At 39.2% G+C, this 54,342-nt stretch overlaps 2 protein-coding genes across 2 annotated transcripts; one reads left to right on the top strand and one right to left on the bottom strand.

Annotated features, from left to right (window-relative positions):
• Positions 1-1,719: 1,719 nt before the first annotated feature.
• On the bottom strand, positions 1,720-32,819 carry LOC147306217 (uncharacterized). The gene is made up of 25 exons (XM_086277004.1): positions 32,533-32,819; positions 32,401-32,452; positions 32,000-32,143; positions 31,750-31,908; positions 30,922-31,104; positions 30,658-30,825; positions 30,158-30,187; positions 29,472-29,627; positions 29,191-29,358; positions 28,859-28,888; positions 27,929-28,084; positions 27,648-27,815; positions 26,900-27,519; positions 26,739-26,791; positions 8,942-9,054; positions 8,599-8,817; positions 7,635-7,839; positions 7,304-7,431; positions 7,032-7,210; positions 4,413-4,589; positions 2,938-4,311; positions 2,802-2,843; positions 2,278-2,328; positions 2,091-2,157; positions 1,720-1,857 (listed from the first exon to the last, which is right to left on the bottom strand). Exons 1-25 carry the CDS (start codon positions 32,680-32,682, stop codon positions 1,799-1,801), a joined length of 4,851 nt encoding a protein of 1,616 aa, XP_086133130.1. The 5' UTR covers positions 32,683-32,819; the 3' UTR covers positions 1,720-1,798.
• Positions 32,820-43,516: 10,697 nt separating this feature from the next.
• LOC147306216 (trace amine-associated receptor 1-like) lies at positions 43,517-44,503 on the top strand. Its single transcript, XM_086277501.1, has one exon. It carries the CDS (start codon positions 43,517-43,519, stop codon positions 44,501-44,503), a length of 987 nt encoding a protein of 328 aa, XP_086133627.1.
• The last annotated feature ends 9,839 nt before the right edge of the window (positions 44,504-54,342 follow it).

Raw genomic sequence — 54,342 nt, 5'->3', positions numbered from 1 at the left:
GAAACCCCCTCCCCTGGACTCCGGTCCCTTTCACTCCTGGACCCTGGAACCCTGGCCCTTTCCCCCAAACACCTTTGTATATATATTGCACTGTGGCAGATCACTGTAAATAAATTCACTCTTGTTCGAAAGGAGTTTGTGGTCTGCGCTTGAGTCTGTCCCTCTACTCCTCTTCAGTTCGCCTCAACATAAGCTCATCATATTCTATGATTTACTCTCAGGTGTTTGACGAGGTTAATGGTGCTGTCACAACACCTCACTGTCTTGCCACATGTATCGCAAACCGCGTCTTAGCTGTTTGTGGAGGTAAAATACATCCACACATGACTCCGTTTATGCTCAGCCATTGCTGTGAGTGTGCATGCCAGAGGCTGCTACACATTTATCCAGCCGTATTTCACAAATGACAAAGGCGTAAGAGGAAGTAGTTCCTTCCAATTTAGACGATCCGAATGATATAGTTTATTTCCACTGTTCCTGTTAATGAAACACTACAAATTTACCCCAAAGTACTAAAATATTGATATTTTAATATGAGAATCGATTCTAGAACATAAATTACTGGTATCGGAAGAATCGATATTTCAATATCGATCCGCACACCACTATTAGGAACTTCGTCTGTGTGTCATTCCAATTCAGGTTTTTATTATTTTATTTATTTATTTATTTATTTATTTATTTGTTTTAGGAATTTGGATTTTAGGATACTTCAAACAAATCTGCCAGATTAACAGGGTGTGTGAAGCTGGAGTTTGACACAAGATTGGTATTTTTAAAAGATTTAAATCACCAAATTCTGAATAAAAGTTTAACAAATTCAGGACATAATTAGTAATAGAAAGTAATAGAAAGCTAGTTGTATACATTATTAATCAGGATCAAAATTAAGGCATGTCAAAGCTATCCAAAAACATACCACATTAAATGCACAAAAGGCGCACAGAAAGCATACTTAGTTAATCTTTGAGTAGCCAGTAAAGATTATGAAGGTGCTAATTAGAATAACAGTTATCTGTTCTGCAAAGAAAAAAATAAATATGGGTAAAATTAACATGAGTATGAGAAATTTCAGCATTAAGATCTACCTAATGTGCAACAGTTCCCTGACATCTGTTTCATCTTTACAACACATGGCTACTTCACAAAATGCACAAAATAAAAGATTACCAGAAATTATTGAATTACAAATGAATGAAATTGTTACAGCTCAATTAACAGTTTTCATGTGGATCTTTGTGGGACTGTGTGCCATGATACATACTGACACAGAATGAAACGGCAAGATTTTGAGTAGATGTCCCCAACACAAAAACGTTTTTTTAAACAAAGGTAGTTTGTATTTCTGTGTATATTGCGAGTACAATGTTTTACTTATGTTTACATCAGACATCAAATCTACTCACTCTTTAGAATATAAGAACACTCAACTCTTTTCTTTAAAAACATCTATAGATTGATAAAAATCTATTAGTATAACTACAAATCTATGCTCTGTGCTGTGTTGATAATCATGCATGCAAATCAAAATCAAAGATGAAAACGATGACATAATTTTTTTTAAAGTTTGATTACAATTCCAAAATTTATTATGCCATTCAAAAATATTTTGGTGATCACACATATTTTTCTTTATTTGTTTTCCTTAAAAACCAAGCCAAATTCTTCTGGGATTAAATATTATATAAGCTATTAATAAAAACACAACAGATTAACTCACTGATACTATGGGAAAAAGGAACAAAGAAAAGCCTGACTTCTTGTTGGTTATCTGAATAACCACAGATTTCTGCATTCATTATGTGTTGCTAGCTGAATGTAAATCACTGGATGCACTGGATGTCATGTTGTAGCCATCTAAAAAAAACAGAGCAGTATAGTTAATCTGTGGCAAAAAATAATACACAGTAGACACTGAAGTAAGAAGTAAAATAATTGTATGAATAAATAAAATTTAAAAAATTAATTTGTGTTAATGTGCAACCCATCCAATTGTTTTCTGTGTTGGACTGCCTGATTAAGGTACAAGCACACCTAACAACACACAGCTTTTCCTGCATCTTTATGTTAATTTTTTAATTGTTATTTACCTCTTCCACGTCTCCAGTTCCTTAAAAATCGAAGTCCACTTGACGATGAGTTTCCAGCACTTGTGCTCTAAAATACAATACAAAAAACAAATCATGCAATATTTGAAAAAACAAAACAAAACAAAAAACAAGTTGGCTGAGATCCAAAAATAAGGAAAGAAAAAAGGAACACGAAAACTGTTCTTACCCCTGTCCCACTTCTGGACGGTCGTGCATATGATGATATTGCTGACCGCACCTGGTAAGTGAAATCTCAAATGTTACACTACAATGGAAGTTGCACAAGTTAGCTGTAAAAGTAAATTAATTCATGATGCCCAGCCAAACACTAAAAGGAATCTTTTTGTAAGTCTATGGTGATGTTTATCTTGCTTTTTTGTGTGCTTGTGTGGGATACGAACACATACATATAACTGTTATTTATTGAAGTGTGGGCCCACCTGCTGTTTGCTACTTTCACCATCAAGTCTGAATTAGTCATTTATATGGATTTTCAGAGAAACCATGAAATGGCACTAAAAGGCAGAAGTTTGACTTGACAAGAGGATTTTAGTGTAGTATTATTACAATTCATATTCCTTTGTCAGTAAAGGTTTGTAGACATTAAGCACTTTGTTGGTTAAACCAAATTATATCATTTAACATTAATTTAAAGTAATTCAACAATAAGCACTTATTCATTAACTTGACTTAAAATTGAGCTGTACATACCTTACCATCCAGCAGTGTTCCAAACACCAAAATAAAGAAGCCCTTTTTTAAAAGACAGAGTAATGTCCGTTATCAAGGATTCAGTGATTAAAGATTCTGCTATTATGGTATAAAAAGGTAAAAAGTTTATTTGTACCTGTAGCGAATTGAAGAGTGCGAATGCAATATTGATTCCTATGTCTCTTGGATGCACCAGAAGTCCAGCTCCCAAACCCCAAGTTATTCCAAAAAATGGTGTAAGCACAGCCAAGCTCTTGACAATAACCAGTAAAACGCTCTTTTCACCTGCTTGTGCAGCAGTTGTTCCAACCCTTCTCCTTATAATTTTGTACAAAACCACAACCAGGATAATGAGATTTATCAGCACTATTGAAAGTGCAGGAATCACAAACGCCAGTAGAGCTTTGGACTCATCCCAGTTGAGCCAGCAGATTACATTTTCTCTGATATATTTGTTGTCTGGTGCAGTTGCAGCTATAGTTACTGTTGCTATGATTAGAGGAGCTCCGTAGCCTAGAGAAAATCCAATGGCCAGCATAGATGCTTTAGACAAACCCCCACCAAAGACATTAGTTGTACGGTAGAGCAGCAACAAAGCTGAGGCAAACATCCAGAAGAACAGAGCTAGGTAGAACAAATGGATAAAAAAGGTAGTTGCAGTGCATGCTGAGTGGTTTTTATGATTTGCATCTGAAATGGCTGCTCCAATTATAAACCAAATATCTGCAATCAGGAGGGACACAGCAATGTTAACTATGGAAACATGACGCAGGTAAGAGGTTTCATTCGTTCTTATTTTTCTCCATATGAGGCCTTCAATGATGAGACATATGACCAAGGAACCCATGGAAATGCCAACTCCGATGTAGGTTATATAGTCCAAAATTGGGCTAATTGGACTGTTTGGTGACATCAGGATAGAGAATGAGGTCAGGTGGTTGCAGTTGCAGGTGACAGTTCCAGTTTCATTTGTATTTACCACTTCACAGCCCTCATCGTCCCATCCTCCAAGACCATTAAGGAGACTGAAGTTCCAGAAGACACATTTTGGATCTCTCAGTGTATCATTTAAAATATCAAATGTCAAAGAGATATTATTGATTTGGCCACTGGACTGAACAAGTACAACCCTGCCACCGATGACCTTAATCGATGAATTGTCTATTTCTCTTGCAGGGAGTACATTATTCAGCGAGGCAAATGTTATCACTGTGATTGACTTATTTTTACCCTCATTCTGTGGTATTTCTATCACCACTGAAGAATTAAAATCACCAATGATAGGGTTTGTGTATATAGTTCTGTTCAAGATGATAAAAGGCGTGTCAATACCAGAATTATTGAAACTGGCAAGGTGTTTTGTTATTATTTCAAGAGACTGCAATAATGATGAACTAACACCGTCAGGGTTAGAGATGCTATACGAGATACTTTCATTGTTTTTGTTCAGAAAGTTCCATGAGTCCCTTGCCTGATCTGTGGTGAGAACACCTGCAGTTATCAGGATATCCTAGAGTAAAAAAAAAAGTATTAGATTGAATAAACAAATACAAAATTTAAAAAAAGCATGTATTATTTAGAATACTCAAACTTCAGTAAACTAGCATGTACCTTCATTGAGTTTTCATTGATTGAGATATTGAATAATTCTGTTCTGTTGGCTACATTTCTGAGGATTTGAACAACAGCATCAATATTTTTAGGTGAGTTAACCACTTGCTCAGAATTCCCATTAGTAACATTGCTGAGCTGTTGCAAAAATGCTGGCAGTGTAGTGGCAGTCAAGACCTGCAAGAGTTGAAGAGAAAAAGTATTTAGTTTCACAATTTAACTCAATGTTTAAGTTAGAATGACAAACTTGGGCTTCCTATTTACTAATTCCTATCTCAAAGGTTTTTGTTTGTAGAAATCCTCACAGAATCTGGCTTACGTTTACTACAGTCTTTTAACCTTAATCTGCCTGCAGTTATAAACCGAACAGTGAATACCGTGTAGTGATGCGCGAATCATGAACGAATCGTTCAATACTCGAGAATCACTTTACTGACTCATGAATCATGATTCACAAGCCCAACTGACTCACTGACTCATCCCTGTTGCTGTTAGCAGCAATGTATCTAGCTTATAATTAAAATTGTGGAGAAAAACACAACATCCAGTATCATAAGAAAAAAACTTCTGCTCTGAACTGGAAGAAAAAACCCTGAGTAGAAGCTCACATCAAGAAAATAGCTCCTCGGTTCACAGTAGCATCGCTCTGCCTAAGCGAATCACTTAGGACTCGCTCACCCCCTCCCTCCTGGCTCACAGCTTCTTCTTCTTCTTGGTTGGCAACCAATGTTAAGGCGCATTACCGCCCCCTGGCTCACAGCTCAGTGGACATTTAGATGAGAAAATATATATTTAACACATTTAAGGAAAATACTAATAAAATAAAATAAAATAAAATAAATGTTTATTAAGCAACTTTGATAGGAAATTGCTTAATTTTAGAAATGTTTTTGCTCTTTTTTGCTCTATAAAATTGTTGTTTTCTTTTAGAATCATTCATCTTAGCAGTAGGATTTACATGAAAAGGGAAACAAATTAAGTTTGATTGAAAATGTACATTTTTTGCACTCTCTGGTCAACTGACACAGTGAATCAAATGACTAAAAAACCGATTCACTTTGGTAAGTGACTCATTAAAACTCGATTCAGTAAAAAGAATCGAATTTACCATCGCTAATACCGTGTTTCATTTGTGCTTTCCATGTCTTCTGATCACAAATTGTAAATAGTGCTGTAGTGGCAAAACAAAGAAACACTACTTACTTACTTTGTGGTTATTTATTGAAAAAGTGTTTTTTTGTGCATACTTTATAAACTTAAACTACCTGCTTACTTTGTGGTTATTTATTTGACAAGTTTTATTTTTATTAAATGGGTGACAAGTTATCTTTTTTTTTCTTTTTAACTTTCTGAGGTTTGTACTATGAAGCAGAACTTTGTCTTATCCGGGTAACTTTGGGGTGAACCAGGGTTTTCTGTAGTGATGGGATTTCCGGCTCCTTTTAGAGAACCGGCTCTTTCAGCTCCCAAAACTCGAAAAGCACATACAAACTCCAAAGCACGTACAATTTAGGGGCATCTATTTGTACTTGTGGACAATATAAATTGGTTACTTTAAATTAGGGAATATTACATTTCCTACATTTTGTATTTGTATTTTACTTATTCTCAGACTATTAAACAACATCAAGGTTCCAGCTGAAAGAATAATAACTAAAACTGCGTTATGCAAATTTAAACATTTATTTAACTCTTTTTTTTCACCATTGGCACAGCACCTGCCCCAGCTCTGATGCTTTCGGAAGGAAGAGAAGACAAGCTTTATGGTGATATTTTAAGTATCATGTTAGCACAACGCATTCAGAAGGTACTGTTGTCTGAACACAGACAGAAAAATCAGCTTCTTCTAGATACTAGTTAACATGTGCAGTTCACATCACTGTAATGCTTTAACCATTTTGGGCTAGAGAGAGAATTCAAATGTTCCTTGAAAGAGGAGAATTATATCTCTAATTTTATAGCTGAAACTTAGTTAACTTAGTGGTTGTGATGTTTGACGTTAGGGCAATTGAATCCAAATAATGGAAAGAATCCCTGTATATATTTAACTTACTTTGTAGTACATAGAGCCCTGGAACTTGAAACTAACACTAGAAAACTAAAGTCAACTAAAACTCAAGTATGTTCACCAAGAAATAAAAACACCACTTAATCCTAAGACCATGATCGTTTTGCTGTCTAACAGGATACCATCCATTTGGAAACTGGTTGAAGGAGCTGTAATAATTTGAGAGGTGGATTCATCTTCCATTATAGCCCAGAATAGAATCAACAGGATTGTGTTGAGAACCATTTATATTTTACATTACATTACATGGTCATTTCCATCATCAGCAAAATTGAAATGTAGAGTAGAAAAAATTAGTCATTTAAGAGCCTATCTTACCATTTGATATAATCTAGTTTTGAAATTTATAGTCACAGTTGTCAAGTAAAACACATAGCAAATTAACTTTAATTAAAAGAGTAACTTAAAGAGAGGTTTGTGTAATATTTTTGTGGCTTCACTTAGGTGAACTTTCTAAACTCTTTAAAATATGTAATATTGTGATTTATCTCTAAGGTACATTTTCCACAATACAAAGAACTAAAAAGAACATGGCAGTTTATATAAGTCACCTCAGATTGGTCAAGCAGCTCCTTAATGGGTTGCAGTATGCAGGTGTCTCGTATTTCAGTATATGTTGTGATGTTGCACAATGCACTCTTTTCTCCTTCCTCATTGTTTGCACAGGGTATTCTGGCTCTGGAGTCACTAACTGCCTTTCCAAATTCTTTATCATCACACATTTGAGGATCTAATAAAACAAAAACAAAAAAAAGACCTTATTAAATGTAGATAATTTTTAACCTGAATTTAATAAATTGCTTTATAATGTGTTAATACTCACTTCCTTTGTAAAACCTGAGTGTTATTGTTTCTTTGAATTCAGGATAGGTAGTTGATTGACAGGTAATTGTATCCTGCTCTTTGTCTGTACAGCTATCAGTTTTATATTGATAGGAAATGCTTTTTTTTACCTTTGGATAAATCGCAGAAACAACAAAGTCAATATGAATAGCAATACAAGCTAAACATTCAGATCTGATGTAATATTAATCAGACTAGTTTTTAAAAAGTTTTGTCTCATATTAGTAAATAACGTAAGTATTGCAAGATGAGCAGAGAAATTATTTCCCAATAGCTGATTTGCATTTTGTTGATTCTTTGTTTCAGATTTACCGCTAATATTCACGTTTGTGAAATTAATATTGTAGTCATTGTTGACAGTGCAGCTTAGTGGCACATTTTGACCACTACAATTCAAAAATTTTTGAATTGGGTCCACTCTGATCAAGGGTTTCTCTTTGAGTGTGAAGGCTCCATTGGATCGTTGGCGATAAAATGATTCATCCTTTTCCCGTATGAGCCTGCATTCATAATTTCCTGGAATGAAAGTAAATTATTTTAAACATAAATAAAATAGTGTTGCCAAACAAAAATAATAATATATGGGTTGACAGTGTCACTTATTTCTGTATTATACAGTTGTAATATGGCTGGTTCTCCTATGCAGATTCAGTGTTTCCTACAAAAAAGCAATAATGTAGCTGATAACGAGTTTTTGCTCCATTTTGTTTCAAGAATACCATTCTCTGTCTAGCAACATTTTATTTTACTGTTATATTATTAAGAGCTCAGCAACCACTTATTTCCAAATTTAAATAGGATTTCTAATATGAATTAGTTGACATCTGTGTTCACACAAGTACACATTTACACTGGCACTTGTAATTTGGTATTTCTTTCTCTTGAGAAAGGCTTGTGCAACAGCAATGGTTTAACTATTTAAATCAAATGATTTCAGTCCTTCTGCACTAATATTGATTGCTCCATTGCAGTAACAACGTTTTCCTTAACCCTCTGGGGTTGCAGCGACCCAGCGACTCCATTTCAACTTGGGTCAGAAGTGCGGACTTCAAACTATATACCAGATTTTAAATTGTGTCGATAGGCCACGTAAAAGAGTTATGATAAAAGATACATGTGATGCTTTTTTCTGAACCAAACAAGTTTTACCCTTAAGCCAATCAGAATGTTGTAATTGCACTTGCTGAATCACTAAAAAATGCTGAGACTGCACTCGCATTTTAAATGTATATGATTTGTGAATTTCCCCATGGAATGCAGTTGTTTGCTTCTTACCACTGTCAGCACGAATGAACTGTGACACAGATAAGACTGAGTGACTGTTGTTTTTTGAAATGGTATGTACTCCATCTGCAACTATGACATTGCCATCACGTCTCCACTCTGCTCTCCAGTCAGTACCAAAGAGATCCAATGGTGGATGGCCACATGTTACATTGACTTTATCCTCCCAAAATCCACTACCTTCAATTTTAAAATCCAGAAAACGTGGCTCTATAAAAATGAACATAAATATAAAAAAATGATTAAACAATCATCTGATCTCATGTGTTTTTTGATATGACATTAAACATATATGTAAAATTGAATAAAATCACAAATGTAGACAAGTGCTTACCATCTGATATCATAGAGTAGATTTTTGCTAGCTGGTCAAAAATTCCATTGTTTAGTGTTTGGATGACTGTAGTAGCAGCAGTGACATTATATTCAGCGATGGTGCTTCCACTCCTATAATATGGAAAAGGATTGGAAACGCTAACATTTCTGGCATGTAATGTACATTTTCACTCTCACACCTACAGATAAGTCAATGATAGTTGAGTCATAGTTTTATATTTTCAGTCTACTAGCACTTGGAATCCAATCCCCTAAATAGCTTTGCACTATACTTAACTTAAAAAGAATTCTCCAAAAACCTCACATTTTTCTTCAATTTACGAGTTAGTAGTTTACCATTTGGTAAAATCAAGTTATTATTATTATTATTATTATTATTATTATTATTATTATTATTATTATGACCACAACATATTACTCAAATGACTGGAGAACTGGGCAGGTCTTTCAGGAACTGTACTAAACTGGTTCAAAACATACTTAGAAAACAGGAAATACTTTGTATCAATAGGTAACTTCACATCTGAGCAGACAAGTATCACATGTGGAGTTCCCCAAGGTTCCATCTTGGGACCCCTTCTGTTTGACATTTACATGCTCCCACTGGCACAGATTATAAAGAACAACAAAATAAACTACCACAGCTATGCAGATGACACACAAATATATATCACAATGTCGCCAGGAGACCAAGGCCCTGTACAGGCTCTTGGTAAATGCATTGAGGAAATTAATGACTGGTTGTGCCACAATTTTCTCCAGCTAAACAAAAACAAAACTGAGGTAATAGTCTTTGGCGCCAAAGAAAAACGATTACAGGTCACCAGAGAACTTCAATCTATACACCTAAAAACCACAAACCAGGCGAGAAATTTGGGTGTAGTTATGGATGCAGACCTAAACTTAGAAAAACACATTAAGACAATAACAAAATCAGCTTACTATCACCTCAAGAATATATCAAGGATAAAAGATCTGATGTCTCAACAGGACCTGGAAAAACTAGTCCATGCATTCATCTTTAGTAGGCTTGATTACTGTAACAGCATCTTTACAGGTCTACCTAAAAAATCCGTCAGACAGCTCATTCAGAACTCTGCTGCTCGAGTCCTCACTAAGACCAAAAAAGTGGACCACATCAGTCCAGCTCTGAGGTCTTTACACTGGCTGCCTGTCCGTCAGAGGATAGACTTTAAAGTTCTGATGCTGGTCTATAAAGCTCTGAATGGTTTAGGACCAAAATACATCAGTGACCTCCTGACCCAGTATGAACCTTCCAGATCCCTCAGGTCATCTGGATCTGGTCTTTTATCAGTTCCCAGAGTCAGAACCAGACGCTGCATTCAGCTTTTATTCTCCTTATATCTGGAACAAACTCCCAGAAAGCCTCAGATCAGCTGAAACACTCAGTTTATTTAAATCCAGGTTGAAGACTCACCTATTCTCAGCTACATTTTAATAAAGCACCAAATCCACACTTTGATTGATTGATTGAATCTTTATTTTGAACATGTTGAAAAAGTATAAAAAAAATAGAATTAAAAGAGACAAATGAACAAAGCAAACAAAAGGAAAACGAGCAACCACAACTCCAAATAACGTCCATGTTCAAAAAGGAGCAGGAAGAAGCATAAGCTTATTCAATCCCACCCCTTTTCCACTATCTAGTATCAATAGACTACAGAAATACCTCCTTGCAATTACATTATATGTTATGTGTAATTTTATTTTTTTTTTTAAATATATACACATATATGTTTCTATCTATCCATACATACGTATTAGGGGTGCAACGATATTCGTATCGATATTGAACCGTTCGATACAGTGCTTTCGGTTCGGTACCCATATGTATCGAACAATACAATTTTTTTCAATTTTTTTTTTTTTCAATTTTTTTTTTTTTTTGTGTCCCATTTGGATCTATAGCCATCAGAATTGTTGTCTTGAGGCCAAGAAAGATGCCAAGAGGATTTATTTTAAGTGGATCATCATATTGGTCCATTTGATTGACCTTTATTATAATTATGAATTTATTTTATTTTCAGTTGCAAACGGGACAGACATGACTGTGGGATAGGACAGGGGGAAAGAATGAAAGAACGAGGGGGAGAGAAAGAAAGAAAACCAAAGGGGAGAAAAAAAAAGAACAATACAAAATTTGTAATTTATTTTATCAACTTTCCTTCTGACGATGCTGTCTGTGTTGAGCGCTCAGTGAATCTGCATTTGACTACTCCGCCTAGGCTCGAGAGTGCAGCCTAGGCGGAGTAGTCGAACGCAGATTCACTGAGCACTCAACACAGACAGCATCGTCAGAAGGAAGAGCGCAGGGCAAGCTAGCGAGACAGAAGTGGACCTCCCCACCCTCATTCAGATCTGGCGTTTGGAATTATTTTGGTTTTCATGTGACGTATGACCCTGAAGGTAAGCGAGTCATGGACTAAAGTAAAACAGTATGTTGGATGTGCCATGCAATGCTCAATTACATGGGTGGGAGCTAGTGTGTTAGCGCAGTTAGCTCGTTAACATGTTGGCCGTCTAGCCCCTCTGTATAGGGTAGCTCGTTAACGGAGATTTGCCGTGTTGTGGCGTTAAGGTTATTTCAACGAGATTAACCTGAAAGCACTAGTGGGAACACAACGAATATGACTGCACATTTACACCGACATCATCCTAGTGCAAAGACAAAAACAACAAGCATGCATGCTACAAACTTTAGCCGAGTCATTTAGACAGCTGTTAGCACAGGATTCTCCTTATGGAGACCTGATATGTTTAATATGCTGCTGAGAATAGGGCTGCTCGATTATGGCAAAAATGATAATCACGATTATTTTCACTGAAATTGAGATCACGATTATTTGACGATATTTATTTAACCCTTTAAGACCTACTATAGAACCAAGTCCACCAGAGCTTATATTATTTTTTTACATGCTGTAGTGCCATTTGTGGGAGCATTTCAAGTTGCTATACATCAATACAACTGTTATAGCCAATATTTTAATAATATGTATGCATTAAGTCCATAGTAATTACATAAATTGCAAAAAAGTGCAATAAACTACAAAAAAAATTGAAAATCGCTTTTGTTTTGTTTACATATATTTCTACTTGGAGAAATTTAAGAGGTTTATCCCTCAAAACTTTAAATACAATAAAGTTGCAAAAAATAGTTTCCCACCACAGGAAATTTATTTTGAGTGTCTTCATAGTTTTATTTTGGAGATACAGCAATTTTTATACACTGCAGGAAAAACAAAAAACAATCCTATGATGCAAATTTGCAAAGAAAACAGCAGGTGCATCATTTCACTGTGGGAAGTGTTACGAACAGCTGATAGGAACGGCAAAGCGTGTTTCTGGAATATTATGCTTTTGTTCCTGCAAGCGCTTTTTATGCAATTTTTGCAAAGCTATATGTGGAAGGAAATCGTGACCGAGGACAAGCTGATGGCATCAGATGTAAGTACAACTCCTCCGGTTTCATATGCAAAACAAATTATTGCGCTAGCTTACATGGTTCAGGTTCTACAGGGATTTAACAATAGTTACACAAAACGGAGCGTGCAGCTCTGACCGGCTTTAAAGGGTTAACAATGACTTTAAAAAAATAATATAAAATAGTGTGCAACACCACTGAAGTTTGTTTTTAAACTCTCTTTTCAACCAACGGCAGTCACTCTCCAAATAACTTCTGCTTAGCTTTCCGAGCTTCCCTCGGGTCGTCTTAATCAGCGGTCTCCAACCTTTTTTGCGCCACGGACGGTTTATGCCCGACAATATTTTCACGGACCGGCCTTTAAGGTGTCGCGGATAAATGAGGGAGGGGCTAATAATCGGCTCAGTCATTTTTAATGATCGTTGAAAGCCCAGATCGTAATCGTGATTAAAATTCGATTAATTGAGCAGCCCTAGCTGAGAATATAGCCCAGAAGAAGCGGATAGTATAGCTTTTATTTTGGAAAGAGACATTTCTCTGTAATAGACTCTCTTTTCCAAAGATGAGTGATTCCTCAATCAGATACAGGGCTCGCAATATCGCTAGCCCGACGTCCCGGGGCTATCTCTCCCCTGCCTGTCGGGCTATTGTAGGAAGGAAAAATATATGTCAATGCTTTTGCATTCTTTCAGAAATGTAGCTGGGTAATTATGTCATTGGGTGAGCCACTGTCAATATGTGACATATTGAAATCGTGTTTGAATTTGCGCTTGTTTTTTTGCTTTCACTTTGCAATCGCGCGAACTGTGTATAGAGAGCGACAGCACTGATCTGTGAGTGATGATAATTTGTGCACCAATTCCTCTGACATCGTCTTATTAATTGTTAGCTTACTATGCAAACATGACAAGTGAAATCTCCCGCAGCTTAAACATGTGAGAGGTTGATCGCGCAGAGAATCGCTGAGCTTATGTGAGTGCGGCAGGATATATATTTCACTACGATGACCTGGATGATTGAGAACCTTCACAGACAGATATATATTTTAGTTCTGCTGAGCCAAATAAGACAGGTCAGGGTGAAGAAGTGACAGCCAAAGAAAAGCTTACCACAAAACGGAGAAGTTATGACAAATCAGACTATAAGGCAAAAAGAAAGTGCAGCTTTATGGTTTCATGGACAAAAGAATTTCTGTGGCTGCAATATGACGAGCTAAAAAACAACACGCACAAGGGTTAGGGTTAAATTTAAAAACTGTACTTTTGTGTTAAAATATATATTTATAATTTTAATAAATGACAAATTAAAAGGCATGAGCATTTTTTTTTTGTATCGAAAAAATATCGAACCGTGACACCAAAGTATCGAACCGAACCGTGAATTTTGTGTATCGTTGCACCCCTAATACGTATATACACACATACGCACATATACACATTTTCAATAACCCCATTAACACCTCAAGGATACACAGCCTACAATTATATATATATATATATATATATATATATATATATATATATATATATATATATATATATATATATACACCCATACCAACAAACCCGTGCATGCGCACACACATGAAAATATTAGACAAGAACACCCTATCAAATCTCTACCTTTTCCCTGTACCCTGTAAAAACCGTATCCTTAAACCGCTTTTTAAACTGCGCCATGCTTGGACATTGCTTCATATCTTTACTTAGTCTGTTCCACAGCTTCACTCCACACACAGAGATGCAAAAATTTTTTAATGTTGTACGGATACGAGGATGTTTTAAATTTAATTCCCCCCTCAAATTGTATCCCCGTTCCCTTTTAGAAAACATTTTTAGAATATTGTCAGGAAGCAGGTTATTTATTGCTTTATATATAATTTGTGCTGTGAGAAAATGAACCAGATCTGTGAATTTTAGAATTTTTGATTTTAAGAATAGTGGATTTGTATGATCTCTGTAACCAGTTTTATGGATTATCCTTATGGCCCTTTTTTGTAATATAAAGATTGATGATAGCGAACATTTGTAAGTATTGCCCCAAACCTCTGCACAGTAATTCAAATACGGTGCAATCAGGGAACAATAGAGAATGTGGAGTGATTTGTGGTCCAGAATGTGTTTTACTTTACTCAAGATTGAGACACTTCTTGAAATTTTGTTATGTATATGATTTATATGAGACTTCCAGTTTAATTTATCATCTATAATCACACCAAGAAACTTATGTTCAAGTACTCTTTCAATTTCCACACCATCTACATGAATCTGCACTTGTGCATTTCTAAGGGAATTCCCAAATAAGATAATTTTAGTTTTACTTAGATTTAGCGATAGTTTGTTCCTGTTAAACCATTTTTTAATTTTGCACATTTCTGAAGTAATTGTATCCAGCAGCTCCTTTAGATTCCCCCCAGAACAAAAAATAGTTGTGTCATCTGCAAATAATACAAATTTTAATATATCAGATGCCTTACAAATATCATTTATATAAATAATAAATAATTTTGGACCCAGTACAGAGCCTTGTGGAACACCACAAGCAATGTCCAAGCATGATGAGGAATGGACACCCAGCTTCACAAATTGTTTCCGGTCACTTAAATAATTTTTCACCCATTGCAGTACAACCCCCCTAATCCCATACCGTTCCAGTTTATTAATTAATATGTCATGATTGATTGTGTCAAATGCTTTCTTGAGATCCAGAAATACTCCAGCTGCATACTGTTTCTGATCTATAGCATTCGTAATCTCCTCAATTGATTCGATTAATGCCAGAGATGTTGATCTTTTTGATCTGAATCCATATTGACTGTCAGAGAGTAATTTATATTTATCTAAGAATTTGTCTAATCGTTTATTAAACAGGTTTTCTAGGATTTTGGAGAATTGTGGTAGTAAAGAAACAGGCCTGTAATTTGTGAAGTGGCGTCTATCCCCGGTTTTATACAGCGGCACAACTTTAGCTATTTTCATTTTGTTTGGCACTTTTCCCGTCTGAAATGATAAGTTGCAAATATATGTTAGAGGTCCTACAATTCCTTCAATGACCTTCTTGACGATTTTCATGTCAATATCATTACAATCAGTAGATGTTTTATATTTACACATGTGTACAATGTCAATTATTTCTTTTTCCTCCACTGATGTGAGGAACATTGAGTTAGGGTTCCTATCAATCAGGTTTTCACTACATTCTACTGATGGCAGTGACTCAGGAATTTGTTCTGCCAGTTTTGGTCCAATATTTACAAAATAATGATTAAAGCTGTTGACCTTATCAGCAGTGTTTTCCATAATATTGCCATTATCGATAAAGTATTGTGGATAACTTTGTTGTCCAGAATTATTTTTAATGATACCGTTTAAAACATCCCATATTCCTTTCATATTATGTTTATTGTTGTTCAATATTTTACTATAATACTCCTTTCTACATACACGTATAATATTGGTCAACTTATTTTTGTATTTTTTATATTTATTTTCAGCATCTTTTGTTCTTTGTTTTAGGTATTCCCTATAGAGTGTATTTTTCTTTTTACATGCATTTTGTAAACCCTTAGTGAGCCATGGTCTATCTGAATATTTGTGCTTTCTGTTGTATTTTATTGTTGGACAGTTTTTATCGTACAACTCCATGAATATTCTTAAAAATATGCCATATGCAATATCAATATCAGCTTCTTTGTACACATTGTCCCAGTCCTGATTTAATAGATCGTTCTTAAATGCAGTCATAGTGTCATGGTCCGCGGCCCGGCGTCTGAGGTGCTGATGGGATGCCCACTCCCGTGGGCGTGGCCGCTGACTCCACACCTGCATCCCATCCCAGGCGATCACCAGGTGGACCATTTAATCCTGCCCAGCCTGCTGCTCCACGCCAGTCCGTAATCGTCCTTCAGCGATCACTGCTCGGCGTGTTTTGAGTCACCAGCCTGTCCACCTGCCTGTCCAGAATTTGGATCACGATCAACCCCAGCCGCCTCGCCCTTTCTGGAGCTTCTCCCCACGGACCCTCACCCCTCCCTCCGGTTCCCTTGGCCCCGCTATCATCGTAAGACGCGTACACTACCTCCCCTCGTATGCTGCCGGTTTACCCGCACCCCAATAATCCTTTTTTCTTTTTCTGTTTCAGCCTCCCACGGTCCCTCTCTCGGCATTTCCTGCGCGATTCTTCTCCCGGTCCCTCGGTTTCTCTGGTTCCGTGCGTTTTCTCCCTTCTACTCTCCCGGGATACTCTCAGTTATAATAAAGTTTATTTTTTCTCTCGTACCGCTGTGTGTGTGTTCTGCTCCTGGGTCCAGCTTGTGTGTTGAACTTCGGTTCTTGACACATAGTTTCTTCTGTCCTTACACGTCTGTATCTCAGTTGTTCTTCATGCTGATTTTTCTTATAATTAGTGTCATAAACTGCATAAACTGGTAGGTGATCACTGATGTCATTAATTAATAATCCGCTCACAATGTTGTTTTCCATATTGTTAGTGAAAATATTGTCAAGTAAGGTGGCACAATGTGGTGTAATTCTGCTAGGCCTGGTTATTTTAGGATGTAAACTCAAACTGTACATAGTGTTTAGGAAGTCATTTTATGCTTTTTTGGATTCAACAGGTCAATATTAAAATCACCACAGATAAGCATAACTTTTTGATTTTGTTACACCCCGGCCTGGGCAACCGGAGTGCAACACGAAAAAAAGTAAAAATAAAGGAAAAATAAAACCACGAAGGCTCTCCACCAAAATCCCAAAACGAAATTTAAAGCATGATACCACATTTATTTACATCCCCAAACACAAGACGTCAAACTATTTACAACGGGGGGGGGGAAGATCGCGACCATGACATACTGAAACACAAGGCTTAAATACATAGAAGGAGCAATCAGGGAATGGACAACAGGAGGGAAACACAGCTGGGGCAAATTAGAACTGACGAGACAGGGAAAAATGTAAACTAAACACACTAAAATAACACAGACTTTCAAAGTAAAGCAGGAAATACATAACAGTCACGCAAAAACAAAACACTGACAACACCGAAACGTAACATTTCCCCCCACCCAAAAATCAAACATGTAACCCCAAGTGAAATGTTTGATTCAGACAAACGAAGGCTGAAACGAAGGCAGACGAAGCTGATGGAGGCTGGAGCGGTCCCACTGACCCTCCAGCAGACGACGAAGGCTGGAGCGGTCCCACGGACCCTCCAGCGAAGGCGGATGAAGGCTGGAGCGGTCCCACGGACCCTCCAGCGACGACAAAGGCTGGGGCGGTCCCACGGACCCTCCCCCCAGCGAAGGCGGATGAAGGCAGACGAAGCTGATGGAGGCTGGAGCGGTCCCACGGACCCTCCAGCAGACGACGAAGGCTGGTGCGGTCCCCCGGACCCTCCAGCAGAGGCGGATGAAGGCTGGAGCGGTCCCTCGGACGCTCCAGCGAAGGCGGATGAGCAGCCCACCAGCTGCACACACGGACACGCAGCCCACCAGCTGCACACACGGACACGCAGCCCACCAGCTGCACACACGGACACGCAGCCCACCAGCTGCAGAAGCCTGGAGCGGTCCCTCGGATCCTCCAGCGAAGGCAGACGGAGGCTGAAGCGGTCCTCGGACCCTCCAGCGAAGACAGAAGGCCGAAGCTGTCCCTCCTTCGGACCCTCCAGCAATCCCGGACGAGCCCCCATATGTTACACCCCGGCCTAGGCAACCGGAGTGCAACACGAAAAAAAGGAAAAATAAAGGAAAAATAAAACCACGAAGGCTCTCCACCAAAATCCCAAAACGAAATTTAAAGCATGATACCACATTTATTTACATCCCCAAACACAAGACGTCAAACTATTTACAACGGGGGGGGGGAAGATCGCGACCATGACATACTGAAACACAAGGCTTAAATACATAGAAGGAGCAATCAGGGAATGGACAACAGGAGGGAAACACAGCTGGGGCAAATTAGAACTGACGAGACAGGGAAAAATGTAAACTAAACACACTAAAATAACACAGACTTTCAAAGTAAAGCAGGAAATACATAACAGTCACGCAAAAACAAAACACTGACAACACCGAAACGTAACAATTTGTTTTAGAGAATATTTCCTCTATGAAGTCATTAAATACTTGAATACTAGAGCCAGGTGTTCTATATATACAGCTAATTATTAAATTTTTTTCTTTTTCCTTATAAATTTAAATTGTTATACATTCTAGTAAATTATCAATTACAGTTGTCATACTTTCTACCACCTTGTAGTTTAGGTTTTTATCCACATACACAGCTACTCCCCCTCCACTCTTGTTCCTTCTATTTACAAAATTCACTTCATATCCCTCCAGTCCAAAGTCCATTCCTTTCTCCGCATTGATCCATGTTTCAGAAATGGCAATAATTCCAAATGGATTTGCCAACTCATTTAGATATTCCTTTATATTGTTGAAGTTGGCATACAGACTTCTGCTATTAAAATGGATTATTGATAATTTATTTTCCGTGTTAATGGTGTGCTTAAACTGTTCATCAGTGAAGTAGCAGCAGTTACAGCTGATGTTGTAGAAGAAAACTTTTAAGCTTAAATTTCAAAACTTACATTTAACTACTGATTTTATCTATTGTTCTGATTTTATCTGTTTTGATTTTATATACTGTTTTGTTTGTTTGTTAATTAGTTTGTTTGTTTGCTTGTTTTAATCAATTTTAAATCATGCTTTTTATTTGTTTTTGTTTCTAATGTCTCTGTAAAGCACTTTGAATCACATTGTTGTTGAATTGTGCTATACAGATAAACTTGCCTTGCCTTGCCTTATTATTAATAATAACAATAATAATAATAATAATAATAATAATAATAATAATACATTTTATTTATAGGTGCCTTTAAGACCCCCAAGGTCACCTTACAATAATACAACAATACAATATAATAAAGTATAGCAAAACAAAATTTAAACATAAGGTTAAAAAAAAAACAAGCATGAAAGTATATAAACAAGTATAAAAGGGTATGGAGTTCTGAATAGATGGGTTTTGAGACGTGTTTTAAAAGTACAGAGAGAGTTTGTAGTTTGAAGAGCTGGTGGAAGTGCATCTAAAGTCTTGGGGCAGAGCAACTAAAAGTCCTGTTAGAGAATTGTGCATCAATATGGTTGTCATTGTGCAAGATGATTAGATCTTTAGCAAGGTGATTAGATCTTTAGCAAGAATGCTCAGCTCTGTTTTCTAAACACTGGTTCGTTAAAATGTTACGCCATATATGGGGTGACTGAGGATATTGGTGACATCACATGCTCACACATCGCAGACACACACGTCCCATGTTCACAGGTGGGTGTCTTATCTGTCGCATGATTAATGAGATGTTTGTGTAAATACTGATGTTAATAAAAGGACTGTGAGAGGGGTCCCAGAGTTTGGAGTTGGCTGAGATCAGATGAAGAGCTCAGGCTCCCCTTGCAGCAAGTAAAAGACAAAAAGCACTGTGGTCGTACACAAATGATTGGTCTCTGAGCCAGCGGCGTTTAAGTGTTAGACCCAACAGGTCTGTAGTCAGGCATACATATGGAGAAGATCAGATAAATATGGAGGAGCGAGGTTATGAAGCTCTTTGAAAGTAAGAAGCAGGATCTTGAAATTGACACAGAGGTGAATTGGAAGGAAATGGAGCTGTTTAAGGAAGGAAAGGAAATTGGATCGATACTTTGCTTTTATCGTTCAAGTTGAATATGTAGACCTTTTTTCCTTTGGAAAAAATAAACCTCAACCATGCACAATGAAAAATGTCTGAACCTTTTTGTGTGCTCTACAGACAGAAACACTGACATATACCAGGTCGCCAAAAACCCAGTTTCAAAACACATGTAGATCACAGTGATCACAATCACAGTGATATAGTGGTGATTAAAATGTGTTCAGAGATTTCATCTCATAAGTCACGGCACACTACCCTTTCCCCAGTTAGCTGCCTGATTGCCTTTGTAGTGTGGCAGAGCACTTCTGTGAATGAGTGAAAGTGTGAATGTTGAATGTTTTTGTTGAAATATCCAGGCAAGTATATACATGTAAAATGAAAAGATATACGTGTTCAAATAGCGTCAATTAACACACAACTTCAGGTTTTTTAATTTCTATGTGATTATTCTTATAACTAAACAATGAGAACAAGTAGTCTGATGTCCTGTAATCATTATGAAGCTATAATTTGAAATACAATAACACATTAAGTTTTTGAACAAAGTATTGGTATTGGTTGAAAAGGAGACTCTGGGTTGCTGCATCTTGTTGCTGTTTCATCTTAAATTGGTCATGCGATTTTGACGTGCCGGCGTGTCCGTCGACCCCAGTGGGTTAAATAATTTTTTGAATAATAATTTTGAAAAATATTTCTTCATGTCATTATGCAGGCCGCAAGTAGGGGTGACATGGGCTGCAAGATTGAGACCCAGGCATTAGATCCTCTTAATGCATTTTTGTTTGGGTTTCCACTGGCGTGGAATTACCAAAAATAGAGAGGGCATTGCCTAACATATGAAACAGGAAAAGACCGCTGTGTAATTCCTTTATTTGTAACTGTATTCTGAATATCATCATTTTAAATGGTAACTGTAATGGAATACAGTTACTCATATTCTGTATTTCAAATACGTAACGCTGGTACATGTATTCCGTTACTCCCCAGCACTGCTTAGTTGCAACAAGTGGTTATTTGAGTTGCTGTTTCCCTCCTATCTGCTCAAAGCAGTTAGGGCACTTTCCTCTGAGCTTTGATATTAGCAATGCATTTTTAAAATTCATTCATTCATTTATTTATTTATTTATTTATTTATTTATTACAGAGAACTGTCGCTCACTAGATACACAATATTGCCAAAGGTTTTCACTCCCCCACTTAAATCTTGGGCGCAAGCATTTCCCTACATGTTGAACTGTGTATGTGACAAATAAAATCTGAATTTGAACTCTAGCATTTGTGAAAAAATGGGTCATTCTCAGTGAATTCTAGAATGGTACAGCTGTGAACCTTTCTTAGTACTGAATATTCTAGAGACAATTATTAGTGGCAAACAATCAGTGGGGATTTTATGTGATGGGTAATATAAAATAGTGCTCGGATGTTGCCAAGTTTCAGCAGAGTCAATTGTTACAGCCAATGACTTGTCAGATACTTAGACAAATCTGTCTAATCTTCATGTGGCCTCCAGGTTAGCTCAAGAATAATGTGTAGAGAGCTTCATGGAATGGGTTTCCATGGCCAAGCCTTACATCATCAATTGCAATGCAAAGTGTAGGATGTGGTGGTGTAAAGCATGCTGCCAGTAGACTCAAGAGCACTGGAGTGATTAATAACGCTTCTCTGTATACGATCTTGCTCTGGTGGTTGCCAGAAAAACTGTATACGACTGACTGTTGAAGAGACTGAAATCCTCAAAGCCTCATCCGCCTGAGTCGGTCTAAATAAGGTGCTGAATCTTTAGCCGTATAATTATTGGTAAAGTATGGAGTTCTGGAATATATAAAATTTGTTTGCGCTATGGTTATTTTCTTAAAATTCAGGATTATAAATGTAACAAAATAAGTGGAAGTAATCATTCTGTAATGATTCTGAATGAATGAAGTGCAATAGTATCATGAATAGGAGGTGTTTTTGTACAAAGGTCACGATGAACAGTAAAAAAAGGATTTAAGCATGGTGCAACTGGTGTCATTTGGGTCAAAAGTGATTTCAACAGGACTAGGGAAAGGGGAGAGTAAAGTTTGTGAAAGCGTATAAAGTGATGTTTCTCTTAATAAAGAACTGCTCTCCGGATTTTGTCACAAGCAGATGAACCATTTAGAGAGCAAACTCTTCCTCAAAATGTTCCATCTGCTTTGTTTTTAAAGTGAGGAGCACTGAAGGATTAAGCATGGCAAAGCAAATGCCAATCTCCATTTAAAGTCTAATATTGTGGACAATCCTTTTTTTTCTTTTAACTCTTTGTGAAGCATCAAAAGTAAAACTAGGGTATGAATATCACATCTCATAATGCTTCTTACAGGTTGTTCTAGCTCTTAAAATTAACAGATCTCTGGGACCTATTTTCCTGGGCACTAAAGTTTAACCTTGCTATTCACCAAGTCCATAGATGACTCAGGAAAACTGATTTTATAGATGTGGCAGTTGAATGTGCCTACCTTTATGATTGCTCCTGGGTTGCCTCATCTAGATTTACGTGAATTTCCTCACCACCAGCTTAGGCTACGTCTACACTAATCTGGATAAATTTGAAAACGGTGTTTATGTCTAGAAACACTCCGCGTCCACACTATCATTTTCAGTTGTTTTCATCCACACTGAAAAAGCTACGTTCCTGTACTGCGTATGCATGAAACGTCTGCCGTTTATTTACTTTACGGCTCTTTGAAATGTTGCGGCAAAATGTCGAGGAAAAGTGCTGAGTTTTATCTGAAGGTTTCTGGAGCATGTAGAAACTTATATTATTCTTTACAGTTTTTTCTGAATGCTTAAACCCTAACTGTGATTCCTGTAGCACAATCTCTAAAACTATTCAGACTTACAGCAAAACCACTCACTGAGTTTGCAAAACTAAAAGCACAAAAACTGCTTTGCACTCAGTTTGCAATTTTGTAACACACACTTTGCAAAACTGTAGGCACAATTAACTACACAACACTCAATTACCAAATTTCCAACACACTCCTAGCAAAAGTATACACATGTATGGCTATCATTAACACTAATTTGCCAACTGTCTGGCACACTTTCACATGTGAAAACTTTTTTAGATAATTAGTTCACTTTGCAATCAGCCTAAGCACTATAATACAGGTAAGCTGTGTGTGCGGAGTACAATGGAGGGAGCAGAAAGAGTGAGAAGTAGAGGAAGCCGAGGAAGAGGACGTGGAGGTGAAGAAGTAGGATGAAGAGGATGACAAGGACAAGGAGGAGCAAGAGGAAGACGAGGAGGGGGGAGAGGAAGATGAGGAGGGGGGAGAGGAAGATGAGGAGGGGGGAGAGGAAGGGTAGGAAGAGTAAGAAATAGAATTGCTGATGACATCAGAGCTACAATAGTGGACCATGTAATCAACCGTGGAATGACCCTGAGGGTAGCTGGCCAACGGGTCCAGCCTAACTCGAGCCGCTACACTGTAGCAAGCACTATAAGGACATCTTGAAATGAGAATCGGTTAGTACAGTCACTTCGCACAAAGATTTGTAGCACTGCCATATGCCAATGAGAAACACACCAATACCATTGATGTAAAAATACTGAAATTGTTACTTTACAGAATTGCTAGATGACCAGATGCTGGGGCAGAGGAAGCATGTTCACTGCAGACCAAGTAACCCATATAGTCATTATGGCGATTGCAAATAATCCTATACTTGGAAATAAACACTTGTGTTTGTTTTGATGTGTTTGAATAAACACCAGGGGCCTGTTCTTCGTACCGCGCTAAGTGAGTTAGCTGGATGAGATTGTTGACGATTTCGCGTGATCCTGGATCGTTCGGTTCCCCGAAGCCCATCCGGGACTTGCTGTCATAGCAACAGAGCCGTAAGCGTAAACCTGCTGGGGAGCAGGTTTACTTTATGTAAACAGGATTAGATCGCGGCCACGCAGGTATGTCCGCGTCATTCATACGAAAGCAACAGCGATATTCCACCACTGTTTCACCATAAATAAATAACATCAATGTAACTAAAGATAATGCAGCACTTGATCCTTTTATTGATTTCACACAGATACATACAGGTCATTCCCTAAAAAAGGGAAATGTACTATTAACATTCTATTACATGTATGTGATTATTACAGATGTAATTCATATTTGAGAGTAGTAATTGTAAATTACTTCGTGTAATCAAGATGAGAGACCACGGCTATAAAAGCGAAGGTGGATTTGGGAAGTCTGTCGCAGTCATATCCTGTCCGTTTACGCGAGCAACCCATTGCGGAAGGTGCAAGATTGATAAGGAGAGTCCTCAGAATTCAGCGTATATTGCGGGACAGACAGGATCCTTTAGCTCAGCGCGACAGTGTGCTCATAGAGAGATATCGATTTTCCCGTGAGGGTATTATTCACTTAACCAACTTGTTGACGAGGGGGTGCAGGACCACCACCTGTCTTTTTTTTTGCTCTGCCCTTTTCTTGGTTGCTGTTATGAACAAACAAACAGAGTATTCCAGGGTCTCTTTCCAAGAGACGACAAGCAATATAAGTGATAAATATTACCATTCTGTAGAATATTCTTATATTTCACTTTTACTTGTTCCCATGTTCTAGTGGGTCCTGTTGTGGCTCTCATGTGAAAGGGGATATAATATAACATATTATAATATAATATAATGTAATATAATATTGGATAATATGGTGTGATATGATAAATCTACCCTACCGCCTACTGGTGTTGGCCAGAGGGGCCGATGGCGCAATATGGCAGCCTGGCTTCTGTCAGTCTGCCCCAGGGCAGCTGTGGCTACAACCGTAGCTGCCTCCACCAGTGTGTGAATGTGAGAGTGAATGAATAGTGGCATTGTAAAGCGCTTTGGGTACCTTGAAAAGCGCTATATAAATCCACTCCATTATTATTGTTATTATTGAATTACTTACGAGTTTGATTTGTCAGCAACTTTCTGCCAGCCCTCTCTCCTTGCTTTTGCAGCCTTTGCAGTGTTCCCTTGCGTTTTAATTAAACTCTGAAACTCCTGAAATCCCTCACTCAAGAGTTCTTGCTCTGCTGCCGAAAAATACCGAGCGCGCTCCTTCGACATTTTCGCCGACCAATCAAAGGGTTGCCGATCAATGTTTCTACTATCGATGCGTAGCCCCTGTTGGGCCACCCAGTGATCTCACATTACTTCATCCAGCTATACTAATCGTCAACAACAGGTGTGTTCGGGGAACCGGAATAGCGAGCTCAGAGTTAGCGCGATGATTTGGTCTTGGATGTTTCATTTGATCTTGGATGTAGTAAGCGACGTACGAAGCACAGGGCCCAGTACTTGAAGTTTGGATCCCTCCATGCTTATGGATCTATGACAGAAGTATGAGCTCAAACTGACATAGCCTACCTTGTGCACAGAGAAAGCAAAAGCCAGATGTGTTTTGTATTCATACCATCAATGTGCAGTTGGCGCATTGTGTGCTTAGTAGATGATGGCTTGTGTGTACTGTTTGATACGGAAACACCATTTTTACGAAGGTATGAAGAGTTAATCTAGCTGTGTTTGCTTTTGCAAGAGAACTACAATGTTTTGATTATTGAGTGACAGGTTTTCTTATTTGTGTGAAGAGTTTTGCAAAATTAGCCAATAGTTACAAAAAATGTGCTTAAGCAATCAGAAAAAACTGTAAATCTAAAAATGCAGTTTAACCAGCCACAGCTGATTCTCATTGTAGATGAACATCTACACAGGTGTTACTCCTTCAATTTTTCAACTCCTTCAATTCTGGCATGCCAGAAGATTCTTTCCTAGGTGTATTGCCCTAGATGACATAAGATGTGATGTGGATGGGAACCTGTGGCCAAATGGAGAAGACCGAGTAGATTAGCATTACTATTGTATGTGTATCAGTGGATGGTGTGTATACAAATTCTTGTATTTTGGGATTACTTAGTGCAAAAAACTAAAAATACATAAACAAATATTGACGAATTCTACATGATGTCTAATTCATTCCAGTAACATATATTGAAATTATAAACAGAGATGTGTCCTTGTTTTACACAAGAAAACACTGTGTAATGCTACATGTTGCTAGTGTTTTTTAGGTCATTGTTTTGTGGGTGACAAAGTGTGTTTGTCGGCTGTCAACCTTTGCTAGTGTTCTGGAAGAATGAATTTATTTGAGACCTGAATAAAGTGTTTTGGTAGTTGTAGTGCATTTTGAATGTGAAATGAACTGCTTTGCCAAGCTGAAGGTCAGTTAGGAGAATTGTGTGAAGAGTTTTGCAAAAGTGACCTAAGTATTGAGAAATGTGTCCTAGCGGCTGTAAAAAACTGTAAGTCAAGTTCTTGGCCTGTATTAGAGTCTCAGTCTGCCTCTGTATAAGGTGATGATTATACAGATGTTATACTAGATGTTTTTGCCAGTATGGTGTGTGTGTAAGTGATTCATGGGTAGTGGAACTTTAGGTTGTAGTTATCCCTTTTTTGTAGGGCATTTATGTTAAGAAGCTTCAAGGTAGCCACATAATGATTTTTTCTTTTGACTTGCAGTGTTGACACAGAGGAGAAACTTTTCAAAGACTGTAACAACTGTAAAAAAACAAACAAACAAAAAAACCTAAACAAAGAAACAATTGTTAGGATTGGTATATTAAAAAAGATAATGTGACTTACCGGAATTTAATTAATTGTGCTGTGATTTTGTTCTTCTGTGCTTCTGCTTGAATCTGTTTGAGATAGTGACATTGCCAAACATGAATTAAACCACCTGAATTGAGTAGTTTGAGATTATGTGAAAATTGAATGACACAAAGATGGGGCTAATTGAGACTTACAGCAGTGCTAACATTTCTGAAAAAAACACTGTTTGGATTATTGTATGTGTCACTAAATTCCACATTTATGGTCAATTGATCTGTTGTAACAGAAGCAGTAGTTGGTGTTATTGTAGTAGTTGTGTTTGCTGTTGTTGTTGTAGTTGACATCGCTGTGGTTGTAGTAGTTGGCACTCTTGTAGTACTCGAAACCCGTGTTGTTGTTGTGTCTGTCATTGGTGTGGTTGTATTTGGCATCAGAATTGTTGTATTGGTTAGAATTGGTGTTGGTGCAGTTGTTGGTAATGGTTTTGTTGTAGTAGGATCTGGTGTAGTTGTGTTTGGAATCAGTGTTGTTGTGTTTAGCATTGGTGTTGTTGTAGTAGGATCTGGTGTTGTTGTGTTTAGCATTGGTGTTGTTATAGTAGGGTCTGGTGTTGTTGTGTTTAGCATTGGTGTTGTAGTAGTAGGATCTGGTGTTGTTGTGTTTGGCATTGGTGTTGTAGTTGTAGGATCTGGTGTTGTTGTGTTTGGCATTGGTGTTGTAGTTGTAGGATCTGGTGTTGTTGTGTTTAGCATTGGTGTTGTAGTTGTAGGATCTGGTGTTGTTGTGTTTGGCATTGGTGGACAGGGAATGATATCTGTGGAGAAACATTCAAGAATTCCTTATATTGTTTTAGTGACACGGAGAACACTCATGACGCAAACTTGATGAATTTAAAGTGAATAAAAAAAATACATCTTGTTATAAAAACGACAAGGTCCTTACTTGTGACTGGTTCACAGAATTCTCCATCAGGAGGAAATCCCTTTATGCAATCACAGGTTTGTGAGGTAACATTACTGCATGCGCCGTACTCATCACACTTGCCACATGACCAAGCAAACTGGTCTTCACACTGACACTGGAGTCCTCCAGTGGAGTTTGGATAGCACCCTTTTCAAGACATTTAAAAGAATAACAAAACACAGTTCACAAGTCATACAGCACCATATGAACAGCATTAAATGTGTTGGAGTGTTGGAAGTCAAATAAGATCAGGTCCTTACATGTGGTGAAGTTCAAGTCTTTCAGTGTTAAAGACCCAGTGATGATTTTGGGGAAGGAGAAATTTCTCAGAATATTTCTGAGCACAACACTGAAATTCTGGGGCACACTAGATGCTGGGATGTGCAGTTCAAGGTCTATATCAAAGTCCACTGGTGCTGTGAAGGAGAAAAGGGGAAATCCATCACATACAACTGTTGCAATGATGGGAAACTATATTTACGTGAAAATGTAAAACTGACCCAAGTTCGACTCGTGCATGTTACAGATTTTCAAATACCTTTATCATTTAAGAATGCATTACTTATTAAAGTATGTTACTTGTCCAGGTTTATCCATTACCAACACATGGGTTTAGGTCAATGCCTAAAAAGCTACTTGGTAAGTTTTAGAAAATTAGCAGCGGCTGAGCTAAAGCACAACAGTAGCCATATCTTTTGAAAGTGTTTTCTTTGTTGCCAAATTGATGGCCTCCACGTTTTTCTCTCTAAATAAAATATTGTATACACTTTCCATTGTAAAAATAATTTCTTACATATTGATAATTAATAACACACCCAAAATACAAATGAAACATAACAAGATCATTTGTGTCTTTGAACAGAAACAATCAGATAATTCTGTAGTGATGACTTCACAAACTGCCATGAGACTGGGATGCTCAGTTCGTCTGGTGTTTCTTCAAATACAATTTTTTATGTTTTAAGAGTTTACACTATATCTCAGGCATACAAAGAAACAATAGAGGTGATGTTTAGAACATCCTGTACAGTATTCTTTTAAAGAATAAGAATGTATAAATGTGTGTCACATTTAAAGAATTTGCAAATAATGAACGCAGTGTTAGATCTGTCAATGTTTCTTTAATACAGTGTGTATAGAATGAATTGAACTGTGCTTCCACAAATGAATAACAAAGATGTTTGTCATACCAGGAGGTGGTGTTGGGCAAGGAGCGACGCCTGTGGAAAAACATTATATGTTTAATTATTTCAATTTCAAGCCAGAAACTAAACACCATGACTTTGGTTATGTCATAGAAATGTCAGCAAGGATAATGAATGCAGTGTTAGATGTGTTAATGTTTCTTTAATACAGTGAGTATAGAATTAATTGCAGTGTGTTTCCACAGAGCAATTCATATCTAATGTCTAATCACTCTCATAACACAATGTTAGGTAATCAGACAGTTGAAAAGTTCATTCATTTATTTGATAAAGGCAGTAGTCTGTTCATCCAACAGCTAGATGATATCAGTTCTTACTTGTGATTGGTTGACAGAACTCCCCACTCAGAGGAAATCCCTTTATGCAATTACAGGTTTGTGAGGTGACATTACTGCATGTGCTGTACTCATCACACTTGCCACATGACCAAGCAAACTGGTCTTCACACTGACACTGGAGTCCTCCAGTGGAGTTTGGATAGCACCCTTTTCAAGACATTTAAAAGAATAACAAAACACAGTTCACAAGTCATACAGCACCATATGAACAGCATTAAATGTGTTGGAGTGTTGGAAGTCAAATAAGATCAGGTCCTTACATGTGGTGAAGTTCAAGTCTTTCAGTGTTAAAGACCCAGTGATGATTTTGGGGAAGGAGAAATTTCTCAGAATATTTCTGAGCACAACACTGAAATTCTGGGGCACACTAGATGCTGGGATGTGCAGTTCAAGGTCTATATCAAAGTCCACTGGTGCTGTGAAGGAGAAAAGGGGAAATCCATCACATACAACTGTTGCAATGATGGGAAACTATATTTACGTGAAAATGTAAAACTGACCCAAGTTCGACTCATGCATGTTACAGATTTTCAAATACCTTTATCATTTAAGAATGCATTACTTATTAAAGTATGTTACTTGTCCAGGTTTATCCATTACCAACACATGGGTTTAGGTCAATGCCTAAAAAGCTACTTGGTAAGTTTTAGAAAATTAGCAGCGGCTGAGCTAAAGCACAACAGTAGCCATATCTTTTGAAAGTGTTTTCTTTGTTGCCAAATTGATGGCCTCAACGTTTTTCTCTCTAAATAACATATTGTATACACTTTCCATTGTAAAAATAATTTCTTACATATTGATATTTGATAACACACCCAAAATACAAATTAAACATAACAAGATCATTTGTGTCTTTGAACACAAACAATCAGATAATTTAATACAGTGTGTATAGAATGAATTGAACTGTGCTTCCACAAATGAATAACAAAGATGTTTGTCATACCAGGAGGTGGTGTTGGGCAAGGAGCGACACCTGTGGAATAACATTACATGTTTAATTATTTAAATTTCAAGCCAGAAACTAAACACCATGACTTTGGTTATGTCATAGAAATGTCAGCAAGGATAATGAATGCAGTGTTAGGTGTGTTAATGTTTCTTTAATACAGTGAGTATAGAATTAATTGCAGTGTGTTTCCACAGAGCAATTCATATCTAATGTCTAATCATCTAATCACTCTCATAACACAATGTTAGGTAATCAGACAGTTGAAAAGTTCATTCATCTATTTGATAAAGGAAGTAGTCTGTTCATCCAACAGCTAGACAATTGCAGTTCTTACTTGTGATTGGTTGACAGAACTCCCCACTCAGAGGAAGTCCATAACTTTTGGTTATGTCATAGCAATGTCAGTAAGGATTTTGAACGCAATGTTAGATCTGTTAATGTTTCTTTAATATGCTTCTAAAATGCTTCTATTTCTTCAGCTGCAAGTTTCTTACTTGCGTTTGGTTCACAGAACTCTCCATCAGGAGGAACCCCTTTGATGCATCCACAGGCTTGTGAGGTGACATTACTGCATGCACCGTATAGGCCACACTTTTCACATGACCAACCAAAGTGGTCCTCACACTGACACTGCATTCCTCCGGTGGAGTTTGGATAGCACCCTGTTAAAGTCATTCAAAACAATGACAAAACACACCTCATAAACCATGCACCAGAGTATGAACACATTTAAATCTGTCCGAGTACAAAATTCTTACATGTGGTGAAGTTCAAGTCTTCAATTATTAAAGACTGAGTGATGGTTTTGGGGAATGACAAATTTCCCACATAGTTTCTGAACAGATCAATGAAATTTGGGGGCAGGCTGGATACTGGCAAGAGCAAGTTAAAGTCTATATCATACTCCACTGGCACTGTAGAGGAGACAAAAAACAAGCACCCCATTTATTTAAGATGTTTCTACTTCTGTTGCAACTTTATATATATAATATACATGTGAAATACATATATCACATGTATATTAAATTACATGTGATATATCATTTAGTGATATAGCTGTTGGTGTAGCTAGTGTTGACACTGAGAAAACATTTCTCAAACATTTCATAAATTTTAAATATCTCTCGTAAACAAGAAAATTGCGACTACAGCAACTGAACCTTTGAAACAAATTTCATACAAATGGTCAGAGGGCCCGGTGGCGCCAGTGTCCGGCAGCCTCGCCTCTGTCAGTGCGCCCCAGGGTGGCTGTGGCTACAATGTAGCTTGCCATCACCAGTGTGTGAATGTGTGTGTGTGAATGGGTGGATGACTGGATATGTAAAGCGCTTTGGGGTCCTTAGGGACTAGTAAAGCGCTATATAAATATAGGCCATTTACCATTTTTATACAAAGTTATGGCTTTAGGATAGAATTCAAATCAACATCCTTTACACTTTAAAAAAAATTACATTATTAAATCCTTTCACAGAACACAGACGTAGAAACCTCAGTCTAACTACATATGCTGGATAAATGTACTTACATTTACATTACATACTTACTTACCTATCACATGTGATACATGTTTGCCTAGTCCTACCTGGGTTGCTGATCTGCTGGAAGTCCATTAATGCATCCACACGTATCACCAACGATGGCATCACAGGCCTCATAGTCAATGCATTTGTTATATGACCAAGCAAAGCTCTCCTCACATGTGCACTGGTATCCAGTTATGTTTGCAGTTATGTTTGGTGAACACACTGAGAAGAACACAACACAATGGTTCAATGTGACACTTTGAGTGAATAAGATTGGCAAGCAATGGAGATGCAACATAAATGGATGTTTTACCTGTTGTTGTATTAATGCTTGTAATCTCACCAGTGGCGTTGATCAATAAAGGAAAACTGAGAGTGTTCAGTATCGACTGGAATTGTTCCAGATTTGAGACGCTTATAACAGCTTGGAACTCATACTCAGTGGAATTTGATGAAGCTAAAGGTAAAAAAAAAGAAAAAAAAAGAAAAACCCAAACAAACCATAAAGCAATGATAACACTGATAATCTGGACTTGGTCAGATACTGTTATTGCTATTCAGTTCTGCTTGTTCATTGAATATCCTCCCTCGTCTAGTTTTTCAAAGCACTTTGCAAAGCATGTTTTTTTTTAATAAATACAATTATTATATAATTATATTATTAGTCAACAAACATGTGTTACGTTGTAGTAACACTGCTAAAATTTTACTCACTTTCTCTTTTTTGTCTTAGATGAATGCTGGATTCTTCTGCACTCATTAACTCCTGGAAGAAAATCCAGGAGGAAAATGATTTGTTTCACTGTATTTTTTCATCATTATACATTCATTCATTTTTATTCTTACCTCAAAGAAGCCGTTTAGAAACTCTCTGTGTCTCTCATACTTAAGACAGTTCCATATGACTAGGAGAATAACGATGCATAACGAGACCTTTCGTAATGTCATCCTAACTAAAGAGAAAAGAACACAAGTCCTTTTAATAAAATCAGTCATTATTCACGGTGTCATGCTGCTGGCATTCCTTCTGTAAATGGGAGCCAACAGGAAGGCAAAAGGTTTTCTGCCTTCCAGATAATGTGCTGCTCAACTTGTTTAAATGTATTTGGATCATACCAGCCTGTCAATGTTTATTTGTTAGCATGCAAACAGAGTTTTAAAAATGTTTAACTTCAAACATTGTCAAAGTCAACAACTTGTAATACTAAGCAAAAAAACAAAAAAACAAAAAACTGATGGTCTATATACAGTATGAGAATTTTCGAGTGCCAATAATCTTTCCTGTTCTTAGATAAGAAAATAGTTTTAATTTTCTTATCACAGTTGTGTCACGGTATTGGGTCGTGTGACCCAGCGTTCTGAGTTTTCCTTGTATTTTGATATTCATTGTTTCTTTCTTTGGTATTAGCTTCTAGGTTTCTTTAGTCCTTGTTTAGTACGGGCGATCGTGGCTTAAGAGTTGGGAGTTCGCCTTGTAATCGGAAGGTTGCCGGTTCCAGCCCCGGCTTGGACAGTCTCGGTCGTTGTGTCCTTGGGCAAGACACTTCACCCGTTGCCTACTGGTGGTGGTCAGAGGGCCCGGTGGCGCCAGTGTCCGGCAGCCTCGCCTCTGTCAGTGCGCCCCAGGGTGGCTGTGGCTACAATGTAGCTTGCCATCACCAGTGTGTGAATGTGTGTGTGAATGGGTGGATGACTGGATATGTAAAGCGCTTTGGGGTCCTTAGGGACTAGTAAAGCGCTATATAAATACAGGCCATTTTAGTAGATCCATTTATGTAGTCATCCCTGTGTTAAGTATTCCCTGTTGGCTCGTGTCCCCATGGCTCCTATTTTACTTTGAAAGGTCTTGTGTTTCTTTGTACTACGTGTTTAGTCTTACTCTCCCCTTTAATGTCATTATGTTTCATTCTAGTCAGCTGTGTCCTCATGTGTCTCCACTTCCCCTGATCACCTCATGTATGTATTTTTGAGTGCCTACTTGGTAAATCCTTTTGTAAATAGCTTTTCTGTTTCCATGAATACTCATGGTCTTCAAAGAGTTCAATGTAGGAGGTCAAACAACTTGAACAGCACAACCTCCAAAACAACTCCAGTACTATCGCAAATCTGATTTTGTTTGTAAAAATGCACAAATTTTTTATTTTATTTTATTTCTTTCAGGACCAATGGATTGGTGAATGAGTGAGAAGCTGTGGTTTGCTGCATTTGTTTTTCCTATAAACTGTAGGGGAAAAAAAGATAAACTGGCTTTGTTGTACAGGTGATTTAAATTATAGCTTACTTTCATTATCCATCTGGACAAACACACTTGGGGCCACCATGGAAACTGAAGACAAAAATAGCTGTGTCCCAGGTTGGTAACCCAAGTGGGCCCCAAGTATCAGACCTGCTTCTATCCATCTGGGCCCCATACTCATTTGTTGTCTGGGGCTGATTTGGGACCCATCATTAACCCATCTGGGAAAACACATTTGGGGACATCATGGAAACTGAGGACAAAAGTAGCTGGGTGCCAGGTGGGTAGCCCAAGTGGGCCCCAACCATCAGACCCGCTTCTACCCATCTGGGCCCCATACTCATTTGTTGGCTGGGCCTGATTTGGGGCTTATCTCGGACCCAGCATAAACCCATCTAGGAAAACACATTTGGGGCCACCATGGAAACTGAGGACAAAATTAGCTGGACCCTAGTTGGGTTTCCCAAGTGGGCCCCAAATATTAGCCCTGCTGCTCCCTATTTAGGCCCCACATATGTGTGTTGACTGGGAGGCAACCGCCTGTGTTGCCCGTATCAAAAACCGCTACTGCATCTGATGATTAACAGGTGTGCCAGGTTCAGTGACTCACTGCCCCGCCTACCTATACAAAAAGGGAGGCACCAAAAAACACATACAGACAAAAACACCACATAACCAGAACCCAACTCCTAACAGTGCAAGCCTTTTACCTCAAACTTAGTCACTGCTCGGTGACATTCGTCTATCCTGGCCTGAAAGGAGACACTACCCGTAGACTGCAGCGAGAACTGCCAGCATCTGAGCCAGCCAGACTCTGACCATGATGAGAGAGAGCCTCTCTCATCATGGTCACCTAAATGCAACACACAGTAATGGCAGGTTTTGTAATAAGGCAGATCGCGCTAACATAATATGCACTGTTAGTTGATTATTTACCTGCTGCATTAACGGGAGAGGACGTGCAACGTCACCGCTGCTGCTGGGTTGTGATTCACGAGTCCGGGGCGGAATTAACCGTCTCGAGGCAGGCGTTGCCGATTTGCAACAGTTAAAAACTAACAATCTGATTACCCCACATACATATTTTATGAGTTTGTTTTACTCAGAAGTACCACTGCAGGACTTGGTTGTGCATTAGCAACAAAAAACTTAATTTGAGCCTGAAAGGGTTAAAAACATGACATTCATTTAAGGTCATCGCGAGCAAATGCTTTTGCATATTCATAGTGTTTCCTCCCTTAAATGAAATATCTACTTTGCAAGTATTGCAAGTTGCCCTGTTCTCATAAAGTATAACAAAACATTTGAGCGTTTGAGCTGCTTAGGCGCCGTGTTTCCTGACAGGTAAATGACGCTCCGCAACGTGGTGACATCATTCGCGGTAACTGGAATCGATAAGGGAATCATTTGCAAAAATGGCAAACAATTTCAAGGAATTGAAACAGTGGGAACCGGTTCTCAACAAGAACCGGGTTTCGATACCCATCCCTAATTATGTCAGACTTTGAAACAAAGACACTGTGTTGTGCAATACATACTAAGTGCATTAAAATAAAGTTTATATGTACAGCAGTGGTAAAGAATTTAAACACTCACTTTTGACTTTAGCAGCACAGTGTGAGTAGAATTTCGTTAAGTTAGAGAAATGACACAGACATAAAAACATAACAATGAGATTAGTCTAAGTTTAGGTGAAGATGGCGTTTGGTTTGCTGAAATGTGCCCATGTTTATTAGTTGTTCTGGATCATGAACTCGATAAATGTTTCACAGTTCTTAGCAGCATTATACCCCAAGAGTTCAACCTTACTAATAAGATTTTTGTCTTATAATTTATTTTAAAAGGAAACTAATAAGTTAATGCGCATGTGTACCTCTGAGACTGTCTCAGATCTGTTATTGATGTTATTGATGTTTGTTCCTGAATTGAAAAGTGTATTATCTCCAGTCATCCATCCATTAATCCATCCGTCTTCCTCAACATACCCTATTCGGGGTAGCAGGAGTTGTAAGCTTGTCTCAGCTGTCATACGATAACAGATAGCAAACATTCAAAATATTTAATTTATTGCTGTTTGCTTGCAAAGTTAATTATTTGTTTGTTTTTAGCAGTATTGAATAGCAGTATGCTATTCAATACTGCTTATTGAATAGCAGTAAATGCAAAATAGCTAGATATTAGATATGTCGGTAAACATTCTAGGATACTTTTTTAAAATTGGTCTGAAGATATGAGGAATAATAATACAATATAAAAGACACTGAGTAATGGAAATTCTACATTAAGTTGATTACCTTTTGCCGTTGTTGCCGTCTGTAAAGCCTCTTGTCAGGAGAGCATAATCATTTTGCAGCACACCTTCACATACAGACTACAGCATCAAATGAGAAACCAACTTCCTTGATTGCTTTTTCTGAGTCACAAACCTGTCTGTCTGGTTTCTTTGAGAGAAATGTAGATCATACACTTGATAAACTTCAATGTGTTGATGATTGTCCTTGTTGAGGCAGACAGTGCTTCATGGTCTTCGTTCAGTACCTCAAATTGGCTGACTGGTGTTTACAAACAGAAAACCAAACAGGGGTGCCAAATCTGAAAATTTCTCCCATAATATGCATGAATTTAGCTCCTGGATCCAGAAACATATCTGCTTTATTTTATTAGTTTGTGATATTTTCTTAGGATGTCATGCAGGGTTTTTTTTTTAATCATTATTTGTCATTCAATTTGTTTGATGAAAAATTTCACATTTTATTGTTCATTGGTAAAAAGCAAATAAATGGGCTTTCCAGTTGTATAAAATTTATTGCCAAGAACCATTGTTGCAGAAAAGAAACAATGAGCCAAACATGGTTTATGTTTTGTGGTAAGTTTATGTGAATTATTATGTATTATGTATTATTATACATATTACCAGTGCTATAAAAGTTCCAAAGTTGTGGTACTCATCTGATAGTTATTTGTTTAGATATCTGTGTAACTAACATCATAAAGTGGATGAAGTGAACTTCTGATGTGTTCCTGTAAATACACAGAATGTATTCCCTTGTCTGTTTTCCTTTTTTCATGTTAATTGGACTCTGTGGGTATAATCTCACTTTATTCAGATCATTAAATGGCCATTAATTGGTTTGTTTTTTTAGTTTTCTTATTGCTGGAAAAGAGTGAGGCCCCATGTTGAACACCTCAGATGATCTGGGGAAGGAGAATATATTTGTGTTTTGTTGTTTGGTAACATATTAACTCAGGGCCCAGCAACACTCACACTATATAATCACACCTTTAATTGAAGGCTTTTGAGACATAATTAACACATGAGTTTGCATTTGCGATATCACATATTAAACTATTTATTTTAAATCATGTTGTATATTACTAGAGCTATTATTTATAATAATTTTAGGAAAAAATAGAAATGAAGCAAAAATGTAATATTACAAGAAAATAATAAAAAAAAGAAAATCTCAAAACTGTAGGTTGTGATTATTACATGTTTTGATTCATTCAGTTCATTAGTGAAGTCAGCTACATGTTACAGTACCATACTATACTAAGTTGCAGTAAAACTAAGGTCCCCGAACCCAAAAACTGTACGAACCTGATTAAAACCTGTTTGCAAAATTACAAAATGAAATCAAATCTGGTGACTTTTTCTGGTGTTATTGGAGACTTATTTATGACAACTTTTGACGTGAAAGTATGTATTGCTCTTCTCAACAAGCAGTGGGTGCTGCCGTGGGCACCTCGCCCGTGCCAAAGCGCTCACGGGCAGAGGATAGTCCTCCCCCAGCTGCTATCAGGGCAGGAAATGTTCCCACCTATGCGTCCAAACTGCAAATGATCGTGCATGAGTGAAACCTCTGCTCCCGCAATGACTGTAACGCAATCAATTCTTCTTTTACTGTTATGTTGTTTTGTGGCTCACAAGGTTTAAAACTACTTAAACACACACACGCACTCTCTCGGGATAACTTTGTCGGAGATGAAATGCCGGGTTGCTAGCGAAGCTCCAAATGCTATCCAGACCACCGACAGGTCCCGCATGCCACAGCCGCTCTATCACGTGATGCATACTGCTCCGACGTGCTAACGTTCTGAGGTGAGTTATGGTGTGTTGCAAGTTTTGTGAGGTGCTTTCGTGATATTTAATGGATCGGATTACATTTTTTATTTTTCTCCGATATCCGATCCAGTAATTTAGGTCAGTATCGGACCGATACCGATACGTAATATCGGATCGGTCCATCTCTAATACACACACACACACACACACACACACACGCACAAAGTAACTCCACCAGAGTGCCTATTTCGGGTCACTTTTGCCGGTCCAAGCCCAGATAAAGGAGCAGGCTTAGAATTGGGACATTAAAAAAAACAATAATCGCTAAAAGAAATTTAATTTGTAGTTCTAAATAAATTCTAAATGCATTTAGGACGTTTTTTTACTCACTTTATGTCTCTTCTTTTTTTCTCTCCTACAACGTGGGTTACAATTGCATTAGCATGACCAATTATGCAAATTAGGCGATTATGCTATAGCGACTTCTAGAGATTTTTAGGATAGCCAATAGTGATTTTCCTTACTGAGGAGTTGGCAACACTGGCCAGGGGCTGCGACACATTTATACAGCCATATTTTGCATATGACTATGAAAGGCCCCTGGCCAGGAAGTAGTTCCTTCCAATTTAGACGATCCGAATGATACAGTTTCTTTCCACTGTGTTCCTGTTAATAAAAAACTACAAATTTTTCCCAAAGTACTAAAATATCAATATTTTAATATGAGAATCGATTCTAGAACATAAATTACTGGTATCGGAAGAATTGATATTTCAACATCGATCCGCACACCACTAATAGCGACACTGCTCAGTGGCTAGTAGATCTAAGAGCAGACTAGAGCAAACTCTCTGAATAGTATCCAATAACCATCGCAGTGGCAGACATCCAAGACAGAGTCGCCAATATTGTATGAAGAGTTGGACAGAACCATTCCCTGACATGATTCGCACTTACAAGCTAAAGAGGCACCAGTGTCTGGTGGCACAAATGAACCTGCTGGTAAGGGAGAAGACACATCCAGAGTGGCTAACCAAATGCCGGACAGTCCTGGTCCCCAAGGATCGCCAGAAGGCATTGGTCCCATCCAACTACCAGCCATCTACTGGCCAATAACCTGCCTTAGTATGGAAGCCCTTGTCAAGCAACATAGTGACTATGATTAACAGGCACATGGCTCAATACATGAAACGGGCACAGAAAGGAATTGACAGAAACATCAGAGGGGCAGAACACCTGCTACTAGTAGATAGATCAAACTGACAAACTGTAGTCTGGATTCACTACAAGAAAACCTATGACTCAGTACCTCAAACATGGATCAAGAAATCCCTGGAACAATACAAGAGCACACCTTCACATACAGACTACAGCACCACATGAGAAAATAAACTTCCTTCATTGCTTTGTGTGAGTCACACACCTGTCTGTCTGGTTTCGCTGAGACGAATGTAGGTTGATACATTTGTTGAATGTGTAAAAAACTATGTTGATTGTCCTTGTTAAGGCAGACAGTGCCTCATGGTCCTTGTTCAGTATCTCAAACTGGCTGACAGGTGTTTACTGTGTGGCCAGTCTGTTTGTCTATTCACAAAGTGCTTTGTGCACCTCTGTTACAGAATATCAAAATCAAAAACACGCCTGCAGTGTCATACTAATGGTTGGTGTCAGTAAGATTAATTTAGAAACTCTTGCCAGTGGTGCTAAAATAAATAAAGATCTGCAAGGCTAACTTTACAGGGAGTGCAGAATTATTAGGCAAATGAGTATTTTGTCCACATCATCCTCTTCATGCATGTTGTCTTACTCCAAGCTGTATAGGCTCGGAAGCCTACTACCAAGGTTTTATGGACTGATGAAATGAGAGTGAGTCTTGATGGGCCAGATGGATGGGCCCGTGGCTGGATTGGTAAAGGGCAGAGAGCTCCAGTCCGACTCAGACGCCAGCAAGGTGGAGGTGGAGTACTGGTTTGGGCTGGTATCATCAAAGATGAGCTTGTGGGGCCTTTTTGGGTTGAGGATGGAGTCAAGCTCAACTCCCAGTCCTACTGCCAGTTTCTGGAAGACACCTTCTTCAAGCAGTGGTACAGGAAGAAGTCTGCATCCTTCAAGAAAAACGTGATTTTCATGCAGGACAATGCTCCATCACACGCGTCCAAGTACTCCACAGCGTGGCTGGCAAGAAAGGGTATAAAAGAAGAAAAACTAATGACATGGCCACCTTGTTCACCTGATCTGAACCCCATTGAGAACCTGTGGTCCATCATCAAATGTGAGATTTACAAGGAGGGAAAACAGTACACCTCTCTGAACAGTGTCTGGGAGGCTGTGGTTGCTGCTGCACGCAATGTTGATGGTGAACAGATCAAAACACAGACAGGATCCATGGATGGCAGGCTTTTGAGTGTCCTTGCAAAGAAAGGTGGCTATATTGGTCGCTGATTTGTTTTTGTTTTGTTTTTGAATGTCAGAGATGTATATTTGTGAATGTGGAGATGTTATATTGGTTTCACTGTTAAAAATAAATAATTGAAATGGGTATATATTTGTTTTTTGTTAAGTTGCCTAATAATTATGCACAGTAATAGTCACCTGCACACACAGATATCCCCCTAAAATAGCTAAAACTAAAAACAAACTAAAAACTACTTCCAAAAACATTCAGCTTTGATATTAATGAGTTTTTTGGGTTCATTGAGAACATGGTTGTTGTTCAATAATAGAATTATTCCTCAAAAATACAACTTGCCTAATAATTCTGCACTCCCTGTATAGTGCTTTTATCTGAGCTCAATCTGTGCTCTCACCTTAGCTAATACTGTAACACGATCTAATCTGTTATTTACAAATTGGCTGATAACATATGTTTAGAAAGTACACTATTCTTTTAGACAGCTCATGAAATGAGGCATCCAAAAACAAACAGAAAACCAAACAGGGCTGTCAGGAACTAAATTCATAATATGCATGCATTTAGCTCCTGGATCCAGAAACATATTTGCTTCATTTTTTAAAATTTGTGATATTTGCTTCAGATGTCATGCAGTTTTGTTTTGTTTTTTAATCATTATTTGTCATTCAATTTGTTTGATGAAAATTTTCATTCTAGAAGCTAACCTCATGACATTAAGGAGTGAATGTGATATCAAACAAGTGATACACAACCACGAGCACTTATAGCAATGATATCGGAGTGTAATTGTATGGTATCAATGAGAGAGAAAGTAGTCACAACAAAGGGCATTGTGCTATTGGAAGGCAAATCCAATCACAAAGGCAAATCATGAAAAGGCTGCTAGGAAAGCTGCAACATACCTGCAGAGGGTCCGGCAAGTCCTGAGGAGTCAGCTGAATGGAAAGAATACAATTAACACCTACGTCCTGCCGGTTATCAGATACCCTGCTTAGATAATAAGATGACCAAAGAAAGAGGTAGAAGCCACTATCATCAAAATAAGAAAGCTTTTTACCGTGCACGGAAGTTTTTACCCCAAATCCAGTACCCTGAGATTGTATGCTAAGGAAGGTGACTGAGAACTAGTGAGTGTCAGAACCACTATCCAGGATGAAACAACGTGGTGGAGGGTGAAGGCAACAGTGGGGCAACAGTGATCCCTGGTAGTCAGAGCACTTGGGACAGTGACCCATGGCTGGGCGAGTTGCTCCAAAAGATCGCAGGAACAACATCCAAGATCTCTGTCCCAAAGAGCGCAGTCCTAGGAACAGCAAAGATCCTGTGCAGGACCCTCAAGCTCCCAAGCCTTTGGTAGAAGATCCAGGCTTAAAGGATAAAGACCACCTGCATGGCGAGTGGCGAGAACTTTTTAAAATATATATAGAGAGAGATTTACAAACCTTTGTCACTCACTAGTGGGTAATTTTCCTCAAGAAATAAATGAAAAAGTAAATTTCCTTATTTGTTAATGAATTTTACTTTGATCTAATTTTAGACTTTTTTTTTTTTTTTACTTTTGGGGTTTGAGCCATCATAGGTGACAATTGTAACCCTAACTCTACCCTAATTCTATAGTTCGAACGGCACAATCGACTCTTTAAAAGTGTGATTGTTTTTGATATGTAACTGTTAAATTGATTATTTTCTTTGTTGCCTGATTACCAACAATTTAATAAAAATATTATTATTTTTAAACAGGAGACTTAGTGAAAGATAGGGGCGACTGGGTTTTCTGTTCGACAAAGAGGGTTACCTAGATCTCTGAGACAGTCACCTGAGTAGTGAAGCTGCATGCTGGCAAATTATCTTCAACAAACTGAGTTTCTCTCTGACTCCTCCTGTCCTGCTACAGCTGTTCCAGCTGACTGACTTGGTTTCATTTCCTCATTCACACAGCCTTTGATAAAGTATTACTCTGCAGAAATTCCCATCTTTGCAAACATAATAATCTGGTTAGATGTTAGTTTCTTGTTATATTTAACATGACAACTTTTATTATTGGTCACTGGATAGCACTGATTTATTATCAACTCAACCCCACCCATCCCATATATGTCTTAACTTTAGCAATTACAGTTTAAAAAAATCTTTAGGATATGGGGCTCTGATTATTATGTTTTCAACACACCCTTTTTCCACAGGAAATTTTACAAACATTTACATCTGAATTCAAGTGTTATGACTGAATGTTAAATTGAAATATTTACTAATATAAAATTGATATTATATCTAAATATTTTTTAAATCTACACTGGCACTGATTAGTGATCAGTTATTTAGATATTTCTTTAAGCAACACTGAATTGTGCCCTAACCCTAACCCTAGTTGATGGTTGGTCTGTTTTCATTCAGCACTTCCTGTACCAAAATAGTACGTAAGGAAGGTGACAAATCAAACTTAAAACCTTTGAGTCCTTAAAGTGAAGGAATTATCCATCAATTATCTACCCTACTACCTTATCCACCAATTTCAGATCAATTGGTGGATAAGGTAGTAGAGTAAGTTCACTTCCCTGGCAAAGAAGAGTCATTACAAAACCAGCATGATGCTCTGGATCTTCCTATATCCAGTGATAAACAGTTTCTATGCAGATGGCCCTGTTTCCATTTACAAAGCTTGAATCTATTGGTGAGTTCTGTGATGAAAATGAAAATAATGTGAATCCTGTGTTATGGCTTTAATATTTAGAAAATATGCCAAAACACCACAATTACCAGGAAATTGCATGAGAGAATGGCTTTTGAATAAATTATGATTCATCCTTCCAGTACGTTGTTTACACGTTACCTTGTTTTTCATTCATATATTTTTTGTCACCTTTTCTGACAAGAGACTCCTGATTGAGTCCTTCGGGTATTCTGGATGCTCCCAGTTTTGTTTGTTATCCTTTGAGCTTGTGTAATTGACCAAATCTCAATGCTGTTTCCCTCTTTGACAACCTCTTTTAACTCAGTCTGGACTCTCGCTCTTCTTAGCAATCAGTAGTTGACCTGCACTGAAGGACAATCTACATCAAGTCAAGTCCCAGGTTAGTGCAGCAGAAAAAATCATATTGTTGGTTTAAGCTGCTTAATTATGAAACAAAAGGTCAGTATGAACATGACCAACATTGTAAATGATCTACATCCCTGTTATGTAATACAAGACTCCAAATACATGCTGACAAACAGCCCTTCCATTATGTGTGTATTCTTGTATGCATTCCTTGCATTATTGTCTGTTATAACAATATGTGGAAATCTCCTTGTAATAATTTCTGTGATTTACTTCAAACAGCTCCATACTCCTACTAATTCTCTCATCCTCTCTCTTGCTGTGGCTGACCTGCTCGTTGGGATTATAGCATTTCCTCTCAGCATGGCATTCTCTCTCAGCTCATGTCTTTATCATGAGGGTTTGTTTTGCAAAGTGCGAGGGACCTTTGATATTTCACTGAGCACATGTTCCATCCTGAACCTCTGCTGTATTTCTATTGACAGATACCATGCTGTTTGCCAGCCTCTGACATATCAAACTAAAATCAGCCATCGTGTTGTTGTGTTCATGATCCTGATGAGCTGGGGGGTTTCTGGGATAATTGGAATTAGTGTCACCATTGCTGGATTTAATAATGAAAAATGTGAGGAATCATGTTTGATTGACGTTCTAATGGAAAGCACTGTTGGACCCATGTTATCATTTTACCTGCCAGTGACCATAATGCTTTGTATCTACCTAAAGATTTTCTTTGTTGCTTTGAGGCAAGCAAGAAGCATCCAGAACACAAAGTGTGGACAAACTGCCAGTATCAAGGAGAGAAAGGCGACCAAAACTCTGGCTATTGTTTTGGGAGTTTTTATATTTTGCTGGAGTCCTTTTTTTCTTTGCATCACATTCCCACCATTTACCAGTGATTCTGTACCAGTTCCTGTAATTGAAACTCTTAACTGGCTTGCATTGGCAAATTCAATGCTAAATCCATTTATTTATGCTTTCTTTTATAGCTGGTTCAGGTCAGCCATCAGAATGATTATTTGCGGGAAAATATTCCAAGGGGATTTTACCAACACAAATATGACTTGATAAAATATACACATTTCACAAATCTTACAGTAAAAACAAACATAAAACAGCCACTGAACCCTACCTGAAGCATCACACACATAATGTCTCAATAGCGACTGAAAGAAATAATCTGAATAGCAAATACATTTTGTACAAATGTACAAGCACATTGTTTGATTGTTCAAATAGTTTTGCAAATATTGTCATCGCTTATCGTTATGGAGGGCCAGGAGTGACAAAATGAATGACTTAATAAATATTTTATTAATTAATTTAAATTTAAATTAATTATATTAAATAAATATTTCAATAATTATTGAAATAGCGCTCAAGCTGTTATACCGCCAGCAAAGTGCAGGTCCCGGTACACAACTGTCATAGCCCCCGCTGACTGTCACCTCTCACAGGTTGAACACCGACTTCATTTACTGAGAATATATCTATTGGGTCTTTATTTCCTGATGTTCATATGTGACATACTTTGTTTCAGTTGCCAATTCTGAATTTAAACTAACAATAAGAATATGTTTAAGGGGGAGGAAATAAATAGTCAATAATCAGTGTGCCCTGTGTATTCACGCATAATCTTTATAAAAACAGATAACATTGTTGTTTCCATCATGTAGTAACTGTTAGGTTTAACTATACAAAGCTTGTTAGAAACACATACAGACTTCACGATGTTTGACTAATATTTTCATTGTGAATATTAAGCATGAGTGTAATGTACAGTCGAGCTGCTGTCTCAGAGCCCTGCATACTACAGAGTGAGGTCAGCATATCCAGGATATCTTTCCGTTATCTGGAATCACTGACCCTAACACTGGGAACTGGATAAACAGTCACACAAAGCTGGTTCTCAGCTCTCTAAGTTAACCCAGTGTTTCCCAGCATGGTTAAATAAAAGCGTTGGCAGCATCAAACTAATCTAACATCATCTACGAGTCTGATTAATTGGTCATATAAATAATCTTTTACAGAAAATAATCCTTATTAGTGCCAACTATTCCAGAGAAGTGAAAATCTCTGGAATAAAGAAAATAAAGACATACCAGCCAAACACAACACTGTTGTAAAAGAAATGAACGCTTCAGTGGAATGAACATGATTGGTTGAACAGGTGTTCCTGCATGTTCTGTGTTATCTGCATTTCCATCAGCATAAGAGACTCAGCAGCAGATTAGAATATAAGTGTTATAAGTATAATGTTATAAGTATAATATCATTTATACATTTAATAAATCACCAAATTAATTAACGCATGTTCCTGTGACAGGACGAAGGGGATGACCTGCCAATCTCTGGGGGCGAGATCACTGAGGCAGTTAAACAACTCCTTGGTGGCAGAGCCCCTGGGGTGGATGAGGTCTGCCCCGAGTTCCTGAAGGCTCTGGATGTTGTAGGGCTGTCTTGGTTGACATGTCTCTGCAATGTTGTGTGGCGATCAGGTTCAGTACCCCTGGACTGGCAGTCCGGGGTGGTGGTCCCCATCTTTAAGAAAGGGACCAGAGGGTGTGTTCCAACTACAGGGGAATCACACTCCTCAGCCTCCCTGGGAAAGTCTATGCCAGGGTGCTGGAGAGGAGAGTCTGTCCGTTAGTTGAACCTCGGATGCAGGAGGAACAATGCGGTTTTCGTCCTGGTCGTGGAACATTGGATCAGCTCTTTATCCTCTCAACGATACTTGAGGGTGCATGAGAGTTTGCCCAACCAGTCTACATGTGTTTTGTGGACTTGGAGAAGGCATTTGACTGTGTCCCTCGGTGGGTCCTGTGGGGGGTGCTCTGGGAGTATGGGGTTTCTGGCCCGTTGCTACGGGTCATTCAGTCCTTATACAACCGTTGCAAGAGCTTGGTCAGCATAGCTGGCAATAAGTCGGACTCGTTTCTGGTGGGTGATGGGCTCCACCAGGGCTGCCCTTTGTCACCGATCCTGTTCATAATTTTTATGGACAGAATTTCTAGGCATAGCCAAGTGGCGGAAGGCTTTCACTTTGGTGGTCTCAGGATCTCATCTCTGCTTTTTGCAGATGATGTGGTTCTGTTAGCTTCTCCGGGTGATGGCCTCCAGCTCGCCTTGGAACGGTTCACAGCCGAGTGTGAAGCAGTGAGAATGAGAATCAGCACCTCCATGATCCTCAGCTAGAAAAGGGTGGAGTGCCCACTCCGGACGAGTTCCTGCCCCAAGTGGAGGAGGTCTCGGGGTTTTGTTCACGAGTGACGGGAGAAGGGAGTGGGAGATCGACAGACCGATTGGTGCAGCGGCTGCAGCGATGCGGATGTTGTACCGGTCTGTTGTGGTGAAGAGAGAGCTGGGTGTAAAAGTGAAGCTCTCAATTTACCGGTCGATCTACGTCCCTACCCTCACCTATGGTCACGAGCTGTGGGTAGCAGTGTTGGTCAAGTTACTTGAAAAAAGTAATCAGTAACTAATTACTGATTACTACTCCAAAAAAGTAATCCTGTTACTTTACTGATTACTTATTTTCAAAAGTAATTAATTACTTAGTTACTTAGTTACTTTTTAAAAACACGATTTGCAACCTGAAGAGGTGATAAAGCGATAGATCTTTCAGCAAAAATTTAAGCAAAAATGTAATCATATGCAACATTCTCTGACTTGAATAAATTAGTTTAACATTTAAACCTATTTTCTAAACATTCCAGCACATAAAATTAAATATTTTTTGTGTTTACACTCACTCTTTCAAATAGATGCAAGTAAAACACAGCAGAAAATAAATAAAGTCAAAGACTAGCGGTCCTGTTGCTCTATTTTCACCTGTAAAGCAGGACTGCGGTAGGTTGAGGCTTACCCTGGTGCAGGTGTGCCGCGGTCAGTTGAAGAATCCGCAAGTTTCTCTGTGAATTTCCCCATTACGTCGTTGCGCACTCGGTGCTTGATTGGAAGTTTAGGGTTTTTTTCGCTGTAAAAAGAAGTTTTCTTCCCAAGCACGATGGACGCTAATGTTTTTGTCACTTTTTATGGAATCCAACTCAAAGGTCAGTACTTCCACGATTTAAACGCTGCACGCTCATACTGTCTCCCACAATCGATATATGATCCATTGTTGATCTGCAGACAGCTGTTGTCACTAACGGCGCACTCGCTTACGTCACTGTCGTGAGACATTCTCGCAAAAAATCACGGTTTTAGTAACGCAGTAATGCAGCGTTACTACGGGAAAGTAACGGTAATCTAATTACCGTTTTTGCAATAGTAATCCCTTACTTTACTCGTTACTTGAAAAAGTAATCAGATTACAGTAATGCGTTACAAGTAACGCGTTACTGCCCATCTCTGGTGGGTAGTGACCTAAAGAATGAGATCGCGGATACAAACGGTGGAAATGGGTTTCCTGCGAACCGTGGCTGTCCTCTCCCTTAGAGATCTGCAAGGCTAACTTTATAGTGCTTTTATCTGAGCTCAATCTGTGCTCTCACCTTAGCTAATACTGTAACACAATCTAATCTGTTATTTACAAATTGGCTGATAACATATGTTTAGAAAGTACACTATTCTTTTAGACAGCTCATGAAATGAGGCATCCAAAAGTAAACAGAAAACCAAACAGGGCTGTCAGGAACTAAATTCATAATATGCATGCATTTTGCTCCTGGATCCAGAAACATATTTGCTTCATTTTTTAAAATTTGTGATATTTGCTTCAGATGTCATGCAGTTTTGTTTTGTTTTTTTAATCATTATTTGTCATTCAATTTGTTTGATGAAAATTTTCTTTCATGAACCGAAGTTCCACGCACAAGCTGGACCCAGGAGCAGAACACACACACAGTGGTACGAGAGAACAAAAAATAAACTTTATTATAACTGACGGTGTCCCGGGAGGGTAGAAGGGAAAAAACGCACGGAACCAGAGAAACCGAGGGACCGGGAGGCGAGTCGCGCTGGAACACCGAGAGCGGGACTGTGGGAGGGATGATAGCGGGGCCGAGGGAACCGGAGGGAGGGGTGAGGGTCCGTGGGGAGAAGCTCCAGAAAGGTCGAGGCAGCTGGGGCTGATGTGATCCAAATTTCCGGACAGGCAGGTGGACAGGCTGGTGGCTCAAACACGCCGAGCTGTGATCTGAGTACACAGGGCAGAGTTAGTGTTAGTTCACACGGATAGGTTTGCATAAGGGCTTTCCCGCAGGTGTACGTTACCGCTGAAGGACGACTACGGACTGGCGTGGAGCAGCAGGCTGGGCAGGATTAAATAGTCCACCTGGTGATCGCCTGGGATGGGATGCAGGTGTGGAGTTAGCAGCCACGCCCACGGGAGTGGGCATCCCATCAGCACCTTGGACGCCGGGCCGCGGACCATGACATTTTCATTCTAGAAGCTAACCTCATGACATTAAGGAGTGAATGTGATATCAAACAAGTGATACACAACCACGAGCACTTATCGCAATGATATCGGAGTGTAATTGTATGGTATCAATGAGATACCATACCCGCTCCACCACAACCACCCACACATGCAGGACCTTGGAGTAGGGGTATGTCACCAGGGTGCAGAGGAGGCCACCCCCCCCTGTCCCCTTCTGGCTGCCTCTGCCTCAATTTTATCCCACAACTTAGACATTCACATTACTCACACTCTCATTACACATACATATAGGATCTTGGGGGTGGGCTCGATACACGGAATCCAAAGTACCATCAGGGTGTACACCCCACCCCTGGCGTCATTGCCCACCTCTCAATGTTAAATACACGTAGACATTGAGGGCTAGCAGGAGGGACCATGCGCTTACCTGCTGCTCTCTGGCAGGTAGCTCCATGCCCTCCTGGGTTTTAAATGCACCTTAGAACACACATGCATCAACACTACAATGAGCGGGTGGAGGGAGGTTTGGAGTCTTCTCTCACCCCCATTCTCTGCGACCTGCTGGAGCGGGGGGGCTAGGAGGAGGAGTTGGCCGTCCGACTGCGGTCTGGAGTGTGGGGCCTCCCTGCTGCTGCGGAGTCGGGGTGGTCTGCCTCCCCCCACCGCAGGGAAAAGGGTAACACCACCTGGGTCTGGGTGCAGTTCCCCCCTCCAGGGGCAAGGGTACCTAGACCCGGTTTGTAGAGTACGCTTGGGGAGTGTGATCGTGTGTACAGCGTCTCTTTATGTCTGTCTCTACGTTGGTTGAGTGTGGAGTAAGTGCATATGAGAGCATGAGGGTGGGAATGGATGTTTGTATATGTGTGTGCCTGTATTTCTGTGTCTATATGTCAGGTTGGGTGTCAGGCGCCACCTCTCTGGGGACATCTTAGGCCCTCCAAGGTATGGAGACCTATCTCCCCCTACCACCACTTCCCCTGCCAGTGGCGGACTCCCTCAGACATCGGTGCGTTGGTGGTTCTTTGTGTCCGGGGATGGACGTCCAGGTACACACCGGCTCACTCCTTGGCGGCCGCTTATCGGGGCCTGGAGCCTCTCGGCCGGGGGGCCTCTCGGCCTGCCGGCGGAGCTCACGGGCGCGTCACTGCAACTCCCCCTGGCTTCTGCTCCGCGGCTGCTGAGTGAGCCCTCATCTGGGACTCTCCTCAGCTCTTTCTGGGACAGTGGCGTGGCTGCCCCTCTGTTGGTCTTCCTTGGTCTCTTGTGTTCTGGGGGCCTCTGGATGTCTGGAGTTTTGATCTCCTCCATACCTGCTTCATGCCCTGGAGGACGGGGCTGTGGCCCCCCCACACCCTCTAGCAGATCATTACATGAAGGAACCTTTTAAAAAAAAAAACAAGCGCGTCCATGCTCACAGGTGTACACACGGGTGATCACACCCACAAACTACACCCTTTTTGGCTCCTACCTCAAAGCACACTGTGTTCTGTTGATCTTATGTGCTGCACAATAATGTTTAATATTTAGTATTTACTGTCATATTCCCATATATCATTGTGATGTTGTTTATTCTATTACTCTTGTTCTCTTCTGCTTGTTTTCTTTTTTCTTTCTCAGCAGGTGACCCAGGTGATTGATATATGCATTTTTTTCTTTTTTTTTCTGCTCATTCTGTTGGTTTTTGTCTTTTGACCTTCTCCCCCGTCCCTCTTCTCAGCTGTTTCTATTTCCCTCTTTCTTTCTCCCCTTCTTTCCCCCATGGTCAATTTGGTAAAGTAAATCCGTTGGGCATCTTTCTTTGCCTTTAGACAACAATTCTGATGGCAAAAGAGCCAAACGGGACAGGCAAAAAAAAAAAAAAAAAAAAAAATGAGAGGGAAAGTAGTCACAACAAAGGGCATTGTGCTATTGGAAGGCAAATCCAATCACAAAGGCAAATCATGAAAAGGCTGCTAGGAAAGCTGCAACATACCTGCAGAGGGTCCGGCAAGTCCTGAGGAGTCAGCTGAATGGAAAGAACACAATTAACACCTACGTCCTGCCGGTTATCAGATACCCTGCTTAGATAATAAGATGACCAAAGAAAGAGGTAGAAGCCACTATCATCAAAATAAGAAAGCTTTTTACTGTGCACGGAAGTTTTTACCCCAAATCCAGTACCCTGAGATTGTATGCTAAGGAAGGTGACTGAGAACTAGTGAGTGTCAGAACCACTATCCAGGATGAAACAACGTGGTGGAGGGTGAAGGCAACAGTGGGGCAACAGTGATCCCTGGTAGTCAGAGCACTTGGGACAGTGACCCCTGGCTGGGCGAGTTGCTCCAAAAGATCGCAGGAACAACATCCAAGATCTCTGTCCCAAAGAGCGCAGTCCTAGGAACAGCAAAGATCCTGTGCAGGACCCTCAAGCTCCCAAGCCTTTGGTAGAAGATCCAGGCTTAAAGGATAAAGACCACCTGCATGGCGAGTGGCGAGAACGTTTTAAAATATATATAGAGAGAGATTTACAAACCTTTGTCAGTCACTAGTGGGTAATTTTCCTCAACAAATAAATGAAAAAGTAAATTTCCTTATTTGTTAATGAATTTTACTTTGATCTAATTTTAGACTTTTTTTTTTAACTTTTGGGGTTTGAGCCATCATAGGTGACAATTGTAACCCTAACTCTACCCTAATTCTATATTTCGAACAGCACAATCGACTCTTTAAAAGTGTGATTGTTTTTGATATGTAACTGTTAAATTTATCATTTTCTTTGTTACCTGATTACCAACAATTTAATAAAAATATTATTTTTTTTAAACAAGAGACTTAGTGAAAGATAGGGGCGACTGGGTTTTCTGTTCGACAAAGAGGGTTACAGTGGGGCAAAAAAGTATTTAGTCAGCCACCGATTGTGCAAGTTCCCCCACTTAAAATGATGACAGAGGTCAGTAATTTGCACCAGAGGTACACTTCAACTGTGAGAGACAGAAGGTGAAAAAAAAATCCATGAATCCACATGGTAGGATTTGTAAAGAATTTATTCGTAAATTAGGGTGGAAAATAAGTATTTGGTCACCTCAAACAAGGAAAATCTCTGGCTCTCACAGACCTGTAACGTCTTCTGTAAGAAGCTTTTCTGTCCCCCACTCGTTACCTGTATGAATGGCACCTGTTTGAACTCATCATCTGTATAAAAGACACCTGTCCACAGCCTCAAACAGTCAGACTCCAAACTCCGCCATGGCCAAGACCAAAGAGCTTTCGAAGGACACCAGGAAAAGTATTGTAGACCTGCACCAGACTGGGAAGAGTGAATCTACAATAGGCAAGCAGCTTGGTGTGAAAAAATCAACTGTGGGAGCAATCATCAGAAAATGGAAGACATGCAAGACCACTGATAATCTCCCTCGATCTGGGGCTCCACGCAAGATCTCATCCCGTGGGGTCAAAATGATCATGAGAACTGTGAGCAAAGATCCCTGAACCACACGGGGGGACCTGGTGAATGACCTGCAGAGAGCTGGGACCAAAGTAACAAAGGTCACCATCAGTAACACACTACAACGGCAGGGAATCAAATCCCGCAGTGCCAGACGTGTTCCGCTGCTGAAGCCAGTGCATGTCCAGGTCCGTCTGAAGTTTGCCAGAGAGCACATGGATGATACAGCAGAGGATTGGGAGAATGTCATGTGGTCAGATGAAACCAAAGTAGAACTTTTTGGTATAAACTCAACTCGTCGTGTTTGGAGGAAGAAGAATACTGAGTTGCATCCCAAGAACACCATACCTACTGTGAAGCATGGGGGTGGAAACATCATGCTATGGGGCTGTTTTTCTGCCAAGGGGACAGGACGACTGATTCGTGTTAAGGACAGAATGAATGGGGCCATGTATCGTGAGATTTTGAGCCAAAACCTCCTTCCATCAGTGAGAACTTTGAAGATGAAACGAGGCTGGGTCTTCCAACATGACAATGATCCAAAACACACCGCCCGGGCAACAAAGGAGTGGCTCCGTAAGAAGCATTTGAAAGTCCTGGAGTGGCCTAGCCAGTCTCCAGACCTCAACCCCATAGAAAATCTGTGGCGGGAGTTGAAAGTCCGTGTTGCTCGGCGACAGCCCCAAAACATCACTGCTCTCGAGAAGATCTGCATGGAGGAATGGGCCAAAATACCAGCTACTGTGTGTGCAAACCTGGTAAAGACCAGTGTTGGGACTAACGCGTTATTAAGTAACGCGTTACAGTAACTACGTTATTATTGTGGTAACGAGCACGGTAACTAGTTATTATGCCAAAATCAGGAACGCGTTAGTCGTTACTGGGATTTAGATAGGGTCGTTACTCGTTACTTCGTGTGGTGGCTATCGCGGAGCTTCCACAGATTCAATAACATTAGCAAGTGGTGGAAGCCAGCAGGTGGATGAAGGAAAGGGGACGCAGAAGGAAAAGAGACCCGAGGCGGCCGCCGGTCCAAGTGTGAACTGAACTTCAGGTAAGAAGTTATGACCTGCAGTCTCTCTGGGTCAGATATAAACCAAGTTTAGGTGGAGTTTATTTTCGTTATTCTGACTTTTTCCGTACTGCGTGCTAGCTAGCATGACGGAGTTTCTATACAAGCTGGGTGGGTGCTATGATGTTAATGATGTTGAACTTTATTTTGTTCATAAGTTATTAGAGTTGCCAACCGTCCCGTCTGGTATTCAGAGAAAATATTACGCGTTTCTTATTGAGGTGAAAAGGGACAGTTTGTCCCGTAATTCAGCTACAATGAAAAAGGCACAAAGCTGGAGTTATTCTGTCTTTGCTGCACAGCTGCCTCTTCTTCTCTCATCCTCTCCCCTCCGTCTCCAGTTTCTGCTTCAATCATGAAAACTGATCAATGATCAGCTGATCGGCTCTCTTGTTTGTTTATCGCTCACTTTGCGCCGAAAGAGGAAACCAGCGGATGTTGCGCTAAACAACAGCAGCACGTTTAAGCTTGATCAGCTGTTGTTAGAATTTATTTAATATTAATTTCTAGTATCAGCTGATGTTTGCTGGAGCCACAGCTGCAAAAAAGCTGCTGGTCATGATATGGTTTGGTTATCTGGTGAGAGGGAAACATGAAGATGAAACCAGGAGATGTCCTTACTGAATCATCAGAGCTGAACAGGTGATGGAGAAACAGGTTTACCTTTTAGGTGACATGAATGAGTTGAAGGGAAGTTATGAACTGTTTCTGAGAGACAAATAACCCCAGGATCCTTTTTTAGGTAGCTGACAGTTGGTAAATGTGAAGGTGTGGGTCTAGCAAAGTGTTGCCAGGGGGGCATGTAGGGCATTAACAGGGAAAGGGGGGCACAAAGAAATACTTTTCTTTCTTATTCTCATTTAAAATGTCTAGCTTTTAAAAAAATAATTATCTGAATCTTACAACAAACGATTGATAGATTGATGCATATATACCATCAGAACAGTGTACATCACTGTCACAACAGTGTTTATTTTCATTCAAAGGCTTTATGATTTTTCCTATAATGGTGGGCCAGTCTCTAGTCA

The sequence above is a fragment of the Aulonocara sp. 'chitande type north' Nkhata Bay genome, linkage group LG20 (assembly GCF_057382095.1).
Source record: "Aulonocara sp. 'chitande type north' Nkhata Bay isolate Kocher_YH1m ecotype deep benthic linkage group LG20, A_spYH_male_GT1.1, whole genome shotgun sequence".
NCBI classification, from domain to species: domain Eukaryota; kingdom Metazoa; phylum Chordata; class Actinopteri; order Cichliformes; family Cichlidae; genus Aulonocara; species Aulonocara sp. 'chitande type north' Nkhata Bay.
The sequence above is the reverse complement of the archived record's forward strand: the minus strand, read 5'-3'. Positions and strand labels throughout refer to the sequence as shown.

Coding starts and splice junctions, on each gene's coding strand:
- LOC147306217 (XM_086277004.1), bottom strand. CDS start 32,682: ATGACTGATTTTATTAAAAGGACTTGTGTTCTTTTCTCTTTAGTTAGG. Junction 27,520..27,647: donor ATTCTGTGAACCAGTCACAA/GTAAGGACCTTG, acceptor GTTTCTCCACAG/ATATCATTCCCTGTCCACCA. Junction 2,844..2,937: donor CACTCTTCAATTCGCTACAG/GTACAAATAAAC, acceptor CTTTTAAAAAAG/GGCTTCTTTATTTTGGTGTT.
- LOC147306216 (XM_086277501.1), top strand. CDS start 43,517: ATGAAACAAAAGGTCAGTATGAACATGACCAACATTGTAAATGATCTA.